Here is a 57,126-nt window from a genome sequence, read left to right on the forward strand (position 1 = left end):
TATCTATACACTGAAACGGGCAGGCGGCGGTTTAAAGATGCTGGAGTTTTTCTTTTTTTAATTTCTTCAAATCATGAGAAAAAAATCACGATAAATGAACGATTGTCCTATATAAAACTTTATTTGAAAAATAGATCAATTATGTAATGTCTCTTTAAAATATCAAGTCTGGTCTTTGACAGATTTCATTAAGCAAAATTTGAAGGTATTTTTGTTGAAAATGGGGATAAAAAATACATGTATAAAAAAAAATTTGAACATATTTCATTTACCCCTGCTTTTCCTTCAAAACTCAATCTTATCTGTATCAATTTTTTGGGAGTATTAAAACTTCTAAATCCGCTAATTCGTGACAAAACAGAAGGTCTGTACACCGCTGTCTGATAGCTTTAAATCGTTTCAATAATATCTTTTAGTGCGAATAATTCCTTTCGCGGATTTCAATACCCTTATTCACACCTCGTCCTTATAGAAAAGGCCCAGCCGAGTACGGCGCCTGCTTGTCTGCATACCTTTGACAAGTATAACCAACGGTTAGTATAATGTTTGTTCAGCGGCATCGAAGGCGACAGGTAAGGCGCTATTCCTTAGATAACTTCACCCCTTTAAAACCAGCTTGTTTCTTATTGTAAGGGAAATCCAATTAGAGTGTAGTTGGTCATGGGTTTAAGCGAAAAGAAAACCTTTCTACCCGCCGGAAGAAATACCCAGCTTCATATGGTGAAGACTTGTACATCAATCGAATACACAATACACCGACAAACATAAATGAATAAACATGAATTAAAAAAAAAAGAACAGGACAACTTTTTCGGAATAAGACTCTAACATATCTGAAAATATTCAATAATATTTGCATTTAAAAACGATGATTTAAAAATGATAAAAATTGAACGGTTTCTGATAATAAATTAACAACAAAAACGTGAATACAATGTAAAACTTTCCAGTAAAAAAAAATACAATTTCTTGGTATTACAAAAACGAATTCTTCGAAATTATCACATCAAATCACGATGCTTCAATGAAGATAAAAAAAGAGGGAGACAAAATAAAAAAAACAACAACATATTTCTATAAATGAACACCACAACATAAAAGAAATGGTAACGCAATCAAGCAAAAATCTTAGTTATTTAATAGAAAGAAGCATCTTCCTGACACCCTTGTTATCAGAGTGCCAAAACCATCTGCTTGCCGCTGACGTAACCAAATATGGAAGAGTGTACAAGATAGATCAAAAAGTCAGATAAATTCGAGAAGCAGTCAAGGCCTAAATGTACTGCCTGTCACCACCAAGGTATAAATGTTACCTATTTTGTATAATGACTATAGGAACTCGGATTAAATTATGCATAGATTTGCTTTAATATCTGTTTTAATCTTCCGAGTGTGGAGCCAAGGTTCTTTGACAAGCATGACGAAACTCTCGTGAAATGCACATAGCTCATTAAAATGAAATATACATAGGATTCATTAACATGTTAAATTATCTATGATTAATTGAAGGTTGTCAATTTCATCAGTATACATAAAAAATACAAATATAACCGTTTTTCTGATTCAAAGATATATCGTTTTCACTGAAAATTTTTCGTTAGACCTAGATTCAATATGCTTTATGCCTTAAGTAAGTTGTATTAACTAAATATTTTGTGGGGAAAAGTAAATTATTAGAATTTTTCAAGTTTTTTATAGACTTTTTTTCACCACTTCAGAAATTTGGACGTGAATTCAAGTTTGATTGTATTTTACATAACAAATAATACAAACTTATATTAAGCTTGGAAGCGTCTAAATGCCTCTCTTTTTCAATGAAAGAATCATCCCAGTTCTAAAGAAAATGGGACATATCTATAGATGAATATACCTTGCCTATCATTTTGTTTTATTAAGGATTTTTTTTTTGTAATGTTGAAAATTGTATATAAAAAGATCAAAACTATGCTGTCTATTTCTATACATGTACTTAAAACGACAAGGATTAGATATTTCAGCCCAACCTCAACTTCGCCTACTCATTGCGACAATCGATTCGAACAGTTGTATCAGAGTAATTTTGAAACACACTGTATGCATTCCAGATAAATCATTAAATAACCACCTGTGCTACTACAGGGCGGTATAAAAATCAATATACCCCACGTCGCTAATTCACTTCACGAATTATCACAAAAGATTTTTTATAACTCGTGTTTTCTCTAAACAATGTGCTTTTTAAAAAAAAATGCAGATATATAAATACTAAATATCAGTTGACGTTTAAAAATAAAGACCAACAATGATCATTCTTTTAAAATCTAAAATAAAATTAAATAGTCTTAAATCAATGAAAAGATGTGATGATGTTGTATTGATCTAGTCATCTATTTCTATAGATCCCTCTTTTTGTTTTTGTCTTTTAAGCGTTAAGAAGTTCTCGAGACAGCATCTCCTCAATGTTTCATCCCCTCAAAGCTGTCGCTTCAAATTGATCGCGTCCCTGGAAACCGATGCGGCAAAATTGTCTGTGTTTTCCAGCTGGTGACCTTATTCAGGTACATTCAATTTCCTTTTGTGACGGCCGGCTTGTCACCTTGGTAATTGATGACCGAGCCCCAGAGCCTAGCTTGATGCCAGAAGTGACATCTGGACAACGCATATCAAAGCATCTAAACGTCTCTTTCTCCCTTGTCTGTATTTTGTTATTATTAACAATATTTGACCTCAGGTGAAAAGTCCCATGTTTTTTTTTGCCTGTGTGATCCCTGTTTTTGCGATTTGCTGCCAATCATAATTGTCTTGTTTTTGAAACTAAGACACATATTAATATCTTATATAAAAGATGCAATTAAATTAATTGATTATTCAAGAAAGCTCTACGGACAAGTCTTGCAAATTATCACTGTGGTTGAAACATTTTGAAATTGTAAAGGATTTGTTTAATTTTCTCATTTTTATTGGTTTATTGACCTTCTAGTATCATAAATACTTTTGACTTTTAATTTTATTTATAAACAAGTGTAATCCACCTGTATTCACCTGTTATCAAACAAAATGTAGGTGCAAAAGTACTTTAACTTATTTGTCAGTCTGCATTGTTTTAAAATTCGCTTTATGTCCATGTGATTTTAAAAAAAAAAACTCAGATGCTAAAACGACTTCGAAATTATTTTCAAATGCATCTGTATTCTCTTTTTCTAATTAGCCATCGATTCGAGGATTTTGTCATCTGTCTCGCTGACAATACAGCGCGTGTTGTATTGAACATCTTGCGTTCTCAGCGCCCAATGTGATGTTGAGCAACATCGTATTCAGCCTAACCACCTGCCAACATCCGGATGTCGCAAAAGGCTGCTGCTTCTAACTCCGTATGCACTGCAATACAGATCGTGTACAATATCAAAGAATTGGCCCTCTTTGTTTCCATGGTTAATTTTCTTGGAATACGCGCGGACACCTGCGTTATTCCACCTGGACCATCGTTCGCACTCCAATCTCTAATGAGCAAATTTGTACAGCACGCAAGTCGAGTTAGTCGACAGAGACGTATTCAGATAATCTTCATTTGTTGAGGATCTCCTTTGCACATGTCGATGGTAGTATGATATATGGCCTCTCATTTCAATTTTTAACGCCATTTTTAAACATTGAACAGAAAATTGCGCTTTTCTAATTGTAATAAAAATAATCTCTTTCCCACTCCCCCTTTATCTATTTTCAGCGTAGTCATCGGTGTTATCACGTGACCACATGACAAGTTTGTCATATTCACCCATCACTTATATTTTTTGTGTAAAAATCGAAATTCTTTTTTTTTCTAAGAAACACCATTTGCATTTTTCATCTAAAATGTCATATCAATTATAATTTTCCTCGACATGCAAACTATCAAATTAGCTTGTAGATTCTGAAATGAACAAGACGAAGTCACATTAAGCTTAGTGAAGTTACTCGGCATACTGGCGCGACCTAAAGGAAGTGCTAGATCAATTCCACGACAAACTCACCACACAACCTTAATTGTAACAGTGTGTGAAGACCTTTTGTATCATAAACTGCATACCAGAATGTCTAATTTTGATTATTTACGAATGAAAGAGCTCCTATTTTAGTCCGAAAAACAAAAAGAACTCAAAACCACACACCGATGTTTTTTCATCTGATTTACATATTCGGATTTGATAAATAATTCATCGCATGTTCGTAAATAAATAATAAATGCAATTCGAATTTGAAATGATTAAAATATTATTTTAAAAGACTTAACTTGATAAAGCTACCTTACAATTAAGTTGCAAAAATTGATTGGACCGTTTTAAGGCCACCCACATAAAAAATATATCATATTTTCTTCTCGTTGAAGTTATGGTAATCAGCGTTTTCCTTATTTAACTTGCTTGTTTTTTTTATATACATGTATATCCTTTGATGCTTAAAATGTTTTTGTGAAATGTTTTACGAATGTTTTTTCTCTCTTCTATTTACATCAAAAGGGACGCACTTTTAAATCTAAAAAGTGCATCATTTAGATAAAATAACATCTCAACAAGGGGTTGAAATTAAGTAAAAGTATTATTTATCAAGTTTTCAATAAATATAAGTCTCTAAAACCTCTAGAGCTCTGAAAGAATGATAGGACGATTTTTTTTTAATTAAAGTAATGAATATATATACTCACCGTCAATAGAAACGCAACACCCTAATTTTAGGGGTGAAAATTATATACTTACCAAGAAAGTTGACATCTTTTACTTTGCTTATTTAAAATGATTTTCATTCCATGTACCGGAATGTTTAGCATTTTTAATAAAATTATTGACAATATTTTGGGTTTTCAAGTTTTTGAAGCTGTTAATCATAAGTATTTTACTAAAATTACGGAAAAAATATCCTTCTTTCTCTTCCGGATGTGATGCCTGTTTTCCTCAAAGTAACTGAAAGCACGCATTTTCATTGCTAATGTTGGAAATTTTCAAAATAAAGAAAAGGGAGACTACAGATGCAAATATACACTACATAAACTTTTCGGGCTCATATGTTTCAAAAGCATGAATGACAGTTCCTTGACCGGAAGTCCAAGGGTTACTACACTACGCTAAGTTAGAGAAAAATCAGGATCTAAAATAGGCATTTAAAAAAGGACAAGAATATTTATTTCGCTCAGATTAAGACATTGATAAACTTAATGCATGGTAGAAATAACATGGCGGACTAGCACGTTTTAATTGAATGGTAGGAAGGGGGGATGTTTTAAAAGTTATTGTTACTTTCTAATTAAAGTAAAAGTTCAAATGAAGTATCATTGTTTTATTTATACATTTATGTATTCATTCTTAATCTTATCTTTAGACCTTAGAAAGTATAAAATAATATATGTCTGAGCGAAATAAATACCTTTTTTAAATGCCTGTTTTTCAGATCCTGAGGTCGAATTTTCTCTAACTTTGAGCCCGAAAAGTTGTTATGTAGTGTATATTTGCATCTGTAGCTCTCCCTTTTCTTTATTTTGAAAATTTCCAACATTAGCAATGAAAATGCGTGCTTTCAGTTACTTTGAGGAAATACAGGCATCACATCCGGAAGAGAAAGAAGAATATTTTTTCCGGACTTTTAGTACAAGACTTATAATTAACAGGTACAAAACCCTGAAAACCCAAAATATTGTCAATAATTTTATTAAAAATGCTATTTTTTGATTTCTGTTCAGGGAGCTAAAAATCAACTTCCGGTAATGGAATGAAAATCATTCAACCGTTAAATATATATAAGTAAAAAAATATATAGTTATATTGATTGTATAATTTACCCCTAAAATTAAAAGTATATTAAAAAATATATGTATTGTTTATATACTCTTCAAAAAAAGAAACGCATAGTGGAATTTTAGTGACACATTGAACATAAAGATTATTTAGTAAAATGATGCATTGATAAAACAGAATTGTAGTAAGCAACAGGAATACTATCTAAATGTCAAAATTACTCAACAATTTTAAAATTACAGTCAGTTTATTATTAAAGATCAATATCTGGTATGCCCCCCGCAGACACAAAAAATGTGTGTAATAAAAACTGTACAGGAATACTCTCCCACTCCAAATGTAGAACTTCAGTCAACTGTTGCAGAGCCTGGGGATGCGATTGTCTTTGGCAAATCATGTAAATCCGTTTTGTCCAATGCTGTTTAATTTGGATTCAATCTAGCGATTTAGATGACTGTGACTGAAACAGGTTGTTGTTTCTTTGCAAGAATAGGTGTGTCAAACGAGCCATATGTGGCTTGCATTGTGAGATTGCAATTGCAAAATTGAAATAATAAAAGTTTCCATATTCAAACCAAAAATCAACCTTATAATACCATTTTTCATATCATTACACAAGCATTAGCACTCTTAAACTTATAAGAGGCTTTGTGGACTAGTAGGTTAACCAAAATGTTATGCTTCTTAGTCATACTCTATTCATCTGAGATCACGGCTTGAATAATCTTTTTTTTTTGAAAACGGTCTTGTTGGATGATTTGTGCAATAGATAATGCAGATGCGTCAATTTGCATGTTCATGTAATCCTCGGAAGTGATGCTGTGCTGCTGATGCATATTTTTTCCGAACAATTTTCGATGTTAATGGTTTATGTTTTATAAATGGTCTATGTGTAACATTATCGCCCATTTTCCTTTTTGTGTGCAACATTCAGATGCAGCAATTTAAGGAAACGTCATTTTTCAGATTTATACCTGAAGGAATAGCATCGTCAACAAATGAAAATTCAGATAAAAATTTTAGGGAAAATTTTGCAAAATCATGTCTTTTTTCTGTGATGAACTTGTAGAATAGCAATCATTCATTTCACTCGAATACATCGTATTCATTGTATGACAAAACTATCAAAAATTTTCAGGGCATTGATCCTACTATGCGTTTCTTTTTTTGAAGAGTATATATTGATCGTGTAAAATTTATCCAAAATTTCTACAGGAGTGAATAGCTACTTCTTTTTGAATTATTAATGAGAAAAATATGAAAATATAAAAATAAGAGACAAGTTCGACCACGTATTTTTCTCTACTACGCCTTTTAAATAATAAAATTTTTATTACAAACAAAAACAACCCCACGCACCCTCACACAAACAAATGTAGATATTTTATCATTAATTTCAGAATGTCTATTAATGCTATGTCAATTCTATGTTAATGCATGCATATCCTTAACAATTTTAAATATTGTGATTATTTATGTCCTGTTCCATGTTTTTGCCTTACGAACATGTATAGCAATTGCATATTTGAATAAGTTTGGTAAACCACAGATCCTATCTGAACAATTCAGAGAAATAGCTTTTTATGTGATGCGCAGTTGTTCAGTTTATAACAGTAATTTGTAGCAGGGATTTCTTTCCATTTGTACAAACTTGTGGGCTTCATGACATTGATTATAAAATACTAATGAACAGTGTGAGTTTTCGTATAATTAATTTTTGACCGTTGTAAAATAAAATAAGGGAAATATATAGTGTGATAAATTTCATCATGGGTATGTTTTCACTTAGAATTTTGTGCAACACATTCCGAATAAAAATGATTTTATAAAGAGAAAAAAAATGTGTTTCAATTTCAGGTAAATTATGTTTTCCAAGATGTTATGCAAGTCCGCAAGCCAGTGTTTATGTTCTGTGTTGAAATTGTTAGATTTGTCCCTCTTTTACGACGGATATTTAAAAAAACCTCTTATCTTATTTTACTAGAGACTCACCTGAAAGTTTGTGTTTTTCAACCAAAACCGAAAAGCATCAACCAAAATATTAATTGTACGAAAGCAAATAAGAACAAAAATACCAATGAAAGCATTTGTATGGTAGTGGTATAGTGGTCTATTAATTGTCATAAAAGGTTTTCCCAGAGATATAATTGGTGCAAAGATGAAAGTACGAACCATCTCTGATCGTCCTGGGTGCACGCTAGTATTGTGTCATCAACGTTCGTTCAACAGAGCATATCACTGTTTGTCATTGTGATCTCAATACTAAATGTTCAAAAATATCACCCTAGTACAGTTAATTTTATCCATAAAATTATTGAAAAACGATTACGCAAACATTATATCAATTTGTTTGATCTTTGTGTTTTGATCAATATCAGATGGATTCTTGAGTGCACTGTCCCTATAAACAATGGAGAAAATAGAAGAAAAACACCCTTAATTTATACACGGGACTGTTTACAAATGCATATATGAAAAAAAAAAATGAAAAAAGTAAATTTAAAGGTTTATATTTTATTTTCAGAATAAAATTCTGATTGTTCCTGATATATCAGTTGACAGTGGTACTGTACGAATAAAATCAGATGATTTTTCTCACAGGTAAGAATAAAAAGTATAGGTGTATCAAAGAAAGCTTGTCTACTTTTTTTTTTTTTCAAGGAAAAAAATAGTTCCGCAAATTGATTTTATTTAAACTTCTTAGCTGATTATATTTAATAATTATGAATTAAATATGAATGAATATGGATAATTTTGTTGTCGAAAAAGTCCAGGAAAATCAAGCAACCCACAAGAGAGTTTCAGTGCTAGGAATCTAAATTACATATTAAATTTATCCTATCAATTCTAATGTAAACACTAGCAAGGCCTATATTTACTACTAATTGCATAGAATTTAATTTCAATTGTATAATTCATTTTTTAAAAGATTTTTAATTTTTAATTTTATTAGTGATATTTTCAGTCTAGGAACAATCTCCATATATTTCATTTACCCACTATAGAGTCTAAGGCACAAAGGAAATTTGTATATTTTGTCTTAAAAATTATATCAGGTCAATATGCAGATATTGAGGAGAGACAAAAAAAGACATCTAGAAACAGAGGCAGAACCAGGTGCCAAGGATGAGGAAGCATCCCCTTGTCTACTGGTAACACCCGCCGTCTGCTCCTTGCCATATTAAAAAAAAGGAGGGAATTTTGTGTAAACAAAATTCAATTTAAAACATTTGTTAACGACATTTTGTATTTTGCAAACAAGGTCATTTTAACGACCATAAAACTAAAATATGTTAATATTAAACGAGATTGTTGATATCCTTGCATTACCAACTTTTTTGTAAATGCATGTATAACCTTATCTGTTCAGGAAATTTTTCGTACGTAGAAAATACCTTTGCGTATAAAATCAAGGAAATTAAGTTGACACTAGAAAAGTTAAAGTCGACATTTTAAAAGAAATGAAATCTTTGGGATTTAGAGAGATATTAAATCTCAATTTTATAGTAAAAGTTAGGCGTCTTCTCTAGCAATTAATGTTATGCACAAAACCAATAAAAGTCTAGGCCATAATTTTATAATTGATCTCTAGTACAGTTGCTTAGTAGTGATGCTACGAAAAAATGAAAAGTTTGATTGCACATTGTTAAAATATATGTCATCATAATGCACAAATAACCCCATCTTATCTGAATTTGTATTTAGATGACAAAAGGATTTTAATAATACTTTGTTTTATTGATGCTTAAAAAAGTATATTATAATATTATGTTCCAGCAAAACTCAAGTTTATGTTTTTTAAATTTAATCTTTTTAGTATCTTTCATCTGAGAAAATTATCTTTTTATTTATATTTTTTACAAATTTACTTTTTCCAATCCTAATGAAGTGCGTTATTTTAAAAAAATTCCAATGTAGGTTAAGGGACATAACCTGTTTTCTCTTTGCTTTATTCTCTATGTCTTAGAATTGATAGAGTTGTGTTTTTGTATATCAAACATTAATTGTGCATTAAAGTGGAGTATTTAACTTTTTAAAAATCTTTTATTTTTCTACATTGCCTACTAGCCCCTCTAATTGACCTAATTGAATTTAAATTTATAATATTCTTAAACTAGATTCATGAACTTCATAAAATTAGTACAAACGATATATATAATTACAGAATTGGGTAAATATTTTACTTAATATATCAAAAACAGCGAAAAAGAAATTTTTAAAGTAAAAAATAAAAATAAAAACTTGTTTTACAACGTTTTTCTTATGTTAAATATGGGCATGTGTGAAAATGCCTAAAGGAATTGAGCAGTTTGATGTTGCAGTTTTCCAAAATCAGCCAAATCAAAACTTAAAAGACTTCAAATTTGATGCAGCCATTCCACGTGATAAATAGAAAGAAAGAAGTTAACTTCTTCAATACAAAATGGCATTAGGAGATTCGATATATTGTAATGTCAACCTAAAATTATTTTGTTTTAAGAATTATTCTTATTCTTTGCAAAATATTGTTTGGTTGAAACATGTATATAAAATGTGCTGAAATTTTTGATAAACAATATCTATACAGTGAACAGGAAAATAGTTCAATATTTCTAAGTTCAACCTCCCTTATCTATAGGTATGAGGTATTACACAGTATATACTATCATTCCCTGCAAAATGTCTTAGAACTGATGCCTTCGTACCATCAGTTTTCTAAAAAGGATTTTGCTTTTACAGAAGGTATTCAATAATTTCGTTTATTGTCAATTTTGCAAATTCTTTGGTTGTACATGACCTTGTTTGAAAAGTCATTGGCTTGAAAATTGAAAACTTTTTAAATACCATTTGTTATACTACTAGTATTTGCTTTTACACTAATTGTTCTACTTACTACTATGTTTAACTGAATTCAAAATGGTTCACGACATATGTGACCGATCGACAGTTATCCTCCTTGGCACAGGATCCCGTCCTAACGAGTGTAACCAGGGGTCCGTGTATTCTTTGCTTCCAAATCTTCATTATTTCATTGTATTTTGAACTTATTTACTTTCAATTATCTTCAAATTTTCACGTGTCGTTATTATGCTAGTATGTTTATACGAGTTTTTATATATTTATTTTTGATTTTCTATTCAAAGGTTGTTAAAAATGTTACCAGAATACCTTATTGTCATCGTCTGTGGTCGGTTCTGACAATTGATATATACAGGTACAATGACATATATGTGCCGCATTAATCTTTTTATTGTTAGGATTCTTTTGTTTGACAGACTTTATTGAAGAATTCCTTAATTAGCCTCTTAATGTTTATGCTTCTTATTGTTTATAAGGTTTAATAAGAAATATTTAAGAATGACATTTATATTAATAAAAGCTTTAAAAAGTTGGAGATTGATCAGGAGCTTCCACATAAACGGATTTCTTCCTCCTATACTGCCAAAAATGCATTATTTTTGCATGGATTATACACATCTATAGGTAATTTACAGAAACTGGCCTTAAAACCGGTCTTCTTAATTCCAAGCATCGTACATAATGAAAACCAAATAAAGACACATTGAAATAGTTCAGATATCACAAGAGAAGCGTTGCAATTTTGAAGGCATAAACCTGGCTTTTAAGGTATTTCAATTAAATGATTCAGTATTTCACTGTCAGCTTCATTTCGAAAATATGCAGCTGAGTTTTGTATTCTAATGTTCATTGGAACAAATTAGCATGTACATTAATCAGCTTTCTTTTAAATGATAAAATTTAAATATAGATGCAGTTCCATCAAGGTACATGAATGTATCTTTTCCATGCTATATATAGCCTGCATCAGATAAAACTGAAAATCTTTAGAAATCATCTTGAGCGACTGGATTTCCATATTTTATAGGAAAAAAAACCAGGATGCATTTTAACATAATACACTTAACTTTAAGTCTGTTAAAAAATATTATTAATACATAATACATGTACATGTATTATAGTTTTGAAGCTAAACACACTTTTTAACATATAAAAGATATCTTCCAGCTTGAATATTGAATAAGCATGTTTTCACACATACTCTTAACCATTAGTTGGTTACAATCTTTATTTTTGCAACAATTCTAATTTCTGAATTAACAAATCAGCTTAAATGGCCAACTTATTTCAAAATATACAATATAAAATAGCATTTGAAAGAGTATTTTAACACAGTTTTAATCAGACGAAAATTTTTCACCATTTTACATTTTGCCAATAGATTCATAAAACATTTTTGCTCTCGACCGGAGACTTTCAATACTACTGCTAAAATGAGGATCCGATCCAACGCCATCCCTCTTGTAGATTCCGAAGGACATGGGTAGATCGTTACTGAAACTTGTGGATTTGCGGAACAAAGATGGAAAGGTTTCTTCAGGCACACAGAAAGGCAATCCAAAGTTGTGTGGCGGAGGGATACCTAAGTGTCTCTGATTATTAAATATTTGGAATGGCGGTAACGCAGTTGGAGATGGGAATGTTACTTTTTCTTTTCCTGAGGAAAATAATCATTTTTTTTATTAGAATAATAGCTAGCTATTTCAATTTCTACTGACGGAAATCTAGATATTTTCTTTCAAAAATTCAGGTATACACAACTTTATCTGCTTCTTTTGAGAAGGAAAAATATTAAATAAATATTATTCAAATAGTTTTAGTTTAAAGAAATCAGTGAATGAAATGAAAATACATGTATTACCAGTTTGTTCTCCAACATGTGGTGACATTTTATGTGACATTGTTTCATCTCTGCGATGATTGTTTTCCCTTTCGTCATCCTTGTTTCGTAATTCGGATTTTTTAATAACAGGCGAATGATCAGAGCCATTACTGTTGTTTACTATTGATTCTTCATTTTCTAGTCCAGATTTAAGTTCTGAAAATTAACAAAAAGGATATTTTATATTTTTATGTTAGATTATTCATAAAAAAGAAATCTTTATAATACATGTATTGAGTAATTGATTAAGCGATGAGTACCGATATTGAGTAGGAAAGTTATATTAGCAATAATATAAATCCCCTTTTCGTTTTCTTAATTGCTTTTTCAAGTACAAATAGAGGCACGTGAGAAGGAAATTGCATAACTTAATTATGCGATTTCTTGAATTAACAATTTCAAAAAAGACGGAAAAAAATTAAGGATGCATATGAATTCTTTACATATATTGGTTACCTATGTCGATATTTGGTTGCTTTTGTCCCCTTAAGTATTGTTTTTTGTTTTGTATTTTTTTTTTATTTGAGAAGGCTTAATTCAACAATGACAATAGTTATTTCAAACATACTCTAAAATCACGTACAAGTACATGTGTCAGTAATGAATAATTAACTCCAAATATGCATTATAAGAGAAAAAGATATTTCTACATATTTCAAATTAATTTTAAAATACTGATAAAAATAAGTAAAATTACTTGATAAATAAATGGATTTTTTCAAATCACAATAACAATATTATTTTTATGCACTGCTTTTCTAACCTGTCTCTTTCTCACACGAATCATCTTCATCATTCACGACATCCACAATGACTTCTGTCGTTTCTTGGTCTGAATTAGTACCAGTCTCTGTAGAAGCATCTGCATCTACCTCTATCTCACCTGTCTGTTCACGTGACTGCGTTTCGACATTACCTGAATGATCACGTGACTCCGTTTCGACATCTTCTAGGTGTTTGCTCTGCTCTGTAACAGGTGCAGTTTTCTGCTTTTTCCTAAATTTGGCTCTTCTATTCTTAAACCACACCTGAATGAAATAACTTCAGTCTGAACATTTGATTTACATTTTATTATTGCAATGAATACATGAAGATAAAACATTATTTATGTTGTTATAAGAGAGGTTATTTTAATACAGCAGCTGTGTGACAATAAATCATCGTAAACTTAACAAAACAGATATGAGAAATCATTAATTGAATAATATTTATGGTTGAACTATGTTTGTACTGTTATTCATTTGAACGAATTGTCATTGTTTGCAGATTTCTTTCCAGGATGTTGCTTAATTGTTGTATTAGAGCAGTCCATACGATTTAAATATACATACATGTATATTTTAGAATCATTAACGATTGTGAAATTGAACTTTAAATATTTTCTTTTTGTTGGTTGTATATTTATTCAAACAATTTTATACAAATCTTTTTTGAAAGTAATTTCTGAATGCAAACTAAAATAGTTAATTCACTCAAACCGCATGTATATTTGACATTAAAAACTTTTTAAAAAGTGTTGTGACTGCATGGAGTTAAAATCAAAGCATAGAGGAAACATTGACAAACAATGTCAAGTCAGCACAGTGCTTTAACCAACAGATAGATTAGATACTTGAATTCTGGCTTCTGGGAGATTTGTCATCATTGCCAGCCTCTCTCTCATAACGACGTCCGGATAATGTGTTTTAGCGAACGTCTTTTCTAATGTGGACAACTGTTGGTTCGTGAATGCTGTTCGGCATCGCCGCTGCTTCCTTTGACAACCAAATCTTGCCTCAAAAAGCAAATCTGCTGTAACAATCAGAAACTCTGCCACGTGAAAAAAATATTCAGCTACACCAACAAAGTGATTCAACAGTACTTCACTTTATCTGTAATTGGTAAGTGTAATCTGATAAATATTTTGTTAAATGATTATTCCTTGTATAGTAAAAATGTAAGCGAAAAGTATTGTCAAAATAATAAATTATTATAACTCGGAATAAACTTTATATAATGGAACAATGGATGAATAAAACATTAAAATTGTGTCTTTTCTGCAGGAGAAGGGTGTTGGAAGTTGTAGGAAAACGGTAGTCCTCGGTGGTCTCCAGTGAGTGAGAAAATTAATGTATTTCTTGTTTTTATGTAATTTTTATGTAATTAAATATACTGAGAGGAAGAATCAATCATATTATAATATTAAAAACATGTCAAAATTATTTTAATTAGACGCTGAGACAAATTAGTAAATTGAATCTACTAAAACTGTTTAAAAAGTAATTTTGGAAAGGTTTTTGAGTAACAAAAAAGATACTTTTCCATTTTTTAGTCCCTGATTAGTCTCTTAAATGATACTCAGAAATCTTTTATTGCACATCTACTGGACACCAACAGCCATTCTTTAAAAGATGAATAGGCTACTGTAGTAAATGAAAGAGATTTTCTGGAAACCTGATTTTTGTAGAAAAAAAATTGTTTTGAGATCCGACTTCGCCCCAAAGATGAAAATCAAAGATATACATCTACAGGATACCCCATTTACGTTCCAGAATTTGGTTTGTAAACTACATGTATTTAAAATGTAAGTGTTCCAGGAACTATAGATTCGTGAACTACGTTGTTTTTTTAATTTATCTCTCATTAACCCCAAAGAAGAAAATGAAAACTCGGAAAGCTTATTGGACATCCCTAGGATATCACCTACGTGTATCATATTCTAAAAGTTGAGTTAGCCATTGATAAAAATGTAAGAGAAGTCTGAGAAAGAAGGGTTTGCTAGCCGAACAGCCTAGACATCCGGACTTTATTTAGAAAGTAATGCTTTAATATCAAATTTAAGGGTTTTTAATTTTTTTTAGCTTTTACTTACCAGCAAGTTTGTCAGCAAATGACACAGATGGTGGTAATGCGTATGGTGTTCCATGGAAAGGAAAAAGAGCAGAGTGTGACTGAAAGGGGTAAGTTAAAGGGTTGTGCAGGCTCAAAAATGGTGGCCGTGGCGGGAAAACCATATGACTGTTGTATGGCTGCATAGCTTACAAATAAAATAACAAATTAATCAACATTCTGAATACAGAATTACTTTTAAAAATTTATTAATTGTATATTCAAATAGAATTTTCAAAATATTTCAACGGAAAAAATATAACTGCTCTTTAGTTTAACATGAAAATAGTTTTTAAAAAATATTTTTATATTGCATATGTGCATTCTTTCTTTACAAATAAAATATTAAAACTATTGAAATTATTTTATTAAATAAATAAATAAAAATAAGGAAAGCAAAAGAATAAAATAAATGATTTTTTAAACTTTAAAAATACGAAAAACCAAAGAAATTCACCATAGAGATGAAAAATACAATTCAATATAATATTTTTCGTATTAATTCAAATCTAAGTATACAAATTTTCATTTCGTTTCAAAAATAGAGAACAGAAGATAAATGTACGTGCTTTCCTACCTGTACTGAGGTTTAAGAGTGAAGAGACTGAACTAAGTTCATTTTACATTAAAGGTGTTGTCTTGAGTAGAACAAAATTTAAGTACCTTGCTAAACTAGGAGTAAATGAAATTGATATCAATTCTTTAGATATGATTAATTTAATCTTTGTGGAAAATAGAGGAAGAATAAATAAGAAAACTTGCAAGAGATGCATAATTAATTGATCTTAATTCAGGAAAACCGTTCTAGAGAAGTGTTTAAACATATCAATTTCTTTTCATCACTGTCTTCTCAATGAGAATTGAGAGAGTTTAATATGGGCCATCCCATTGTAATCAATCATTACCCCAACCAAACACTCTAAGATCGTATTTTGAGCTGCTAATCTGTTTGGAAAGGCGTTGATGTTGTGTGATCATTTCAGCTTTAGGAAGATGTCCGTACGAAATGTTTACTTGGAAGCCACTTCTTATAAGGAGTGAAACGTGTTTAAGGATTTAATCTTTAAATGAAGTTTAAACACTGTTTTATACATACTTGTCGATGAACCCCTCCAAATAAACCGTCACGGGGGCATGAAAAGGATATAGATGTTATTTTACACAAGATCATCTATTTTATTACGGAGACGATAATTTCGTTTTTTTGTATTTAATCCTTTTTGAAAATCCAATTTGCTTTTTACACAATGCTAAAAGTCTTGTTTTTAAAAACATTTTACGTATGCTAAAACAAAAAGAGAAAGTAAATTTGTTTGTCGTTGCGATTTACACACAAAGTTGCAAATCATACTTATAAAACAATTTATCCTGTTCTAACTTGTCTGCTTTTCACGACAGTCAAACGTTATCTAACCTATCTCATTAATAAAGTATCAAAAATAAATCGTTTCAACAGTTTTTCTTGCTTTAATTTTTGAATTGATTGAAATGTTTGAGATTTGAGCCCCTTATCAGTTTTTTCTCTATCAGTGTGAACAGAGACATATAAGTTTAATATGTATCTTAAAAGATTTAGTTACAGTTAACCTGTATTCAGCAGTTGATTTTAATAATCATAAATTCTACTTTCATTCGTGCATCTTTTTTTTTTTTTTTTTTTTTTTTTTTTTTTTTTTAACATATATATACTATCAAAGTGTCTAACAACCGAATGCAATTTTATTTTATCTAATCCAATACCAAAAATTCTATGAAAACAGTCTAGTAAAAAGTACTATAAAAATCCGATGTCAACGTATTTATAAACAAAAATAATAAAATTTCAATGACTGTAAAAAGACAAGAAACCTTGACCCGAATGCATGTCATTTTTTCCCATCGACTTTTGCTTTTTGAAATATAGTATTTTATCTTAATTACAATGAACATCAGTTGTAAGTTGTAACAATAGGGAAATGATAAGAGTACATAAGAATATATATAATTGTTTCCATTTTAAGCAGTCCTATCTAAGGTTTTGCTTTCAATTTTGGCATTAAAGATGCAAATTGTGATTATTTGTATAATCAATAACAATCCTAAGTAAAGGGATGTTCACAAGTGAAGATCTAATTACCAATGAATGTAATGTGTCCACCATTTCTATATTTTTCAAGGCTCTTGTGTACTTTTGGAATTTGAAATAAAGTTCGTAGAGAAAAGATTGTCTTTTTGTTTTGCTTTTGTGAAAAAAAAATGTACACTTTTAATTTTTCTATATTTTTCGAAAACAAGTGGCCTTTAAGAAAAATACATCACGAACTTTTTTCATTATACATTTTTGATCTTGTCATTATACTTTTGGTTAATTTTATTAATATATGTAAAGACATAAAATTCAGGCCCCAGGATCATGAGAAAAGATTGTCTTTTTGTTGTAAAATGTTCATTATTTTGAATCTCTAATTTTAAAAAAATGTACATTTCTAATTTTCTTTTAAAATATTCATTTTTATCCATGTTAGGATGTGTCCTAATTTAACTTTGAATTTTGATGGCATTTTTAGTTAATAAAAAAATCAATTTAACAATTTCTATACGGTAAAAAAATTGTTTTCCATTGTTATTCTATTTCTAAAATGTCATTGCATCTTTCCACCAGAGCATTTATTGATATTCAAATTATTTGAATTTTTATTAGAAAAACTTTTTTTTGTAATCTTTGTTAAAATGTAATTAATAAATTTTCTGTTTACTGTTAAAATTTTAATTATAAGTATTATTTATCTGATGGACATTTAAGGGTAGAGAATTTGGTCCTATTAGGGATGGAAATCCTTAATCCAAATTCGAGTACAACATGAATATTTTGACTTAAGTTTAAGATGTTTCATGATCCTGGGGCCAGGTATCATGCCTTTATAAGATTTCTCCAAGAGTGTATTTTCTTTCTGAATTGTCATGTTCAAATCAAACTCAATAATTTTTAACCTATATTTAAAAAATCAATAAATAAGAAATAAAGCAAATTAAAAATTGCGTGAGAAAAACTAATTTTGCTTTTATAGAATTTTTTTTTATTTTTCACTTTGATAAATGAATTATAGATTGTTTTAAATGTTTAAGTTAAAAATTACACTTTCATATTTATATAAGACTTATATATTATTGTTTTATGCCATTAACATTGCTTTAAAACTGCATTTCTTATTACTTCCTTTTGTTCAATTATCCATAAATTAAAGAATCATGTTTGTTCTTTTATTGAACATGACGTCTTCGCAGGCTAGAAATGTAATTCGTATATATAATTTTATTTTACATAAAGGTAAATAAGTCTATTTTTAGATTTTACTTTTTGACCGAAGAAAATAATTTATTTTCCCTGGAAATGGAGAAGTTTAGAAATTAATTAAAGTTCATGAACGAAAATTCATTATTATGAACTATATGAATTATAGTTGTTGAGTTTTCTGTTATGATGGATTATTTTTTTAAAATTAATACACGAATTAATTAACTCATATCTATCTTAAATGCATTTTCACCTACTACGTTATCTTCATTCATGAATTTTTATCAAATACTGAAATCATTCAATGTAAAGAGTGTTTTTTTTTTTTTTTTTTTTTTTTTTTTTACAATTTTTTTAATTTCAAGCTTTACCATCTGGTATAAACCAACACACATACAAGTGATAAATAATAAACATGATACCGAATTTATCCGATCATGGCAAAGAATACACGACGGATATGACCGACGACAGGTGATTATTACTTCTCTATGGCACTTGATCCATATTCTGATGTTTAATTTTCATATGTTTTTATTATGTTTGTTATCTTAATATTCTAATTCATTGTAATGAATTGCTGAGATCTCAGATACGAGTTGGATCTTTGAAAATTTCTAAGCCATATCTAGTACGCTGAAAATACTTCGCCAGTCATTTCAAATACAAAAGAAATCTGTTAATCAATTTTAATTTTTTTTTCTGTTTTGTCGAGTAATTTGAAAGATAATGATAAACTAAGAAGATTTTTAATGTGATGGCAAAAAATATCGAATTTACGGCATTTTAATATTAATTGTAATTCAGAGACAATATTAAGTTTAATATTTCACATGGGATTTTTTTAAACACGAGTTTTCCAAGTCACCAATTTGGAAATTTTTCTCAAAATATTGTAATATCATTGACATAATATTCCTCTTCATTTGTACATGAAATGCTTTGCAGTTAAGATGTTTTCTTTTCTAAAGCAATGGAATCAATTTGAGACTCTTCTGTTAAGAGTCAAATATATATTTATTAATCACGGTTAATTATCTGATGATAATACAATCATGTATATATAGTTTACTTATATATTTAGTTTATGTATTTAGTCGCTTAAAAATCTAATTGAGTTCAAACATCGATATTTACTGTAATGAAACTTTACTTAATGAAATATGAAAATGTTGGTGATGCTTTTTTTAAGCAATGTTTCGTAAGAATATAAATTATTTTATAACATGTATGTGTGAATTTTTATAATAGCTGATTAGTAAGTTACGATTTATACTTTTCATGAGAGAGAGAGAGAGAAAGAGAGAGAGTTTATATTGATGACTGTAATATATATTAATTTCCTTTTTTTTCAAATACGAAATTTCATTTTTTTTCCCTACCTGGCCTGAGTTTTAAAATGAAAAAAAATAATTCAAATATTATAGACCCTCGTTAAATGAGATACATATAAATTAAAAGAATAAAAGAACTATCTCAGTAAATCATCTATCATGTTAACCTTACCTGCAAGTGGAGAGGGAAAATCATTTAATGAGGGATGTAAGTCTTTATATGTTCGTGTGTGACACCGGGTCATACCCCTCAATAAAAAATAACGATCTTAACTTCATCAAATTTTGTGTTTATGTTTCTGTTTAATCATCTCGAGTAGCCTTGTCTCAAGAGGAATTCGTTAAGATGACAAAACGACAGATTCGTGGTGATTCGGAATGGTAGCGTGTCGTCTCAACGGCCGCCCAGTATCAATCGCGCTTTTCCTGTAACTTTTTTCTGCGTAAACCAAGCCCGCGGAAACTGCTCGCAGACGATAGACTTAGTTAGCGAAAGTGGAATTTTTCTGCTCTTATGATGGGGACTAACCTCGACTTGAAGCGTTATAAGAGAGGGATTAATATAGTGTGACAAGTTTGTTCTTCGTCCATTAAATACTCAATTCGCGATAAGTATATTAATATGACAAAATATTTGTCCAAAATACGCCTGGATTAGGCAAGTAAATATCATTTATTCCTAAGATGGGATACGGTGCAGCGGGGTCAATTCAGCAGTCAGAGGGGTTATGCTTTAATGCACCACAAGTAGGGGACTCAGTCAAACACAGCGCACAGTGATAGCATTTGATGGAGAGGTTGTGACGTTTGCAGGCAGATCTAGACCTAAGTATGCCTGAATCCACATAACATTGTTTAGACTTCCACCATCTAAAAAGGTTTCAAAGTTTGATTTTTTTGTGTTTCTCTCTTGATCATATCCGTGTCTCTTGTCTAATGCGGCTTGTTATGAAGGGATAAGACTCAATGGGTTTTCCTTGAGATTGTGTGTAATATAACGTATTTAAGCTTTATTGATTTGTTAAAGAAAATTTATTGATTTTGATTTTATTGATTCAATTTAATTTCCAAAAGAGGAAAATGACAAAAAGAATGTCTGGAATATATTCACTGGTATATTGCTTGGAATGAGATTTTTTTCTTTCAATTGAAGGGGTTTCTAAGTTGAAAATTGAATGTTTGATAGGATATCATTCCAAGATTTTATCTTCTTTTACTTTTTGGTTTGTTTGGTTTATCAGATATTTCAAATTTTGATTTAAATAAAATTCAATTTTTGTTATTGTTAACTATCTAAAATATTCCAACTGGAATTTGCCTTTTGAAAATGAAATGGATAGGGTTTAAGTGATGTGATTGGTCAACACGGGATGGTTACTTCTCCTGAAGCACCTGATCTCATCTCTGGAATTTCCAAAGGTCCATTTTTGCCCTCTTCACATATTTGCATTGCTTATGGATTTTATAGGATCGATCAATGTTCGTTATCTAATTAATAACCTTTTACAAAAAAAGGCATTTTAAAATATAGGATATTATAACAATCAAATAAATTATCATAATTTTTTGTAATTGATTCTCAGCCGGTTGATGCTATTTTTTCCATTATAAAATCATATTTATAATTGATAAAAGGTTATCGCTTATTATTTTGAAGATTCTTATTTTATAATGAGGAAATTAATAATGATAATTATATCATTATCACTATAACATTTCCCACTTTTTTTGAGAAATTAGAAAATGATTTCGGAAAATAACTCAAATAAAAATAAGTAAAATCTTTTGGTATCTTGCGTGTTAAGTATTTTACAGACTTCCATACTTGAAACCTTAATTAATGTAATTTTACAATACTAGTAATTGTTGTAAATTTCCGAAAAGAAACTGACATTAATTCAAATCTAAGTTTAAAAAATCTCTTTGTAAACATTCTAGAAATACAGATATGTGTATATTTTAGCCGTCTTTCCACCGACAGAACCGGCTATCTGAAAGTTTTATCATTTTGAAGTGTTTGTCCAGTAAGTTTTCGTCTTTAAATCCGAGTGATTGACTGTATCAGTTAGCTAAAATCGTATATGTTAAACCTTAATCCAGTTGTTTTGGAATCACATCTTGAGAGGTCCTTAAAATACAAACAAAACATATGGCCAAGAGTTCCAGACACTGATAAAAATTAAACACTTTTAAGACCAACTATACCTCCTGTAGCGAGTCTGTTAGAATTGACAATCAAATGACATAGACAGAAGAGGCACAAACATTAAGGCGCCCTTGTGAAAAAAATACATTAGACAATTTAAGGAGGGCTAAAATATGATTCAATAAAGTTTGAAATACCGGTACATTACTAGAGATTTGTTAAAAATTAAAATGAAACGCTATTTTACACTTGATATTGCATAAGGCTTAAGAAATTAAAACAGAGTCCGTTGTGTATCATAAAAATAAAAACCTATTAAAAGGAAATGTTCATATTCTGTGATTGGTCATGTTCAAAAACTTTGTTAAAAATCATTCTGATTCTACACACATGTACTCTGAAGTTTTCCTTAAAGAGATGTTTCAGTTCCTCAGTGACAATATTTATGCAGTATCTAGAGATCAGCTGGCCTTTCAACATTCCAGTGAATGCTGTTTTTGCATACTCTAAAAGTATAATTAATAATTTCTTTTGATTAGTAGAAGCATCCCGATTTATTTTTCTTTCGAGTTGATAATTAGATAAATCGATGATGTTTTATCGACGAACAATTATATATTTTTATTTATACGTTGGTTCAATTATATACCACAAAACTCGAAATGAAAGATAGCCCAGTGTCTAGCAAATACGCTTCATGTGTTTCATTTTCGGATGTTTTACCAGAGAAAGACTTTGTTGGCAACATTAAAACTGATATTTGCGATAAACAATTGGTTTTTCAAAAGCTCAAAAGTCCTTAAAGAAAATTTATGTTACCATTTCTCAATCTTATTCAAAATCTTTAGACTTTTTGATGTCTTGGGCAACTATTTTTTCAATAAAATTGAAATTGCAAATTTCCATGTCTTGTGTTTGGTCACAAAATTGGAAGAATATGGCAAAATTTGTCCGTTAAAAATCAATTTCTACACATAAGTACATTGAAGTTAAATTTAACTTCGTTTTCATTTTACGAATAGAAATTGAGCAACAAATGAGGAGTACTACACGATAAGCAGTTTTAGAATGCTTCTTTAACTTAAAAAAAGGTATGCTTTTTTTAAAACAATATGTCTAGGCGACTAAATATGTGATATGGTGCCAACATTGTCTTAATTGTATGTTTTCTCAATGTTTTAGACGATATGACTGTTAATAGGGGTTAGATGAGAGAACGCACCATGCATCTTCATGTGAAGTAGTGTCCTGCAAATTAGAATTTGACCGTTGGCCAGCGGAATTATTGCAATCTGACAAGGTAAGTCCGTCGGTTAAGAGTTTTCAAAAAGGATAAATTGTGAGAAGAATCCGACATTAAGCCGTTTGGCTATATTGTTCCTACATGATTAGTTTCCATCTGATCGTTTTGACTATTGACAAGTTTTAAGTTTGAGGTTCATCCTTGGTTGTAGATGATTGTATGAATAATTGGTTTACCTTTTTAAAAAAATATTTTATCACCAACTTCTGATTAACCTAAACAAGTTAATGTTCACAAATTATCTTGAGCAGAAATAACTTTGGGGAGGATATGAGATAACGAGCAGTATTCAATATCGAAGTCAATAATACATACAAAATAGGAGCAGAGCAAACACGGACCTCCGAAACATCAGAGGTGGGATCAGGTGCCATGGAGGAGTGAGCATCCCTTGCTGACCGGTCACACCCGCCGTGTGCTCCCGTTCATCGGGAAATAACGGAAAAATCCGTCGTCAATTCGGTGTGTAAATAATGAACTAACAATTAGTATAAAAAGGTCAGTCAGCATTTGACTCAATGATAAATTGTACTTGCTGACAAGGTCATTGTATCGACAATAGAACTTACGGAATGATGACTTTAAACGAGATTGCTGATAATATTGTTTCATCAACTTGCTTGTCAATAATTTACCTCGTTTTAGAAATTGTTCATACGTAGAGCATGTTCTTGCGTATCGAATCAACTGAGATATATACACTCCGTATGCAGGTGATGAAGGTATATTGCTGCATAAGTAAGGGAAGTTGACGATAGAAAAGTTAAAGTCATCACGTTTATCAAATAGCTTGGATGTTAGATTACCATTAGTTAACGTCTTTTTCCAGTAAAATATCCAAGTATGAAACAGATGTGTCAGACTCTGTGGTATCTTTTATCTCAAGCTCACCAGGATATATCGTATCGACGTAGGAATGGAAATTACCATTGTTAATTGACAATACGTCGTCGATATATCTAAATGTCGAGTTGAAGGCCACAGCAAGTGTTTTCTTCTTTTCATGCATAAGATTTTGCACTAATTCTGCTTCAAATGAATATTGGTCTCTGTGGAATATTAAAAATATTTAAAACTGACATGTGATTTTGAAGAATTTCTTCCTTAGATAGGGAAGTATGAGTATAAGTAGGATTACCACTTGTAGAATTAAATCTGGAACTGAATAGACAGGTCAAATTTAATGTGTAGAATAGAAGAATATTTTCAAGTTTTAAATTTTTTTGTTGTCCATATCTCAGTGAAGGAGAATAAGTTAATTTTAATAAAATTTGCTAGAAATTGGTACTGCTAAAAAAAATTCATGACAAAATACTATCGCGAACAAGCTTATATACATAAATTCACAATTTAAGAAAGTGATTTAGATTTACAAAAACATATAATAGGAGTTCCAAAATTGAATCAAATTACATGTACATGTATTTATATAACTTTTATTTTTTTTAAAATCGAGGTGGATAAACACCTCTCATTGATTAGTACATACATACATTGATTATTTTTAATAGTTAGAAACGTCAATATTTCAACTACATGTATTAAACAGCCATATCAAAAAATGTATATATCGATAGCAATGAGAAACGATGAGCTTTTCAAAGTGGGCATATGAAAAATTACAAACACACAAGACGATTTCTATGTACATTTAAGTGTACAAAATTTCCCCTGTATATAAATACAGGGGAAAAATGAAGTTTCAACAACCCATAGTTTGATTGCTTGCGCCTAAATTCTGACACAACCAATCCGTGATTTTCTTTTCATTATTCTTCTTCCATTGTATGTTAGCTTTGATGGACTCTATTGCATTTTGTCGACCTCTGGCACCCGCCCCAGCATCCGGGTATTTCGTGAAAAAGGCTTCAACCTTGAAGTGAAAAAATGACATTAAGAAAGTAAAAGTTAGGGAAAAGTTCTAAATAAATACCCGCTAATTTGATGATTCTGAGAAATGATTCATGTATTCGCAAATGGTGTCTATTTCATTGAAAAATTCTCTTGAAAAGAAATTGATTTATCTACTCTGAAAATCATAAAAATATTATTATTACATTGTACACCTGTAGAAATTATCGTAAAAAGTTTTATTTCATATCATTCTCTATTTACCTGCTGAAGCTCAAATTCTGTGTTAAAATTAGATATAACCCTTGGCACAAGTCTTCCCAAAGACCTTGAATATGTTGTAAATCTGACAAAAGGAAGTTGTTATAATAGATATGTGCATTGCATGAAATAAAACGGTATACATGTATACATTTCCTTTCAAACATTGAACTTCCCATCATATTTTTTTTGGTAAGGATGTACTTTAAGTACTATCAAACTATGCAATATACTAATTTACTTACACGTTCTGTTATGAATTTAACGAGGCTATGCCATTTTTTAAAATAAAAGGAAGCATATAAAGATAAACAAAATGATAAAACTTAAAACTAAAATATATGAAATTTTTCTTTGCCAAATGATAGTTGACAGCTAAATATACCATATCTAAAAAAATAAGTTAAATCTGGTGGTTAGTTTAGGATTAAATTGTTGACCCGCCAGCCTCCTTAAATATGTTTTTAAAATGAAACATTATTTCATTCAGGTTTGGTCGCCCGCGTGGCACAGTGGTTAGAGCGTCTGCTTTAGAGTCGCAAAGTAAGGAGTTGATCCTTACATCGCGGGTTCGAATCCCACTGTGGGACGTCCTTCGGATGAGACCGTATAAACCAAGGTCCCGTGTCGCAGTAGGTGCTGGAACAAAAAAGATTTCTCACTGCTCAATGGCCCTGCGTGCCGAGTATAGGACAAAATTTGTAGCTCTCCATCGGCAAGTGGTGACGTCTCCATATGAGTGAAAAATTCTCGAGAGAGACTCTCGTTAAACAATATACAATCAATCAATCATTCAGGTTTGAAAATTCCAAGTAATAGTTTAAGGGCAATATACGTTGCATATACAACGAATACCAAAACGAAATATTTATTAGTTGTCTCTCTTTGTTCATTTTCGTAACAATTTGCAAGCAAAGTTAAATTTGCTAATGAAAAAGATTTTATCTATTAATGAAAATGAATTTTATTAATTTTCGATCATGTTCTTTATCTTTTTAGTACCTGTCTACTAAGTACTCCCAGTTAGATCGAACCCAATCCCAAACCAATTTATTTCCAACGGGATTCCGGGCAATATACTGAACAACAGTAAAGAAATCCTGCGACCGCACCATGTCTTCCCTCTTAGCATATTCAAGGTATCTGACAAAATGTAAAGTAAATAACAAAAATTCAGCATTCTTTCCAAATTTCATAAAAACAGTATCTGAATTTTTGAATTTTAAAAATTCATTGGGTTTCCCCTTTTAAATTTCAATATATTTTAACTTAAATTAAAAATGTTAATTGTAGAAGAATTGGTATTGAAAAAAGAAGGAAATAATTGCACTTAAGAATTGTACCTGACTAGCAACCATACGGTAGTGGTTTGAGACATCCCGTACAGTAATTTTATTTGTTCCTGGGGGACGGTTTCCGTTTTGTATTTGCTCCACATTTTATCCCAGTCCTCTGGGGAACCCCCATTTTGCATTCCATATTTATACACAATGGACCGAATGTTTGGGACAACACTAAAAGTATTTGGTAACATTGCATTTTGTATTATGTTTGCATTTTACATTCAGTGACACAAAAAGTTATCAATGACAAGTAATAAATTAAAAATATTTAAAACATTTTAAATAAAATATGGTTGCAGAATTTAAAAAATGCATCATTCGTAGTATCTATAATCAGGGATGGGGTAATTGAATAAAGTAATTGTAATTGAGTGTAATTAATTACATTTTTCAAAGTAATTGGAAGTAATTTGTATTTGAGCGAGCCTTCAATTACAAGTAATTGAATGTATTTAAATACATTTCAAAAAAGGTCATGTATTTTCAATTACTTTTCAATTACATTTCAATTACTTTTTTTCAAAATGAAAGTTTATATTTAAAAAGGTCTCTTATACTAATACATAGTTTTATACTGGTGGGTTTATATTACTTATTCCCATGTTTTTTAAATCTCAGTTCTCCCTATTCCCACTTCCAAATAACGATGATTGTTTAGTGATAGTTAATTTGTTTTACAGCAATTAGACTAACTACATCCCCTTTTAGATTTACCTGTATTCTATTCATTTTAAGATAGATATAAATTATGAATGGAATTGTGATAGATATTATTTATTTCCTTAAAAAATATGGATTTGAGAAAGTAACAAAAAAGATTTTGCCATACACCATACTGGTGTAGCATGGGCTTGTGTTTGTACAATAATTAATTGTCTCATAATGTTTTATTTGTTTATACAGTGTGTCACACTCATTATAAGGTAAAGGTCTAATTTTGACCAGGTGTGAACCCCTATCATACCCAAGAACAAAAACACTGAATGAAAGTTCGAATTCGATCGCAAAAGAAAAAAAATCTTACTTAAAAAAATCTTTATTTTTTTTTTTATAAAAATAAAACTCGAAGTAATTGAAATGTATTTAATTACATTTGTCAAAGTAATTGAAAGTAATTAATTACATTTGAAAAAATCAATGTAATTGTAATTGCAAGTAATTGACAAAATTATCAATGTATTTGAAAGTAATTAATTACATTTCAAAGTAATTGACCCCAAGCCTGTCTATAATAAAACATTTCAAGACTAACGAATACAACTTTGTTATGGTATAATGATATACATGTACAAATCTGCTTTGGTATCTATCATTTCAAATTATTCTGAAATTGTCGGACCACATCATTTCATAAAATTCAACTTCGACCTAAAATTCAAGATTGGTAAAATAAATTATGCACCTTTGTCCTTGATCAAGCCATTTTCTAAATGTATCTGTTGCATTGTTCAGGCAGTCTTTATCTCCCATACCACATGTTAAAGATATCAGGTTAACACGCATCAGTCTAAATAAAACATCCAAAAATAAAAATCTTGACATGATTCTTCATATGAAGGATGTTTTTTTTTTTGTTAAAAAAACATGATTTTCATATCTTGATATGCTCGTTTAAGGTTCATTATCTCTCTCTTTTCGCTCTTTTAAATTTCTGCATAAATGATAATGGTTCTAAGAAAGATATCCTATTATTGAAAAGCAAAATAAAAAGCATATCTTTGGGTTCAAATTTGATAGAAATAATTTTTTTAAAAGGAATAATTAGTTATTAATTTGCGTTGGAGTTATTTCTCTTATCAATTAATTTTAAAACATATTACTGTTGTAAATGGTTTCCAGTATCCTCCCATCCAATCTGTGATAAAACTGGCCTGGCCTTTTCCAGAATGAAATCCTATTGAATTAGATAATAAATTCAGTTATAAATGTTTGAAAGTTTTATCTAGAGCAGATTTTAAAAAAATCTATACTTTTTATTTATTAATTTGAAAAATCGTGTTTTACAGATTTTTTGTATTTTTAAAAAAAATTTTTTCTATTTGGTTATCGGTCTCATAACATCAATATTTTATCGTATGCTCATTCATTTATTTATATTGTAGATTTATTTCTATATTCACAGATGGTATATAATCTGAGGGTAGCGATACACAATAATTTGACATATTCAGGTATGACATACTCTGAATAATGAAAAGGAAGCTCCTGTCTGCAGCATTTCTGTAATATAACTAATACCACTGTAGGCACTTTCCCAAGGGAGATGATTTAACTCAGAGTCCAAGAATTTAATAAGATTCAGTGGTGTACTGTACTCTATATATCCAGCACGGGCTAAGTTGAAGGCGTCATCTATAAGGCCAGCTTTATCCACGTTGCTTAATATCTGCAATTATTCATGAGTCATTAGTTAGGGGTAGGTATAATCACTAATCATATGCAAAAGCATTTTAACATATTTGAAGTTATGTAAAATGGATGGAATGTATATGTATAGTTACCCTATTATCAGCCTGAAGTTGACTTGAAAACCTAGACCACATAATATCAGGGTAATTCACACGGTAAAATCCTTTCTGTAGCTTGTTAAACTTTATCCATCCCGATGAATCGAATGTAGCAGAAACATTAAACGTCACTAAAAAAGTGAATTATATATTAGTTTTAACTTATTCAAATTATTAATTTATCATATTTTCAAAACAATCATAATTTGCATTTCAGTTTACCCTGGTCTTGCGTTCTGTTTATCCAAGAATGACCACTCCCCCCACCACTGAGTAAGTAATCTAAATACACATACCATTTGTACCTACAATATATTCAAAAAATATTACTTTATGTCTCTAGTTTGCAATACTGTTAAAAATCAATATAAAAATACATTAAACCGGTCTTTAAATCATCAAGTTTTTCCAAGAAATTGAGTTGCAAGATTGTACAAAAATGGTCCGAATTGACTTATTTTGGCCTTGCACATCAGTGAATGTCAAGAATGTAATATAACTACTTCGTATCCACAGTTTACATGAATGGATATCATGAAGGTATGAATGCCATCTACCATATACTAGTATTTACTTACATTTACCTTATTTACTTCACATGAACTTATATTTTATATTTACATTCACTATGTACAGGTATTTGTATCGGTTTAAATTGATAACACCATTTTATTTTCTTTCTTATTTTTTTAGATAAGTGGGAAAACATAAAGCATGCCACTTCAGGAAAATAAAACAATCTTTAAGAAATTGTTTTCATAATTCCAATATATACACCCGTTCCAATGTAGATCTTCATGTTTTTCATTTATAAGCAAACAAAAGTACTTGAATTATAAATTGTGCAGCCTAACCCAAATGGTGATTCACTGGGATTAAATACAGTTGATTTGTCCGCCAGGAATCGGGACTGTGTTGCGGTTACTTTAGTATTGCTGCCTTGAGTTTGGAGACTAACATTGATGTAAGGTAATCCCATTTGTCTAGTCCAGGTATCCATCATGTCCTTTACACCAAAGCCTCCAGTATTTACCTGATAACATATATTAGTTATATGCAGTACTGTATCTTTCACCAGTAGGTTAACAATTTTTACCAAAAATGGTTTTAGCAAGCAAATGTTTAACTTCCACTGTCATGGGTATACAGTGCCATGTTTTTTCTACTATACGTTTTGCAAGTTTGATCGTTGAGGATGGCAAAATTCAATATTGATTGAAGTAGAAGTAGCATTACTTAAATATTATTCCTAATAATAATATCGCTTTTTTTACCTTATTCAGTTCGTTCCACAAGTCATCCGTTTTCGCATTTCCCCACTTGAAAGCTTTCAGGTAATTCTTTAAAAAGATTTTGTTGCATATTACTTTTTAAAAAACTAATTGTATTAATGTATTAATAATTGGTGTTTTGATGTTTTAAGTAAACACTTGACGAAAGGATATATATTTTTATGACTTGTAACATAGTACAGTGTACTAAAATTAAATTTAAAAAATTCTTCTTGAGTGGAATACAACAATTTAAGGATTTCAAACTAGTTACCCCGACACCTAAGAAGAAATTGTCTTGTCCCATAACTGCCTCCAGCATCCCTATAATGGCTGATCCCTGTCAAAGTAACACAGTGTTTATAAATTGAATCTTTTATTCTTTATCTTCTGGATAATAATGATTATTGAATTTTACATTGTATCGTAAAAGATTTCACTCTTCTTCAATAAATCTTTCTTTATCATGTGATTTTAGATGGACGCTATTTAACCTTGCTGTAGGAGATACTGTCGAACACTTCGTTGATTTGATTGGGATTGTTGACATTGACAACAATAGGGTGGGAGGAAGTGACGGAGTCGACCACCATCACCGGCTGGACATCTTCAGTCACAAACTGCTCCATCTGTAAGGTAAGGGGGAATGGAATCAATTTCTCTATACTCAAAACTCAATAAAGCTTATATTTTGTCAACAATAAAATACTGTGTGTGCTTTATGAGTATTGTTTTTTTTTAATGTATTTACGCTAGAAAGTGAAGAATAATAATTTTATATTATATAATTGTTAGGAAATTCTGTTCTCTTAATTAGGAAAGTTTATAATTTTCGTCAAAGCATTACCATTTCCCACGTGGGCTCCGACACATTCGCTCCTAGATATTCCATAAAGCTGGCAAAACCTTCATTTAACCAAAGGTCGTCCCACCAATCCATCGTCACGATATTTCCAAACCACTTCGTAAAATTAATAACACAGAAAGACAATAAGTACGTTGTGACATATTTTAAAATATACTTTTTATTTTTTAAATTCCTAAATATACGCGTGGAATTAATTATCACATAATTTTTTAAAATTACTTGCCAAAATGATGCTGAAATCAATGTAAAATCTCTTGATCAACCATCCCTTCGCGAATAATAATTTGCCGTTGAAGAGCCTTTGCAGTACTCACGAAAAATAAGGAATCTACAGTATTATGTACATTAACTGGCAAATTATGTGAACTATTATATTTTTCTTTAACCTGCTTGAATTCATAAACTGACTTAAAATCAGCTAAATATACCGATTGATAATAAAATGAACTGATCTAAATGATTATATTCAGATGAATATATAATTATACAATATTTAAAATATACCCAGTATTTTAAAAAATATAATCGGAAATATAATTGTTTGCAATCATACAATTTACACTCAGTTTGTATTTTTTAAAAATAATCTTAATTTGTACAAATGAAACGATTGTAAAACTTCCCCTGATATGTACTTGCTTATAGAAATACCATTAGAATTCATTTAGCTATTATAAGGACCTGATGGGATACTTCATGGGCTACTACCACCGCCACCCTCTGTTGGTTGGCAGGGGATGCCTCTTGGGGGTCGTACAAAATGTTGGTCTCTCTGTATGTAATCAAACCCCAATGTTCCATGGCACCAGATACAAAATCAGGAATGGCTATCATATCTATATAAAATGAATTTTGTATTTAGGGGGAGGGTTTGAAAATTAGAATAGAGATGTTGAAGACAAACATGTTTTTGTTTGCAATCCTAAATATACTGCAACTGCTTGAAAAATCAAAATATGTTGAACTTTTCGGTTTTTAGTTTTTCCCAATTTGATTATTATTCTACTTTTTAAATTTTATTCGATGATTCTGCTTTGAACACAATTCTGGTAACAGGAAATCGTACCTTGTTTAGGAAGTGGGTAGGATACATTAAACAAATCTTGGTATAGTTCCATTGATTTGATGGCTACTTCTAGAGAGAACTTCGTCTGATTGTACCGGTCTGGGGTTGCAAATGTTCTTACCTAAACACCATATAAATTAAATTGTCTTATAAAATGCTAATTTCCAGTATCCATCAAGTGTATCAGATACTTGTTTAAGAAATAAAAAATCATGCCTTTGTTTCTTTGTACTGTAAAAAGAGATGATCATATATATAACTATTGAAGTCTATTTCCAAGACATTAAATAGAATTATTATCCTTCATTACTGAACAATTTGAATATCTTTATGTTTCTATACCTTAGCAACCTTACCAATAATGGGTATTAAAGTAAACCAACTCAAATGACATTGTTTTCTTACCTGCTGTCTCATATCAAAAGTCATAGATTTGTACTGATTTCTCATATTAACTATTTACTAATTATTATTCCATACCTTTGTCCCGAATTTCGTGGTGCCTTCGAGGTATTTGAAGTCACAGACAATGAAACAAACGAGGTAGGTGCTCATTTTTACAGATTGTTGAAAGGACGTTATTTGTAACGATGAGTCTTGTGCCCATGTTTCTGTTTTCTGGAATATTGATGAAGTAATTCTTAATCTTAGAAACATTATAAAAAGATAATTACATTAACTCAAAATTTGTGATTGTATTCCAAGTATGCTATTATTAATATCGTTTTTTTCTTTTTCGAAATAATGAAATGTATTTTGTATTTTGTCTGTATTTTTTTTTTTTTTATTTTTATTTTTATCTTTTAAAAACAGACTAAATACACACTCAACATGACATAGTAAAACGCATCATTTTTAAACAATGCAGTTTGCATTTTTTTATCGTCACAAACACACACCCGGGGTAATTACAGAAAATGGTCCTAGTATTAAGAATACGTCACTCACTTATATATGCCTTTTTTACTACTAGAAGAAGAAATGTTCTTTTCTAATGTATCATTTATGAATAAAATATACAAATCAGTATATGTTAATATGTTGTTTTTTTTCAGTTTCTATGATATATATACTATTTACATGTAAGACACCCTGACTTCTAAAGTATTGATTGATTGTATATCGTTGAATGTCCCTCTCGAGAATTTTTCAATCATATGGCGACGCCAGCACTTGCCATTGAGGGCTATAAATTTTGCCCTATACTCGGCACTTAGGGCCATTGAGCAGGCAGGGAACTTTTTCGTGCCAGCACCTACTGTGACACGTGACCTCGGTTTATACGGTCTCCACGTCCCACAGTGGGATTCGAACCCGCGACGCAAGGATCAACTCCTTACTTCGCGACTCTAGAGTAGACGCTCTAACCACTGCGCCACGCGGGCGACACTAAATTATTAGAATACGAGAAAGATTTTGTCCTTGGAAACATTTCATTAAGTTCGTTCAAAGGTTTTTACTTAGGATTTTGTATTTTTTAGTTCAATTGAGAATTAAATTCATCTTCAATAGCTCCTCTATATTAACTAATAGATATATTATATATAAAGTTCCATATTTAGGTTAGAATTTCCCACTCTCTTTGTGAGTTGTAAATGCCCCATAAAGAACTCAAACAATGTACAATTTGAAAAAAAAAACAAGAAATTATTACAATGTAAATGTATTCAACCAGAAAGCCCTTCAATAATTACTTTTGGATCAACCCTCGTACATCTATCTGCTGCTTTTATATAATATACAGCAACCATAAAAATTTTACAACTTCCTTTTTTGCACAATCATAAGACCATAAACAAGTTGTCTCTGTTACTACATGTACATATCTATACCTGGGTGTTTTCGTTCAATATTTCATTTATATTTTATTTATTTTCAGGGTAATACCTGGAGATATCTACCTCTTCTGGCATATTAGATAAGGCTATATATCCATCTTGGTGCACGAGGTGAACAGTAAAGTTGGCCTTAATGTTTGGTTCGTCAAAGCAGGGAAACGCTCTTCGGGCGTCGACTGGCTCAAATTTGGACGTTGCTAGGTATCTTAAAAGATATTAAGAAAAAGTAGATTTACTAGAACGATATCAGTTTAGAAAGAATACACCTTTCAACACATCTCTGATTTATGTGACACCCTTTATTGGATTTGAAAATTTAAAAATTGAATCATATTCAAGAAAGTAAGATAACTGTTAAAAGGGGAAGTAAATCAAATCTACATGTATATGAAAAGTTTGTACTCTCAAATAGTCATTTATATTTATAAAAGCCATTTAAATCATTTCAGTCATATATACTACAATCTTTACATATCTTTATCTTTATTTAAACTTAACTAACTGCAATGTTTAACGCAATATAGGCTTTTTAATGCATTTATTTGGCTAAATTATCTGGGTATTTTAGAACTTTGACATTTAAAATTTTCTTGCTACTGGTTGATTTCTGGTTTTTCATGTCCAGTCTAAAGCAGAAACCCTCCACTTCATGTTTGCTCTTTCCTCTGGCAAATCTTTGGAGTATCCGCGTAATAACGGTCCAGGTCTGAGATATCATTATTTACACTATCGGTATCGATATTAAGTCCGTCATCAATTTAAGAGTAATCGTTTGATACTGACCCCTGCTATCTATAGTCAAGTGTCGATATTCAAAGCTCTGAGGACTGTTGAGTATTGTTGTAGAGATTTTATACCACTCAGCTGTAGCTTAGTTAGATATGTGCAATGTATTTAACTGATTTGATGTGACCTGCCTTTTGTTATTTAAGCCTGCGAATGATAGTGTTTTTAATTAAAGGTTCATGTGGGTTTTTTTTGGTTCAGTTTTTTTGGAATGAGAAATATTCTTGGAGCTAAATCCATTTCCATATATTAAATACCCCCGATAATTTATTCGTTTGAAAAAGAAAAATGATCTTGGTATCAAAAAGGATTGCAACATTGAGCCCTCGGTTTGTATTTGTAAAACCCCAGTCACATTTCCAAAAACGACCAACGGCCGACGGGTTTTGAAGGAAAAATGGGATTCTTCGGGTGACAATCGTCAGTTCATCGGCCGTTGTCTTGGCCGATTTTGACCTATTTTTTTGTCGGCCGACCAATTTTGTGTCCATCGGTCCAAGTTATAATTTTTATACTTCTTCAAGTGCAGTTATCAGTCGACCAACCTTCGATCATCGTCCGACCATCGGCTGTCAGTTTATTAAGTCGGTCGTCCGTCGTTGGACAATAAGCATGTTGAAAATTTCGGCCGACAGTTGAAATCAAACTGTAGCTCAGAGCTCGATGATCGGGCGACGATTGGCCGACTTGTGAATATTTAACCTATTAAGGATACATAAAACAAACAAAATTTTGATGCATAGATTGATATTAATTTTTTTAATGGAGATAACATAAATAATTAATCCGTAAGATATAAAGAAATCTTAAGTATTCTTTGCTGCTTAGATATGCACCATTTGTCGTTTTTATGCAATTCCATACAAAATTTTGCACACATTTTCAACATTGAGTCACAGTTGTATAAGATTCTGCCACTTTGCCTCGCAAACATTACTCACATCACGTATTTGAATATAGATATATGAAAAAAATATTGTTGATTGCTAAAGAAAAAAGATTTTTTGTATTATTAATCCAAGTCATCGGTGTCCCTAGGAAATAATGTGACTGCTCCGTGTCGCCCGATACTGTGTCGGCCGATCCTGTTCTTTCAGCCGACAAGACCAGAAAAATTTAGTCGCCCGTCCATCGGCTTAAATGTGACCTAGGCATAAAGCGTCACCAAAAAATCATGTTAAAATAGGTTGGAGATAAAGCAATATATTTTTGCATACTTTACCCTACAAAAGTTCGACATGTTAACCTTTCACCTTCTTTTTTATCATTTCATTGGTTGATTTCTAGATGCATTGAATTAGTTTATCTCGATCCTTACACGTTAACTCCCACGTTAATTCATTGAGAGATTCGTGGAGTTATCTTTTGCTTGCAGGCCATTACATTTATTATAAAACAACGATGCTGCATCTGTATGAAGAAATTACTCAAGTTATTCTTGTTATATCTATTTAAAAATCTTTGAATCGGTCTACAAATCTTGAGACCTGAATGATTTTATTTTTTAAATATAAATCACAGCAGTATTTATTGTTAACGTTGGTATTTTACGAAAGGTATGCTATTTTCGTCCAATATCAAAACTGCTGCATTTTTTATTCAAAGGCACGACTTTTTAAAAATAAAAATTCAGCCATAATATCAACTGTCGGCCTGCAATTTAACGATATACGATCAAAACTAGGTCAGGCTAACATTGAAAATGTGTTGATCATTATAATAAAAGACTGAGGCCCTCAAGTTTTTTTTAATTCGATATTTTTCAAAATATGATGAAGCTTAACATTACATAAGGTGACGTATCATTGACTTCTTTTTGCAAACAATTCAGAATGTTTATATTTTTTCATCCCCCGTAATACCCCCTCTTTCAATAAATTTGACTAGTAAATAATAGATTTGCTTTTGTGGAAAAAAGATTACGCAGGTGCACTCTTGTCTCTAGGTTTGAAGAAATTTACAATTATTTTTGAAATATGCTTTATTTGAAATAAATAAGACATAGGTAATGAACGTGGAACCTTACCTTTTATCCCATATTTTTTTAACATGTTTTTTATTTTTTACGTCCATTGACAATTTTGAAACCGCCAAATGGTGTAAATAAATGCAACATATGCAGACAAATAAAATTAATCATTTACTTGATTGCATGAAAATTATTCTAATTAATTCGAAGAAGAATGTCTTAGAGAATGAATAATTCAAATGATCAGTGTGTAATCTTACCTTGTTTCTTTTGTGATGGAGTTCACATATTTGCTTTTGTAAAATCCAACAATTGCCCTCGTTAAGCTACCATCAAAAGTGAGATCTAAAATCACGGAACTTCCATCCGAAAGAGGCTGTCTTGTTTCTATAACCCAAAACTGATTCTGTTCGTAGTAGAAAGGATTCTTGATTTCAATAGTACTATTGTCACTTTTCCTTCTCAATGAAGTGCTTGTAATATTCATGTAATTTTTATGAATCAAAATATAATTGGTGTCTTTGGAAATCTGAATTTCCACCGACTCATTACCGTAAAACCAACCATGTCCATTGTATATATCCGGATAAAGAGTAATGTCATAATGAATTGGCATCACGTATCGTGGTAATCGCAGATTTTTCCATGGTTCAGTTTCCGAAAACCCTGGGGTCGTCGTTTGGGTGGGACTTTGTGTTGTCGTCTGCTTGTTTCCTGTGTTTGCATCACTTTCTCCATTGACAGCAGGTAAGTCTTTGTCACAATTCTCGTTTGTAAAATGCCACACTAGTACTCCAACCACAATTGGAAGTGCAACCACAAGGAACACGAGAAAGTACACTAAACGCTTATTAGTTTTCGTTTGCTTTCCCGAGTCCATGTCTAAGCGTTGCATAGCTATATAGTCTTTCCTGCAGCGAAAAATTCCCTTGAAACTTAAATATCCAGTTTAAAAACTAGTTTCCATGAGAAGAAAGATATTCCAATCTCTTGCAGCAGAGGCCGAGGCGACTTATGTTTGCAGGTAAGCAGAAACTACTCAGCGTTTTCTTTGATAACACGTTGTGTATTGTAAAGGACGTATGGTTATTCCAATTGCAGATAAAGGATTCAACAGGTAGAGGTTCCTGGGTAGCTCATCCACTCGACTTCCTGTATCTTTGCATAACATATTGTGACTGCATACAGAAGTTGTTTTGATTTTTTTAGTAATGTAAAATGTTATTTACGACGCTCGCAAGGTGTAGAATTGCACACAAACAAAAAGTACAATACGTGATGTTTGTGTTGAAATGGGTTCATGAAAAATAAAGTTTTGCGTTGTTCAGAAGATTACCTTTAAAATATATATGTTAATTAAGGAAAGGTGTGCATGTATGTGCTCTTAGTTTACCTGTATCACAGGAACATGATGAATTCGATGGAGTTGCATAACCAAGTTCTAAGATTTCATTTGTATATTTACACTCTAAGTTTTTGATTTGTTTATCAAATACAAAAAAGCAAGGGTTTGCATTACATTAAGTAGTTAAGTCTTAATACTGATTACAATGAACGACTCAGAGTCAAATTTATTCTTCTTTTTTAAAAATTATTTTATTGAACTTTGCTATTTATTTTTTTTAATTTTACAATGGAACTTATTTTAGATTAGATCATTGTAGTTAAATATAATACCGGTTTCATTACAACGACAACGAGATTAATTTCAATCTTCAAGGAACATTAATATAGAGGAATTCAGAGAAAGAAATAATGACAGGTCAGACGTTTATCATATATATTTTCAGTGGAAATATTTATTTCGGTGTATACATTTTCCGTTCTTTTCAATTATTCTTCTGTATAATGAATATAATATTTACATAGTTCTTCTTTTTAAATAAATTAATACATACAAGCCTGTCCCTGTTGTATGTAAAATGCTTTGACTTTGTTGAACATGTGTTACAATATTGATAAATGAAAAATAAAACAGTTGTGCCTGAAGGAATTCTGTGTATTAGACAAAATTGAGTTCTCAACGTAACATTTCCACTTAGAATTGAAGACAATTTGCAATATTTTATTTTTTATTTTAGCTTTATACCGTACTTAATAACCCAAAAGTGCATTATAGTAAACATTTATGCAACAGTACATTTCTGAATTCAGATTATGTAAAGGATTTCTCGTATGTTTTTACCTCCCGCTCAAATAGTGATGAGGTGTCTGTTTGGCCGCCCGTCTTTCCAGTACACTTTGGGGCTCCCATCTCTTATCCACACCGCCTCCTATAATGCGTAATGAGACTTTCACAGAGTCTTCAAAAAACGTAATGCGTTTATACACCATCTTGTTTATTTATGATCGGACGTATAATTTAGCTTTCTAGCGAAATATGGACATCATTATTCATTCTATGATATCGAGGTTTACCTAATTCTCTTCTTTTTTCCTTCTATTCGGATTCCAGTGGACAATTTTTAATGGTTCTTCTGCAGAATCTGGATTACATGGTGTCATCGTGGCCTCTGAATTTACTTTTTGACTAGAAACGTAATTTGGGTTTTTCATAGCAAAGCATGGACATTAGTTGTCATTCTTTCTTTATTATTGAGAGTACTACGAAAGCCCAGAAGGCTCATTCGAGATTCAAGTTTCGAAATACGAGATTCAAAATTCGAGATTCGAAATTCGAGTTTCGAGATTCAAAATCCAGATTAACCAATCAAAAGGCTCATTCGAGATTCGAGGTTCGAAATACGAGATTCGAAATTCGAGTTTCGAGATTCAAAATCCAGATTAACCAATCAAATGCGGGTTCAACATTTGATTACTCCCCTTTATTATGTTTTATCTATCAATAAATCGTTTAATATATTTATAACAAATGAGTCATTTGAATAAATTACAATGCAAGAAAGAGTGTTATATATATTAGAAGGAAAGTTAAGTAATCATTGGAATTTTTATCAACAAGATATACTTCAATTTATATTATGACTTCTTAAATATTAAATAGAATACATATATCAGAAATATATATACTTTTGCATTGTCTACTTTATATAAAGGGTTGTTGACATAATGATAAATTTATGAATAGTGACTAAAGATTAGCAAAATCCCCACCCCTACCCGCCACACCTGCCAATTTTTCCCGAAACTGAAAATGTTACTTTAAAAACTTGAAAGGCAATTCTTTGACCATAACGCTATGGTCATGCAGAGACTTAAATATAAAACCATAACGCTATAGTTCTGCAGCAAATTTAGACTAATCTACTGTTTGATATAAGATAAAATGAATGCTGCATTTATTCCTATTCATATTTGCAATCTGTATTTTATATATATAATTGTTAATTAATTCAAGAAATCAAAGTCTTTGATGTAGATAAGTTATTGAAAACTTTCTTTTTATGTACTGAGTATTCCCTCTATTAGGAAAACGAACACGGTTTTTATTTATCAAAGCTATATTGCCTTTCAAGTTTTTAGAAAATCCCCCAAAATGGCGTCGGAGCCTGAGGGACACTCCTCGTCCATTATTGAACTTCGTCAATATGTAACTGTACAGTTCAAAAAACCGTTTGAATTTACCGCAAATGTCTTTTTAAAGTAACATTTTCAGTGTCGGGAAAAATTGGCAGGTGTGGCGGGTAGGGGTGAGGATTTTGTTAATCTTTAGTCACTATTTATAAATTTATTATTATATCAACAACCCTTTATATAAAGTAGACAATGCAAAAATATATATATTCCTGATATATGTATTCTGATATATGTATTCTATTTAATATTTAAGAAGTCATGATATAAAATGAAGTATATCTTGTTGATAAAAAATCCAATGATTATTTAACTTTCCTTCTAATATATATAACACTCTTTCTTGCATTATAATTTATTCAAATGACTCATTTGTTATAAATATATTAAACGATTTATTTAAAGGGGAGTAATCAAATGTTGAACCCGCATTTGATTGGTTAATCTGGATTTTGAATCTCGAATTTCGAATCTCGTATTTCGAACCTATCTCGAATGAGCCTTTTGATTGGTTAATCTGGATCTTGAATCTCGAAACTCGAATTTCGAATCTCGAATTTTGAATCTCGTATTTCGAAACTTGAATCTCGAATGAGCCTTCTGGGCTTTCGTAGAGTACCAATTCCTTCACGCTACATGTGCTTGTACTTCTTCTATCCTGCTAAATAATTTTTTAAATGATTAATCATTACCACCTGGATACAACACATATTTGAGCTTTCCCATAACAATAAATGGACTCTGCCATACTTTCTATGTAGTAGTATCGTAATATGTTGTGACCTCACTGCTCTTATTCTTAGCACCATCTTTTTGGGGTTGCTATTGTCATTATAGTCTGAATGATAATTTCATGGTCATCATGTATATTTTGCAAATATCCAAAGGTTTTGTTTTTTCATAGCGACATATATTTGTCAGATATGATGTCAAATTAATTTTTTTAGTTCTTATAAGCTCATGTATAATGTATTTATTGATGTAAATTTTGTCATATTATATCTGGGAAAACAGAATAAAAATCGATTACCTAACAATGCTAATTTTTTTTTAATCAAACCAATGAATCGAATTAACCATCGATATTAAATACCTCTACAAGTTGTTTCCGACTGCATATGATTTAGTCAAAATGAAAAAAATATCATTTCCCTAAAGGTGCAACAGATAAGTTATTTGGGCGGGTAGTTTACAAAATATTAAAAGGAAAGTGTGTGTTTTTTGGACAAACATCATACTGTAAATTAGAAGTGTCTAGCTGATTGCAGATATATGTACTTCCAATTTGACGGGGATTATACTTGTATAATAGTTTTGATGTTTGATTTTCAGACTGGACTTAAGTAAATAGATTTTATTGTCGTTCTGTAACATATCTGTTGGTATCAAAACTTACATCATCATCCGGGATACTTAGAGTAGTCACACAACTGACAGAAAGGGAACTGCACCCATTGTATACAAATAAATCTGCCCATTCGTGGTCATAATCTCGACTCTGAAGTGGTGTGTAAAGATGGCCTAGTAGAATGGAGATTGATTTATCGGTAAAGATAGAGTGACATGATGGTACAAGTGGGTAGTAAGTTATCATCTTTAAAGGAGTTCTCGAGGACAAACTCTTAAGATACGAGATGATGGCGATAAACTTTGCATATATAAAATCGATTTAACAGTGAATATATGTTAAGTTCATCGATTCTAACATTGCTAGTGTTAGAGAAGAGAGAGGTGTGTATGGTACTTGGGCCTAGGATAAGGCTGGGGTAGGGTTAGACTAAGGGTTAAGCTAAGGAGGAGTGGGAGGGGCAGAGTTGAGAGAGGATGGAAAGGACCTTCCATACATAAGATGGAAACACCCTAAGTTGTGAGAAAGATATATTGTTTTTCTGATGAAAACTGATTAACGTTCATTAGACATTTTATGCAAATATTTCGAACAAAATCTATTAAGGTATTGTTGGTACATTTACTTTTAAAGACAGTCACTTTCACACTCAGAATTGTAAGATTCGTGCCTTACATATTATACTGATATAATATGGCCCACAAGCCCTCTCGTCTGATCTTAAGACATATTTACCAACATTTTGAAGAAGATTTGTTTCATAGCTCAAATAAAATCATCTAATCATGAAGCGTACACATGTACATGCATAATTTTTGTACCGCTGTCTTTAATATATTGCACTTTGCTATCAAGGAAAATTCACGTGTAAAAAATTAAACTTTCATACTGTTTTGTTCTAACTTACACTTCCTCTTTATATATCAATGTATTTTGAAATTATTTTCATTTTTATACATTATATGTTTTAAGAGAAACATTTTAGCTCACCTGAGCTGAAGCTAAGTGAGCTTTTCTGATTATCTTTTGCCTTTCGTCTGTCCGTCCGTCCGTTTGTCTGTAAACTTTTCACATTACCATCTTCTCAAGAAGAAATGGACCAATTTTGACCAAACTTGATATAGGCATAATTGGGTAAAGGGGGGTTTAAATTGTGAAAATATAGAGCCAAGTCCCTTTCCGAGGGGAGGTAATCAAGAAAAGACAAAATCAGGGTGGGGTCATTAAAAATCTTCTCAAGAAGAACTGACCAGAAAAGCTTAAACTTATGTTGAAGAATTCTTTGGTGGTGTAGAGGTAGTGTAGATTCTAAATTTTAAAGATCATGACCTCCGGGGAAGGGCGAGGCCACAATAGGGAAACCAAGATTTACATTGAAATATATATAGGGAAAATCTTTTTCTCGAGAACCACTGGCCCAGAAAAGCTGGAACATATGGAAGTATCCTGGGTTATTGTAGATTTTAAATTGTTAAAACCATGACCCCCGGGGGTAGGTGGGACCAAAACAGGGATTTCATCTTTTACATTGAAATATATAGTAAAATCTTCTTAATAACCACTGGGCCAGAAAAGCTGAAAACCATATGGAAGCATCCTGAGGTCGTGTAGATTCTATATTGTTAAAATCATGACCCACGGGGGTAGGGCGGGGTCACAATAGATAAGGAGTACATGAGGAGTACACGAGATTATGAAACTATGTCGTCCCGTCTATAAATAGAAAAATATTTAAAACCAGCTCTCTACTAAAATTATAAATATCTTGCAGATAACAAATAACTGAATAGAAAATTGTTTTCTGTTACCAACACAGTTAATTGTTTATTTTCATTTGTGTATCGATCTCTCTTATATTATGACCATATCCACTTAACATGCTTAATCTATGGACTAATCATCGTAAGTCATTCATAACAGGTCACAGGTGATCGTCTTGTAAAAACAATCAATCCGGCCAGTGTTTTGACAACAATTATCACTCAGTTCAGGCGTGAATGTTGACAAGAATGGAAGTACAAATTAAAATTTACCGTCCGGATAAATGAACTAATTTTTAACGTAAAAATACATTTTGTAGTAAAAAAGAGCCGTCCGGATACGGAACGGAATTCCGGATAAATGAGTCAAAATTACGTTGAAAAAATCCGTTCCCGAGAAAAATCGTCCGGAAGGTGAAGCGTCCGGATATCTGGCGTCCGGATATCTGAAGGTCCACTGTATTACAAAGGGGAATCTGGTAAAGAACAACATGGCCAAAGTTACACAGGTGAACGATGTGGCCCATGGGCCTCTTGTTTTTTGAAAAAACTCTTCTCTTTGCGTTTGTTTTTCGCCGATTTGGTAGGGATGTTCATTGATCTAATAGCCATTTGCAAAATGCACTCACTTCTTCACTTGTAAAGACATTTATCATCTGACATGCCTTCGGTTTTAAACCAGTTTCAATCATGCAGAAAATTAAGATTTGTCACTTGCTTAGTTGTTTAGGGTTAAATATGTAACTTAATCTTGATCCTGTAAGTTGCCAAGAAGTTAAGTTTTTATCCTAGATGACATTGTTATAATATCGCTATGCCTCGAGAATACATTAATTAAACACTAATTGACTAAAACTTGAAATGCGAAAAAGGTGCATCATCATCATCAATAAGGCGTTGTTATTACATGTATTATGTATCTTTTGAAAAAGCATTTTTTATGAGTACATGTAATTATACATTTAAACTATGCCCTAATTACAATGTGAAAATTTTTTAATGTTTTTAAAAGTTGAAGTGAAAACGTGTTATAACACAAAAATTAAATCAAAAATTAAATGCGTTATATAACGCCTTTTAATGCGTTTGGCATAAAGTCTTTCTTTGACGTAAAATCAACAGTAAAACAAATGTAAAAGAATGTACTTTCTCTGATTTGTTGATAAATCTAAGAATACGGGGGCAAAAAAATTCAAAAAAGCACAATATGGGCTATCATCTTTACAAGCACTTTAAGGAGGCTCATTACACCACTTTTTGATGACGTACTACACAAAAAAATAAGCATCCATTGTTTTGTTCTGGGGGCGATTAGAGTACAACTTTGCTGTTGACCTTTAAAACGCTTTAAAAATAGTTGTGGACATTTGAAAATTCACAAAGTAACGGACCTTTGCATATATATTGCTTTTAAGCAGAAACAAAAGAAAACAGCAGCCATATCTTGCCAAACAATTTTTATTAAAGCACATTTTTTCAATCAATGACATGTGTGAATTCAGTTAAAATCTACAAACTTGTTGAAATTAAAAAAGTGATTTACTTGCACTATTTACTGTGCTGGTGTTGTTTTATATACTTGCTTTATTGATTTGAATATATACACTGGAAATTTAGAGCTTTGTTCTGAATTTTAGATGTAATGTTCAAACGTTCCTTAGTGTTTTGAGTCTTTGGTAATTAGGAAAGATAACTCTTGAAAGTGGACCTTTTAATCCAAATATTTTTTAAATTGGAATTTTTATTTCGTTAAAACATTCTTCATTCAATTTGTCTCATGCAATTCATTGAAATACATTCCTTGTCTCTTTTGAACTTATTTTCTAATATAGTATGCACAGATTCAAAAGATAATGACATTAATTGGTTTTTTGGAGAAAACTATTTTTTCTAATAAAATAAATATTAGGTATTATGAGGTATTTTTATTGTGTTTACTTGTCTATAGGAGATGTTCATCATTTGACACAGAAAGTTCTGAAATTCTGGTAATTATAAACTTGAAATAAAACATTTCACTAAAATTAGACAAAAGTTAAAAAATTCTCTAAAAAATATTTATGATATCAATACCTCCATTTGGATATTTGACATCTACATTATAAGTGATGCTGTAATGAAATCTAAAATAAACTGTGGATGTAATGAGCCACCTTAATTTACTTGTTCGTTCTATTTTAACAATGAAAGAAATGGTCCAATAGAGTACAACTTTGCTGTAGACAACGAGACGAATCTTGGATTTGAAAATTAGGCACGACCTTTCCATATATATGGATGCATTGACAATTTCGATATTGCTAGAATTTTTATTAAATCCACACTGTATAGCAGTGTGAATCTGAAGGGACTTCTTGACAATTCAAAAAGATGTTAGCATAGTCCTGGACATCGATCTTGCATAAAACCTTTCTACACATTCTCTTTTAAATCACTGCTGCCTTGTGTGAATAAATACCGGGTAGTTAGGTTTTCATCACAGATACTTGTGGACAGGAACCCCCCTCCCCCCCCCCCCCGGATATTCAACCCCCGGGCTAATTGGACATTTTTTTTCACAAATTATATTTATTACTGTGATGAAAACCTCCACAAAAAAATACCCCACTATACATTATAAGAGAGATAATGTATAGGGGGTATTTTTTTTTTGGTGGAGCGATTATTTTGGGGTTTAAAATGTGTAATAGATATAATTTGTGAAAAAAATGTCAAATAAGCCTCGGGGTTGAATATCGAGGGGGGGGGGGGTTCCTGTCCATAAGTACCTGTGGTTTTCATCACATTCGCATCAAAAGTTTTAAATAGTTTATTTGAAAAGGTCAAAGAAAGTCCATGATTGGGTTCTTCGACAACAGAATACAAAATCGGATCCGTGATTATGTATATTGCAAATAATTAGAAATATTATCCGCCACATTTTACGAAAAAAGGTCTGTTTTCTGTTTGTCCTTAAACTTAAATATGCGAAAAAGGCATAGGCGCGATTGATACTTTAAATATTCACAATCACAAAAGTAAAGTCCACATCTTGTATTTCTAACAATAACACATCGACTATTGTCTCTAAACTTTTTAATTACAAAAACAAACAAAAGCAACAGTGCCAAGATATCGAACAAATGAAACATATTCCTCCAACGTGTTGATGTTCTTCTTCATCCTACTACTATAGCCATGCTAGGCACGGCATTATTGGTGACGTAAAAAAACATGAGTACATGTACCTTAAATCACTTATCTCTAGAGAGTATGCATGTTTTAAAACGAAGCAAGCTATTGAAAGACAATTTGATTAAAGAACGGTATCAACAACCTCCTTTAATCTCATTATTTCTTTGTTAAGATCCAATGACCATATCACCAAGTACAATTTATCATTGAGTCGAATGCTGACTGATGTTCATCATACCAATTCTTAGACCATTATTTACATACAGAATTGTCTTCGAATATGGCTTGTCTTGTTAACTTACATTGTATTATCTGTATTGGAAATTATTCTAATAAATCCACTTCTTGACAACAAGATGCAAAGTTTTAAAATATAAACAAAACAGTTAAATTCAAATTTAAAAACAAAAGAGAATGAACGTAGAAGTTCATAGACTTTACAATGAAATACGTCGAGGTCTTTGACCTAGAAAGGTCCTTATGAATTACGAAATGAAAAACTAGTATTATGACAATTCAAACTTATTTTGTCATAATACAGTACTAAAATATTAAATATTGGGAGTAGTGTTTTTATTTCATAAGAATTCAAATTTACAAAAATGAATTTAATTCTAAAAATATTTACATGCATGAATATCATTCACTGTTACCGTGGTATATCTCTCCATTAAAACACAACTAAAACAAATTCATGAACATAAAAGCGGCAAATAGAAACGAAGAAATCAAATTTAGAAGCTTCATTTGAAGTTTGGTGCCACTACTAGCTTTATCACTGACCATTTTCTGAATAACTAACTGTTGGTCATCTTTCAAAAACTCCAGGTCACAGGACTGAATCCTGGACATAAAATTTAGAGCATCATAGCTGTACCATTGGTACTCATCTCTCGCCTTGGCTTTGGTGTATTCCTGCATGTCTCCTTTCATGCATGGATGTTCCCGAATTTCTTTGACAACTTCCTTGCATTCTTCCAAACACTTGGACAATGGTCGGCAATTTTCCTTCACCTTTATAAAATGGGGTTCCGTGTAGTTGAAGAAAACGTCTAGGTTGCAACCATACGGGTTTTCCCTGCTTAGCTTTGCCATGGAAAGAGATCGCCAGTTGACACATGCTCTAGATCGTAGGTTTTTCGCGGGGTATACCTCCAAGAAGCCGAAACACATCTCTTCGTTTGTCCCACGACCCATGAACGTTGTCTTTTTCTTGTTCGTAGTCTTGAATACACATGTAGTTTTTATTTCGTCACCTGGGTGAACTTTCATGGGTTCGGGCAAGCTAAAATAGTTCACAGTGGTTGGGATCAGACTGGCAATATTTATTTTTTCATTGTACTCTGTGTAATGTAAAGATTTGCTTGTGTACTTACGGATGAAATGTTGGTCTGTCGTAGCTATACGTTGATTCGTTTGTAATGGATTGGACCTTTTCTCCATTACGGAAAAGTTCTATGTATTGCTCACGGCCTGTTGAGAAAAGAAAAAGTGTAAGGAAATTCTATACCCAGATCATAATTCGAACACCAGCTTTAAAAACAGCCATTCTACAAAAACATGACCTTTTCTATGTCGCTAACAAGTTTACCTTTGTAACATCTCATGTTCCTCATTTCGACTATTAAACTCAAATAACCAATTGAAAACTGGTTATGTATACATGTATATTTACCCATTAATCCAATTTAAGTTTTAACATGAAAACCATTTTATAATATTTCAAAAACGTATTTTATCTGTAAATTACTCATTCACAAATTTCAGGCCAAAGTATGCCATTATACTAGCGTATGGAATGCAAAAAAATGTCTTCTTTTCCAATATTACAAAATAAACAAATCTGTAACAGTTCTATACTCAATACAAGAGAACAAATTGTGGGTCAGTTTCTAGATAATTTCAATGACAATGTTTAAGTATTAATTTCATCAAATTTGCATTGTCTTTTGGATATGCCGAAATGGGCTGCTAGGTCCTTTCGAAAATTATGCTATTCATTTTGGTATTTGAATCAACAACTAACTTAATATTAATTTTCGTTTTTTTTATGTTTTTGCTATGTTTATACATTTACCTTGAATATGGTTCTTTTATCGTAACAATGTTCCGAGTTCGGTTACTTTTTAGCTCACCTCAACGAAGTTGGGGGAGCTTATGTAATGCCCTCGGCGTCGGCGTCCCGGGTTAAGGTTAAGTTTTTTGGAGCAGTTTTCTTTTTATTTTAAGTACTTCTTTATCCTATATTAATAAGACATGCATGAAAGATATTTCTAGTATGTTTCTTTTAGTGTTCACTTTTTGTTGGTTAATTGTGTGACTTTGCCTTCCTTAAAGACAACATTCGTTGAGGTGAGTTCTGTAATCTCTGATTGCCTATGTTTTTATTTGGAATATGATACTAACAAATAAACTGCTGTTACATGATTTTCAAAAACCTTGTTTAAAAGAAAAATTTGGGAAAATTACCTTGTTTTTAAATACAATCTATAGTTCTGCTATAATACTGACTGGCATGTCTCGAATGAAATGTTATCCTAATGCTTATGTACCAATATCCAACCTTTAATCATGGCTCCAGGGTTTTGCGTTTTCCCCCAGATTTTCCCTGGATTTATGAGATTTATCATCTTACACATTACATGTTCAACTAAAAAAACACTTTATACACAAGTAATATCCCAACTGTTTACCTAAGTAGTGCATATGATTCAGTCCACGTACGATGTTGATCGGCCCCGCGAAGATCTTTTGTGTATCTTCCGCGTCACACACAGAGGATGCTGAGTAGCGTTTACTCCCTGGGGGTATCTCAAGATGAATTTGTCCCACCATTAATATGACAGCATCATTGGGGCGGAGATTGGGGGTATAGTACAACGTCATTCCTGAGCTATCTGTGTAATCTGCCCGTAGTTCAGGGTTGTTCCAGTGCAACTGTTTTTATAAAGAGAAAATAATCTTCTTTGAAATTTTAAGTTCGTTTTATTTATTTTACACATTTGTGAATAACATTGTGTGAGTCTGGCAATATTATATCGATGTTTAAATATATTTTTAAAGAAACACAATTAAAGGCCTTGAAATTCACAATTCTGGAAGAAGCTCCCCTGCTCGTCATAACTATGTACCTAAATTATAGACTTAATATCCAGGAGCAGAGAAGAAGACTTTCAAAGAATCAATGCATTTTAACTACATGTATATAATAAAAAAAAGCCCCAACTTAACACCCAACCCCTGACCCAGGGACCATAAAATTCATACTTTTGGAAGAGGCACGCTTTTTTCATAATAACTTTGTACATTTAATATCCAGGAGCAGAGAAGAAAAATTTCAAATAATTCATGCATTTCACTAAATACATGTAATCAACAGAGCCCTAACACCAGAACCCTTGACCCTTGGTCCATGAAATTCACAGTGTTGCTAGAGGTTACCCTCCTCATCATAAATAAGTATGTTAATAGTTTGTTTAACACCCGGGATCAGAGAAGATTTTCAAATAATTAATGCATTTTTACTATAAAATCAATAGAACTCCGCCCTACCACCAGAACCCTTGAACAAGGGGCCAGGTACCCTTCCACAGCATAACTATACATTGTTTGATTATTTAATACCCAGAAGAAGAGAAGATTTTTAAACAAATAATACACTTTCACTATATAATCTATACTGTAAACCAAATTTTATTCGAGAGTTTAAAATATTCGCGAGTTTCTTTAATTCGCAAATATTATCGCCGCGAACCATTTGTTTCCTCAGTCGCGAAAATTAATCGTAGCGGGTCTATTCTAAACCGAGGAATCGAATAAAGATGACGCGAATAATAGTTGGTTTACAGTATAGCCCCGCGCTAATACTAGACCCCTTACCCTTGGGCCATGAATTTCACAATTTTGGAAGAGGACTCGATGCTTATTACAAATATGCCAATTTAACAGTTTCACTGCTTGATGTCCAGGAGTAAAGAGGAAGAGAAAAGATTGCATTACTTTTGGTGATTTTGACCCCACCTCTAAGGCTCCACGGGGGCAGGGACCATGAAATTCACAATTTTTGTTCCCCTTTACCCAAATATGTTATATGCCAAATTTGGTTGAAATTGGTTGAGCGGTTCCAGAGAAGAAGCTAAAATGTTCTAAAGTTTACGAACGACGCACGATGACGGACGAAAACAGATAGCAATAGGTCACCTGCGTTTGCTCAGACTTTTAAAGATTTCATTAATTTTGGTGGATTTCAGTCCCGTCCCGCAGGTCCCAGTGGGGCAGGGGTCATATATTACACAATTTTTATTCCTCCACACCCATAGATGCTATATAAAAACTTGATCGCAAACTGGTTCAGCACTGCTAGAGAAGGATCTGAAAATGTTTAAAAACGCACATATCACGACTCAAGACGACGGACAAAAACAGAGAGCAATAAGTGACTCAGGTGACACCCCCCACCCCCCACCCCCCAAAAAAAACATAAATTATACCCAAAATATTTTTAAGAAAGATAGTCTTGCTTAAACCTTTTGCATAATAAACTAAAACTAGAGGTACTGTGAGCGATGAGCTCACTAAATGATACCCCCCGCCTCCCATATGGTTATAACTGGTGAACAAGTCTATGTTTTCCTGTGGCTGGGAAACCCAAAATATGTGTCGGATCAAAAAGTAAAATAGGAGGTGCAAAATGGCAATATGTAATAAAGATTCTGTGAAAGTCTCATCAAAGTGGTAAGAGAGGAGTTGCAAAGCGTAACAGATAAACTACAGACGGACGGAATTAACGAAAAGAAAATACCTATACTGGTCCTGTAAACAGCAAAGATAAAGACCGAAATCTAATTTGTTCTTCTTCAAAACTCATAAAAGTTCTTCGAAAGTTGGTTGTAAACTCTGCCTTCATTTTTTTAGCGGATCAGTTAATCAATGAATTTCCGAGTGTCGTCTACCTTCTCATTTGATAGGTAGTTATCTCTCCTTTTCCGTATCTTTTTCTTTTTAGCTTTTACATGACTCCATATAAAATGAATAAAGATTGCAATATACATGTATTTTGTTTTAATACTTATTCATTCACATTTGAGATCGAACGGTGATCGATCTCAAAAACTATACAAACAATACAAAACTTTGGAAGGGGCATACACACGGACGCTTGGAAAACCCAGAGGTGGAGTCGGGTGCATCCCATGTCGACCGGTCACACCTGACGTCAGTCCTATATGCATTTATGAGTTAAACGGAAGATTCTGTTGTCAAATTTAGTAAAAATGAAAGCGTATCAATTGGTAAGAAATAATTCGGCCAAAATACGACCGAATAATAGGTCATAATTGCTAACAATGTCATTATATCGACCATAGAATTTACGAAATGCTAACTTTAAAAGTGGTTGTTTAAATCTCTGTTACATAAACTTGTTTGTCAGTAGTCTGCATAGTTTTAAAAATTGTTCGGAGCATGCTACTGAGAATAAGTTTCATGAAATGCAGGATTTTTATAACTACTGATCATACGCGTCGGAACCGGGGGGGGGGGGGGGGGGGGGGGGTAGGAGGGCTGAGCCCCCCCCCCCCCCCCTCGCACACACTTTTTTTGCAAAGATATACATAATATATGCAATGAAAATTGGCCTATGTGAATACAGTGTATAAATAAAGAAAAACGGTGATGGAAGTTTAAGTCATCTTGTTTGTCAAAGTCCTAAGTTGTTAGTTTGACATTATCGTCTATAGTCAGTAAAACATCCAAATATTTAAGATATGTGACAGACTCTGTAGTGTCTTTAATATTCAAGCTCATTGGGATGTTTTTTTACATTGAGTAATTTTACTCTTCTTCTCGTGTAGAATTTTTTAAATGAATTCTGCTTTGTAGAAAAATAAAAACGGGTCAGCTTATTAAGGAGCACAAACAATGCCTATCAGAATTCCAAGAGTTTGCTGGAAGACTACACTGAAAGAAAAATCTAGTTACATGTAATCTAACTAGTTTGCCTTGTATTAAGCATTCGTCGTGATATGTAATCATTTTGTTTACCAGTTAAGATAGTGAGTAGTAGATGTCACGTGGAGCGTGGGTCGTATAGATACCTAGTGACCCACTGAAAGTTACTTATAAATTCTAAAAATACATGTTATCTAGTATATCTACCCAATATTTAGTACAACTACTTTTATGGTAGTGATTGTATGGACAGAAAATTTACTAGTCTTCTTAGTGAATTTTACTAGGTATCTTTAGGGTGTATAGGTTTACGAAGACTACATAAATGTTATCATTAAGAAACTCCAGCGTCTCTTAAACATCGACTTCAGATAACTTATTTGTAGAATCCGAGCGATCTTTAGCAAAATAATTTTCTTGATGACCTATCATAAAATAGGAAAATTTTCCGACTTCTACAAGGGGTAATCAAAAAGTTCGCGACCTAATTGAATAACTTCCAAAAAAGAAATGATACTGGTATTGGTTTTCAGTGTTGAAAATTTTTCAAAGAAGTCCTCTTCGATTTAAATGCGTATCTGCAACCGTTGTGACCATGCATGAATCACGTGATATAGTCGGTCACGTGACATGCTACTTAGCGTTCTGTCACAGAAGCTTTAAATTTTTTCCGACTCATATTTCTTTCCATGCAAGTTATTTTTGACAACAAAACGGTCCATTTGTCAGAAATGGCCAAATCTCGGCAATAGTAAGGGTGGATAATGATATCCTTCTACAGAATGAGCACGGATTGGTGACCATCAAAACCCAAGTCCTCTGTCTTTTGAGCGCCGTTTATTCCATGTGGATAAAGTATGGATGCCTTCTTTTTACCATAACTGATATGTTTAAAGTCTAAAGTAAAAAATATTTTAGAGATTTAATAATTGTATTATTGTAAAGATATTCATCTATTTTTCTAATTATTTGGCGATCTTTTACATCAAATTGCTTAACAAAGGACACGTCTCTTCCCCACCTTGCTTTTACTGGGCAACAGAATAAACATTATTTTTTAATAGGGATGTCAAATCGATCAATTTTTAATACTCGGTTACTCGGACGTTTTTCCGATCGAGTACCCGGGTACTCGGTAAAAGTGTAAATAAATAATTATAAAGAAGTAAATTGATGAATGTAAATATTGTAAACTCTTGTAGTAATAAAACCACATGCATCTGATAGGAGGTTTACCCGTAAATGTATTTCTGTTGTAACAATGATGAGCACTTCGTGCCCGACGAAATTTAATACAACATTTTTTAAGTTCAATATTATATTTATCAAATAAACACAAGAAATAAAATCGTAAGTGGTTCACAGTGTTTGTGTTTTAAAAAAATAATCTACTCCGTAATTGTAATGTAACTCTTTGTTGCGTTTGACGTCCAGGTATCAGTCGTACTGTTTGACTTGAACTTGACAAGTTCTCCTAACAGAGCGGATTTACGATTTTCGTATACTTTTCTATCCTAGATTTTATAATATTATGGGACGGTATTTTGTAGTTTGGTGCATCGATGGACATCAGTTTTTTAAAGCCTTTGCCTTCAACCATTTGTACATGTATTGGCATGTAATCAAACACAACTATATCAACAATCGCGCGTGTAATATCATCCTGTATCTTTTCCCGAGAATTCACGGCTTCTCGGAGAATTGATAAAATTATCCGATTTATTTAATCATAACAGACTTTAAACGATGTTCAGTGAAAACAAATAATTAAAGCAAATCAAAAAGTAAGGGTAGAAGACAGCCGAAGGTGAGAAAAGCGAGGTAACAGGTGCTTGGTCACGATAATTACTGTATAAACACTGCCACAGGCGATAACGGTCATTTTAGGAAACCCTAATTACTATATGTAAAGTGCAATGAGTAATTACGTTTTAAAACAGATTGTTTAATGCATTAATAAATAAGCTTAGAAAATATTAAAAAATATACATCCGAGTAACCGAGTACCGATTTTAGTTTCGATACTCGGACGGCAACCCGGTTAACCGGGTACTCGTTGACATCCCTATTTTTTAATCATCTCCCTTCCTTCTCTAAAACAATCAATCCAATTAATGACAAAACTTCTGGCAAGTCTTTTGTCTTTATAAACCGTGCACAAATTACTATAAGCTTCTGCAAAGGAATTTCCAAGACAAATGTTTAACTTTACAGCCGTTCGTTTCTCGAATACGACTGAGTCAACCATTTTTTGTCACGAGTGATCTACATAATGACATCATTTTCACATTGTGATGTCACAAACATGGGGCAAAATCTTCCTTTACATATGCTATTCATAGAACATGTGCTTGACACTATGTGTGCCAAATTTCATTCTGATCTGAATCGATGGTTTAGTAAATATAAAGATAGTTCACGAACTTTTTGATCACCCCTCGTGTTTTTATTGAAGAAGCAGTTGTATTGGTGTCAAGAGGTCCAGTTTTTAATTTATGGGAATGTCTCATCCGCAAAATCTCGGCAAAGGAAGTACTTTAAACGCCAGGCGTCCCGACTGAATAGTGTTTTAAAAATTTCCTTATCTCTTCAATGACCAGGAAAAGGTTGAGTTGTATTTATAATGAATTATTTTTTTTTTATCTATTGGAAGCCACTGTCTTTAATCTCTTAAACGCAGAACTATGAGAAATTGTATAAGCCACGGATTGGTAATTAAACATTCCAAATCAAATGTTCTATAAGTTTATTGTCAGTAAACTTTTTAGTTTTAAAACATTTGATATCACGAAACTTTGTCAAAATAAATACAATTTCCAAATACAAGTAGTCCAAAGATGATATTGAAACGATGCTTGAGTTCTTGTTGACAAAATTTTTGCAATCTTTGACAATCAGTCGCCCAAAATTGGAATTCTAATGCGTGCTTTTTTGGCCCTTTATGAACGACCTGTTTTATTCTTGTGAAGCATATTTTTCGAAATTTTTAAATCCTAAATAAAGGAAAACGTCTAAAAGGGTGTTATTTACTAAACCAGTGTCAAGCACATGTTCTATGAATAGCATATGTAAAGGAAGATTTTGCCCCATGTTTGTGACGTCACAATGTGAAAATGACGTCATTATGTAGATCACTCGTAACAAAAAAAGGTTGACTCAGTCGTATTCGAGAAACGAACGGCTGTAAAGTTAAACGTTTATCTTGGAAATTCCTTTGCAGAAGCTTATAATAATTTGTGCACGGTTTATGAAGACAAAAGACTTGCCAGAAGTTTTGTCATTAATTGGATTGATAGTTTTAGTGAAGGAATGGAGATGATTGAAAATAATGTTTATTCTGTTGTCCAGTGAAAGCAAGGTGGGGAAGAGACGTGTTCTTTGTTAAGCAATTTGATATAAAAGATCGCCAACTAACAGTTAGAAAAATAGAGAATATCTTTACAATAATACAATTATTAAATCCCTAAAATATTATTTACTTTAGACTTTAAACATATCAGTTATGGTAAAAAGAAGGCACCCATACTTTATCCACATGTAATAGACGGCGCTCAAAAGACGGTTTTGATGGTCACCAATCCATGCTAATTCTGTAGAAGGATATCATTATCCACCCTTACTATTGCCGAGATTTGGCCGTTTCTGAGTGACAAATGGACTGTTTTTGTTGTCAAAAATAACTTGCATGGAAAGAAATATAAGAGTCGGAAAAAATTTAAAGCTTCTAAGACAGAACGCTAAGTAGCATGTCACGGGACCAACTATATCACGTGATTGGCGCATGCATGGTCAGAGCGGTTGCAGATGCGCATTACAATCGGAGAGGACTTCTTTGAAAAATGTTCAACACTGAAAACCTATATCATTTCTTTTTTTGGAAGTTATTCAATTAGTTCTTGAGCTTTTTGATCCGACCCCTCGCAAAGTCATTCAGTGTTAATCATGGCGTTATAGCGCGAATCGAAAGATGGAATAAAATAAGGCATAAAATAATTTTTGTAAGTTCTTACACATTTTTCGTTTTATGCCACTTTTCACTTCCCCCTCATATAGCATTTCCTAGAATTACTGGGCCCGTTCAGGATGCTTGCAATATATAACAAAGTATATTTATTCCCCTCAAATTGATCTTATCAGAATTTGAATGGGAACAAACCCTGCACCCACGTCATACCCTGAAAGCCTATAAAGCGTCCACTTACTTGACTTCA

At 31.8% G+C, this 57,126-nt stretch overlaps 3 protein-coding genes across 3 annotated transcripts; all 3 read right to left on the bottom strand.

Annotated features, from left to right (window-relative positions):
• Positions 1–11,912: 11,912 nt before the first annotated feature.
• Positions 11,913–16,311, bottom strand: LOC134269623 (homeobox protein SMOX-3-like). The gene is made up of 6 exons (XM_062751827.1): positions 16,239–16,311; positions 15,317–15,481; positions 14,078–14,274; positions 13,229–13,493; positions 12,445–12,621; positions 11,913–12,240 (listed from the first exon to the last, which is right to left on the bottom strand). The coding sequence occupies exons 1-6, from the start codon at positions 16,309–16,311 to the stop codon at positions 11,948–11,950; spliced, it is 1,170 nt and encodes a 389-aa protein (XP_062607811.1). The 3' UTR covers positions 11,913–11,947.
• Positions 16,312–24,810: 8,499 nt separating this feature from the next.
• Positions 24,811–38,437, bottom strand: LOC134269631 (aminopeptidase A-like). Its single transcript, XM_062751836.1, has 19 exons — positions 37,411–38,437; positions 34,459–34,600; positions 33,038–33,175; positions 32,558–32,678; positions 32,173–32,327; positions 31,471–31,584; positions 31,118–31,252; positions 30,898–30,963; positions 30,627–30,692; positions 30,207–30,385; positions 29,575–29,657; positions 29,347–29,483; positions 29,028–29,231; positions 28,666–28,739; positions 28,248–28,352; positions 26,846–27,016; positions 26,505–26,645; positions 25,506–25,587; positions 24,811–25,263 (listed from the first exon to the last, which is right to left on the bottom strand). Exons 1-19 carry the CDS (start codon positions 38,043–38,045, stop codon positions 25,093–25,095), a joined length of 2,919 nt encoding a protein of 972 aa, XP_062607820.1. The 5' UTR covers positions 38,046–38,437; the 3' UTR covers positions 24,811–25,092.
• An 8,413-nt stretch (positions 38,438–46,850) lies between these two features.
• On the bottom strand, positions 46,851–49,928 carry LOC134269632 (uncharacterized). Its single transcript, XM_062751837.1, has 3 exons — positions 49,660–49,928; positions 48,343–48,439; positions 46,851–48,251 (listed from the first exon to the last, which is right to left on the bottom strand). The coding sequence occupies exons 1-3, from the start codon at positions 49,850–49,852 to the stop codon at positions 47,648–47,650; spliced, it is 894 nt and encodes a 297-aa protein (XP_062607821.1). The 5' UTR covers positions 49,853–49,928; the 3' UTR covers positions 46,851–47,647.
• Between the last annotated feature and the right edge of the window lie 7,198 nt (positions 49,929–57,126).

The sequence above is a fragment of the Saccostrea cucullata genome, unplaced genomic scaffold (genome assembly GCF_032062105.1).
Source record: "Saccostrea cucullata isolate Sc308-1 unplaced genomic scaffold, CSIRO_AGI_Scuc_v1 ctg803, whole genome shotgun sequence".
NCBI classification, from domain to species: Eukaryota; Metazoa; Mollusca; class Bivalvia; order Ostreida; family Ostreidae; genus Saccostrea; species Saccostrea cuccullata.

Excerpts from the sequence above, each read along its gene's own strand:
- LOC134269632 (XM_062751837.1), bottom strand. The coding sequence starts at position 49,852 with ATGACGTTGTACTATACCCCCAATCTCCGCCCCAATGATGCTGTCATA. Across the intron at positions 48,440-49,659 it reads GAATCATATGCACTACTTAG|GCCGTGAGCAATACATAGAA; the intron begins GTAAACAGTTGG and ends TTTTCTCAACAG. Across the intron at positions 48,252-48,342 it reads GACAGACCAACATTTCATCC|CTTGCCCGAACCCATGAAAG; the intron begins GTAAGTACACAA and ends GAACTATTTTAG.
- LOC134269631 (XM_062751836.1), bottom strand. The coding sequence starts at position 38,045 with ATGCAACGCTTAGACATGGACTCGGGAAAGCAAACGAAAACTAATAAG. Across the intron at positions 32,328-32,557 it reads CTACCCACTTCCTAAACAAG|ATATGATAGCCATTCCTGAT; the intron begins GTACGATTTCCT and ends CATTTTATATAG. Across the intron at positions 30,964-31,117 it reads ACAGTATCTCCTACAGCAAG|GGATCAGCCATTATAGGGAT; the intron begins GTTAAATAGCGT and ends TTACTTTGACAG.
- LOC134269623 (XM_062751827.1), bottom strand. The coding sequence starts at position 16,311 with ATGATCACACAACATCAACGCCTTTCCAAACAGATTAGCAGCTCAAAA. Across the intron at positions 14,275-15,316 it reads ATTTGCTGACAAACTTGCTG|AGTTTCTGATTGTTACAGCA; the intron begins GTAAGTAAAAGC and ends TTCACGTGGCAG. Across the intron at positions 12,622-13,228 it reads TTCGTGTGAGAAAGAGACAG|AACTTAAATCTGGACTAGAA; the intron begins GTTAGAAAAGCA and ends GTTAATTTTCAG.